The sequence below is a fragment of the Leptosomus discolor genome, chromosome 4, assembly GCF_034619465.1.
Source record: "Leptosomus discolor isolate bLepDis1 chromosome 4, bLepDis1.hap2, whole genome shotgun sequence".
Classification (NCBI taxonomy): Eukaryota; Metazoa; Chordata; class Aves; order Leptosomiformes; family Leptosomidae; genus Leptosomus; species Leptosomus discolor.
In genome coordinates this window covers 49617454-49681609 of record NC_141394.1, presented here as the reverse complement: position 1 = coordinate 49681609, position 64156 = coordinate 49617454, and the positions used below count along the sequence as shown (strand labels likewise).

At 40.2% G+C, this 64156-nt stretch overlaps 2 protein-coding genes across 2 annotated transcripts; both read right to left on the bottom strand.

Moving 5' to 3' along the window:
• Window positions 1-3836: 3836 nt before the first annotated feature.
• ASAH1 (N-acylsphingosine amidohydrolase 1) lies at window positions 3837-19082 on the bottom strand. Its single transcript, XM_086464752.1, has 14 exons — window positions 19002-19082; window positions 14198-14244; window positions 13921-14011; window positions 12583-12669; window positions 11516-11594; window positions 10536-10610; window positions 9669-9714; window positions 8099-8243; window positions 6832-6886; window positions 6549-6630; window positions 5820-5951; window positions 5496-5619; window positions 4880-4936; window positions 3837-4198 (listed from the first exon to the last, which is right to left on the bottom strand). Exons 1-14 carry the CDS (start codon window positions 19077-19079, stop codon window positions 4109-4111), a joined length of 1188 nt encoding a protein of 395 aa, XP_086320878.1. The 5' UTR covers window positions 19080-19082; the 3' UTR covers window positions 3837-4108.
• A 3592-nt stretch (window positions 19083-22674) lies between these two features.
• On the bottom strand, window positions 22675-31966 carry FRG1 (FSHD region gene 1). The gene is made up of 9 exons (XM_086464751.1): window positions 31867-31966; window positions 31457-31524; window positions 29524-29646; window positions 28494-28551; window positions 28197-28311; window positions 27717-27821; window positions 26853-26944; window positions 25689-25799; window positions 22675-24798 (listed from the first exon to the last, which is right to left on the bottom strand). Exons 1-9 carry the CDS (start codon window positions 31926-31928, stop codon window positions 24762-24764), a joined length of 771 nt encoding a protein of 256 aa, XP_086320877.1. The 5' UTR covers window positions 31929-31966; the 3' UTR covers window positions 22675-24761.
• Between the last annotated feature and the right edge of the window lie 32190 nt (window positions 31967-64156).

The window sequence follows — 64156 nt, the reverse complement described above, 5'->3', positions numbered from 1 at the left end:
CAGACCACCCTCTTGGTGTTAGTGAGGTACCTCAACTATGTGTGCACCAAATGAATGTGAAGAAACATACCTAATTTTGTTCTTTGAGTCTTTCTGTTAAAAAAGAAAAAAAAAAAAAGGAGCTAAATTAAATCCCAAAGTTGAAAATACTTGTACACATTTCTTCAGTGAAATGGTCTTAGCTTCCATGGCAGTGCCTAGGGCAGCAGAAACAGGGGGGAGGCAGTAAACTGATGTTAAAAATGAACGTCTCCATCTGTAACAAGAACAAATTCAGCTTTTCATCGGGCTTGAGAAAACCTTCAGAACAAGCGCTTTCAGGACCAACAAATGAAGGTTAAATCAATAAGCAATTAATCACTTTCATCACTTTTTCTATATTAAGGCAGACACAGCAAGCCACAGTTGTTGGGAGGGGGGACTGTGATTTTAAATAGCTCTGTTTATTTTTGTCAATAGCAGGCATAGGCATTCTGGCTCTGGACAGACACCCACGGGATTTTTACAACTGTAAAGCAATTTCCAGTGTGGAAATGTGGATTGTCTTGCACAAGGGACATACCAAAAGCTCATTAGTTAATGACTGTAAATAAGTCTACGCTGCCTTGCTCCACATATGCTAAAGTGGGACAGGGCTCATTAAGCAAGTAAACTTCCTTATTTTTAAATTACAAAGTAATTTGATTACGGCTGTTACACAACTAATTCCAAATAAATCTGAACAACCTCCTACCAGATTAAGGTGCAAACTCAGAAATGTCTGATGTGCTCTTCACAGTACAGACTGTAACATCTGACTTGGTTTAACTGTTTTATATGAACCAAGTGTCCCAGAACCTGCATTTCACACTATGCATGCATTTTTCCCTGATCTAAATCATGTTGCTATGTTGATTTTTGTTTACAGAGGTTCAATATTCATGATTGACCTTAAAAATGGACTCTGGTGGACAGTTGCACTAACATGCTTCTGCTTGCATTCAAAAAAAAATAAAATGTACCACTGGACTAGCCCTTTTTTTTTTTTAATGTCAGTTTAAACAGTGGGATGCAGATTTCTGTGTGCTCTCCGTCTGTCAGTGCTTTACACTCCTCTGAATTGCTTCTTGCTGTGCTACTACAGGCATTGTTCTAAGGCCTAGAATATCAGTGCTTCATTTTCTTTAACCAGAAGCCATGTTTCTTTATGAGCTGCTAAAGTTATCTGGCAAATAGCATTCCTTTTGCCCCTGCTCCTTCCAGTGTTGATGGAGGGAGAGCCTCTAGTAAGAACAGTTTGCAGTAAACTGGTAACCTAGTTAGTGAAACAAGGGATGATTAAAGGTTATCTTTTAATCACAGAATACCAGGTTGGAGGGGACCTCAAGGATCACCTGCTCCAACCTTTCTTGGCAAAAGCACAGTCTAGACAAGATGGCCCAGCACCCTCTCCAGCTACATCTTAAGTGTCCGGTGTTGGGGAATCCACCACTTCCCTGGGGAGATTATTCCATTGGCTGATTGTTGTCATTGTGAAAAATTTTCCTCTTGTGTCCAATCAGAATCTCCCCAGGAGTAACTTGTACCCGTTACCCCTTGTCTTTTCCATGTGACTCCCTGTAAAGAGGAAGTCTCATCTTCTTTGTAGCCACCCTTTAAATACTGGAACATGGTGATAAGGTCTCTCCTAAGCCTCTTCTCAAGGCTGAACGACCCCAGTTCTCTCAGCCTTTCCTCATATGGCAGGCTTCCCAGGCCTTTGATCATTTTTGTGGCCCTTCTCTGGACCCTCTCCACCCTGTCCACAGCTTTTTTGTACAGCAGGGACCAAAACTGAATGCAGTATTCCAGGTGTGGCCTGACCAGCACTGAGTAGTGTGGGATAATGACTATATCCCTGCTGGTGATGCCCTTGTTGGTGCAACCCAGCATCCTTTGTCTGCCACAGCAGCACACTGTTCACGCATGTTGAGCTGCTTGGCCACCATGACCCCCAGGTCCCTTTCCAGAGCTGCTCCCCAGCCAGGTAGATCCCAGCCTGTGCTGCACTCCTGGATTATGTTTTCCCAGGTGCAAGACCTTACACTTGTCTTTGTTGAACTTCATAAGGTTCTTGTTAGCCCCCTTTTCCAGCCAATCCAGCCAGGTCTTCTTGCAGGGTGGATCTCCCTTACAAAGTGTCTGCTCCCCCACTTAGTTTGGTATCATCAGCAAACTTCATCAGGCTACACTTGATCCCACCACCCAGATCCCTTACGAAGATGTTAAACAGTGTTGAGCCCCGGGGAACCCCACTTGTGACAGGCTGCCAGTTTGAAAAGGAGCCAATTACCACCACCCTCTGGGTGCAGCCTGTCAGCCAGTTCCCCACCACCACATGGACCTCTTGTCTAGACCGTAAAGCATCAGTTTCTCTAGGAGGAGGCTCTGAGGAACTGTTATCAAAAGCCTTGGAGAAAATTTAATATTTCTTTTAGAAAAGGAAGTATAACTGAATAAAGCTTAGCCAGTCAAACTTGGATGAAAGTTGACTTTGAATCTCAGATTTATGAGCAATAACTTGTTTCCCCTTCTGCAGACTTCTTAGTGTTAAATTTGCAATTGTTACAAAAACAATCTTACAGTAGCCTTTACTGTTTGAAACAGAAAACTGCAGCATCCTCTGTTCTGAACTTCTGCACTACACTTAATACTGTTCTGCATGTCCTGGCTATCAAGAATCCCATTGAGACTGGATGTCACAACTTGCAGGTTTAAGTAAGAATGCCTTATGTGATACCATGTCTGCAGACACTAAAGAGACAGCAAACACTTCCCTTACACCAGTGACAACTTTAAATTCATGGCTCAATGGGAATATGAATGGCACCTCTTCCCTAGGGTGGCTAAAAAAAAGATTACAAGCGAACCACCACATATACGAGCCCCTATGCTTACTCTCCAGGAAGTTAGCGTCTTCTCTTTGTGTGTTCACAGAACACAACATCTGGGACTGGAAACTAGTCCCAGCACTGCAGCCAGTGACATGGGCAGAACTATGGCCTTCTACATTATCTGTTCCCTAGGACATTAGGGTGCCTGTACTTCTCTCTATTTCTAAAGGACCTTTACTTTCTTAATCGGAGTTCTGGCCAGTGGTGTAGTCTGACTTGGTTTCCCTCCCCCGCTTTCCAAACACCAACCAACCAAGCAAAATTCCCCCAAACAACCCAACCACTACTAGTAGTTGGCTACTTGCCATTACAGTAATAGCTTTAACTATCAGTTTAAGAAAGCAGTTTTTCAGACACTTAAAATCAGTCTATTTGGAAGTGAATCCCCTTTCTGCCATGTGACATGTAACCTGCATGGTGACTTCCACTGAGGTATGAAATCAGTGCATGTGTACTTTGGTCAAAGAAAGTAGTTCTTAAGAATATTTATTGTATTAGTATTTATTTTTTGAGACAACAGAAAAATCTGTGTTAAAAAAAAAAATTTGTTAACAGGCCAAGAAAGACCTTTAGTCAGAGTTCTATAATCAGTGAAAAGACATTTTTTGGCTCAGATCTCGGTTTAGGTATTTCCCCAAGGCCTTGTTTCTGTGACTGGATATGACACTTGGTAGGTTATTTTATAACAGGGCATCTTAGACATATGGTCATATTGGACCAGAACACTAACAATTCATCTGAAGGGCTTAGGAAAGAATAGCAGAACTGTGCTGTCCCAGATGGCCGCCTTATACCCAGTTCTTTTTCATGCTTGGTAGGTGTGCTTTAGAAGTATTTTAATCTAAAAAAACCCAACCAAACAACAAAAAATAACAAACCCACAAACCAACAACAAACAAACCAAGAATACTGTTGAGACTGAAGAGATCTAGAACTGAACTCATTTGTCAGAAATGGCTAAAATCAAACCAGACATTCATTAGTATATGTTTCTTGTCAGCAGAACTGCTAATCACAAAGCAAGAAAGTCCACTGTGAGACAGGGTCCTCTGCTGTTAGCGGCTCACTGACATTTCTACATAGCTATTATATTTCTGAAGAAAGGAGTTAGACCGAGGAATCTTTTTCCAGAAGTACTTTTTCTTGGAGGGCCTCCAATTCAGACAAGCAGCTTCTGACACAGGAAAGGTCCAGGACTACCAAGGACTACAGGGATCTGGGCACTCCCGCAGGTAAGTCTCTGTATGACCATTATACACCTCCATCAGTGTTGTGCACACGGTCAGCTAACAGGCAGGTGGGAGGAAGAATAATGAAAAAAAGAAAGAAAAAAAAAAAAAAGAGAAAGCCTCATTACAGCAATTAGTGAAAAACTGTCTCGGATACTAGCTGAACAGTTCACCTAAAATGAGCGTTTCTCTTGGTCAACAATATCCAAGTATGAATAGCTGGTCTCCTCCACCAAGAATGCTTCCTCCACTTAATACAGTAAAACCATTTCATTCAAAAACTATTCTCACCCCTTTAGTATTTTTTTTTCTAAACATCAACACCTCAAGTTCAGGCTAAACATCTGCTGTTGCAAGAAGAATGTGCCTCTAGTATGCCTAACCCGTGAGGTATATTAACTTGTTTCATGCTACTTAACCTGTATCACAGGTTAATTCCGGTCAGAAGGGCCCTTAGGATGTCTGTAGTGCAAGTGCTGCCTCAAACCAGAGCCAGCTCTGAGGAGAGGGCTCAGGCTACTCGGAGTTTTAAAGCTGCAAGGCCTTTGGAAAACAGCTGTTCCAGCCACTACATTTTGCTTTGACAAAGTAATGTGGAATTTGTTTATTTTTTACATACATGTTTTCACCTAAAAACCCCCTGAATGTACCACCCTGAATGTGACCTCCTCCTCAGATGCACAATAATAGCTAGTGGTCTGCCCCTGACTAAACTTTCTGCAAAAATAGATGCATTACCTTATTGAGGACAGGCTTTGTGGAAAGAACATCATAAATGGCTGGTAAGGAGATGTTCTGAAAGAAAATACGTTGATGTTAAGGGACATTAACCTGTTAGTGTAAATGCTGAGGACTGTAACTTTTTCACTGCTCAATTAGATAATAAGATAAAGCTTTAAGAGTACACGATACCCACATATCTTGAGATCAGAAGAACATGGGTTGCAAAAACCTGCGCAGACCAGATCTCAGCACAGCAACAGGACACTTGAGTGTCAGTGTTTGCTGCCTGCAGCGTGTGTTTGAATTTCACTGGTCATAAAACAGCTCAGGAAACACTGATAATCCCTCTCAAAGTATCTCCAGGTTTATTCCCCTGCATATGCAGCTGCAGAAAATGCTTGCAGGAGACCCACCTAGATGAAGAGAAAGCCTAGAACTAAAACCCATTTGTGTAAAGAGCCAGCTCATACTTTATTACCCAGAAGCACAGACAAATGGTCACAAAACCGTTAGCCACTTCTGTCATTACAGCTGTGCTTGCAAATGCCCTGAATGCTCCTGGCTGTGTCAGATCAAGGCTGTAACTTGGGCGTTTCAAAACAGCAAGATGAGGTATTTGGAGGATGTTTACCTCTTGCATTGTCTGGTTCAGGCATTTCATTGCAGGTGTTCTACGATTATCCAAGATTAGGGGAGGCTTCCAGCGATCGTAGTTTGTTTCTAACACATACCACGTGCCCTTCTTGATATCAAGCCTGGAAAAGAGGTACAGGTATATATGTGGTATATACTATATACAGCTGTGTATTTTTTAGGCTTGCTGTGGTATTTTTCAGTGATGCTAAAGAAGTGAGTTCTTGCACAACAGCAGTCACAAGAAACATAGGACACAATTATTGGTGGAACCCGTCCTCTTCTGGAAGGCTGAGTCAGGTGTCAGGTCAAGCATACTCACTCCCAGATATCCAGAGTAGCCGTCCTGGAACGAGTTATCACACACCCTTCTCCAGAATTTTTTCCACCCAGTATAAAGTAAGCTGGAGCCAGCAGTCTTGTTTTTGCCAGTTTGTCTTTTGCATCCTGGTAGCTGCAGATAACAAAGTACTGTTGGACTACTGAACACTATAAATGGTTCAAGTACCGAAGAATGAGTTTCACAGACTCAGAAAAAGTTTGGGTAGTTACCCCTTTCTTCCCCTTCCATGCACGTATGAGGAGATTTTACCACAATGAAGGAATATGTTTAAGCAAATCTCCGCTCACTTTGTACTTAAAGTATGATTGTTAAGAGGTGCTCTTTGCACTTTTTCTACATTTAAAACAGGAATAAAATGATGACATGCTGTGTCATATTCCACCTAATTAATTCATTGCATGAGAGCTTTGTTTCTGCTTGCTTCCTATAATGTACTAGTACCTGCTGGATGTGTTTCAATGCAAAATAGTGTTATGCATTCAGATACCAATAGAAAAAAAAATCTGAGAAAACAATTTGAGGAGTTTTAAGGGATCATGTGTGATGCTATCCCCCATCCTGAGTACCAGCAAAACCATAACTATGTGATGTTAAAGCTTCTAGGAACGTATCAGTATCACCAGATATTAAGCATATATCTACCCTATTCATGCCAGTTGAAAGCAAAGCAGATTAAAGCAGCAGAATATTTTTCTTTGGGGGGAATACCTTGTAGCATTCTCTAATACTGTTCTTGTAAGAAAGCCCATCCACATGCCATCTCTTCTACCAAGAAACCATTCGAAGATTCCTGAAAAATATCACTGGTTACAATAATTTCTTTCCAGCAGATTCACTCATGCTATTCCAACTTTGACAGCCTTCAAAATGAACTGTGTTTTATCTCACTCATCTGGAATCCTTTCACCATTTGTGTGCCTGTTTATAAGGTAACTGGTATGCCCAAGGTCTGCAAAACTTGTACAGAAATAAAGAAATGAGCATTACTCACCAACATAACCACCATCAAGACTGAAACGCTCATTCATTGTCAGAGTGAACAAGTCCTGAAAAGCATTAAACAAGTCAACCTTCATCCATCGCCAGCCCGTTAATACCAGTAATAAACCAGTGGCAGCACTGAAATTTACATGCCAGCTGAGCTTCTTGTTCGTCACACTCTTTCCCCTTTGAGTAATAGGCTGAAAGATCAAGCCCATACAGAGAAGTATCTAATTTATCACTGCTTGAGTAATAGAAATAGATAATTCATAGCCTTCTGACCTGGCACAGCAATCCAGCAAACCATGCTTTTATGCTAAGCAAGTCAATCCTGTGGCCATTTTTCTCTTGGTCCTTGTTGCACCACTGAATTTTGAGTTTTTCTTTCCCTGCTGTATGTAACCTTCTTTTCAGACCTCTGAATACTATTCTAGTTTGAAGGCAGATTTTTAAGTCCCAGTGCTAAGTACACCCTGATATGTTATTGCTGTTCACATGGGCATGTGGCTGTACACAATTCAATCCGTGCTACTTGCAACATGCCATTTAAACTCAAATCCCAGTCAAACTGAAATCCAACTAGTGTGTCTTCCAGAGGAAAGTGGAATTCTGCTACACTGGATCATTTTCAGAATGGACTTTTCTCAATTTATTTGACCAGAAGACAAAAATAAATTGATAAAATGCAGGCATTTATGCCAGAAATACTCTACTATCAAAAGGGCCAGCTATAATGGAGGCTAACAGCAGAGCACGGACAAAAGGAGGAGTTGCGGTGAGCTGGAGACCCTGGTATGGTTCTGTACTGGTGGGCTTTAAGATGTAGATAACCCCCAGATTTCAGGTGCCTATTAAAAAAAAAAATTAAAAAATCTTGCAATGTAGGTCTCCTTTTCCAAGAAGGATTGGAGGAAGCATTCAAATAGCACAAGTACGGTGTTTCGCCTCTGGGATCACAGCAGTATCTATTTGCTAGCAAGAAACTCCAACCACTTGAGCACTTTGTATTCCCTCCTGTTTGTATTCGGCATTGAACAGTGTTTTTAACAATTGTCCAAACATAAACACTTCATTTAGGCAATCTCCTTTTACAAGGAAGCGTGCAGCATTGTTTTCTTTTACCTGTCTTCAAATAGCTATACTGTGTACCAGAACAACTGAGAAATCATTTATTAAAAAACATCTCAAGGCAGAGGATGAAAGCAGGAAAATTTGCATCTTAAAGGAAAGTCTGAAGCATTATTCACAAATTAACAAGCCCCCCTCCCCATACTTACTGGTTTGACTCCAGAGACCATGCCTATGTATCCTGCAAAATTTGTAGACCTGAATACTGTTTTGTTGTTTCTCTGGAAGTCCAAGTTTACCACTAGAGGCTTCAGTTCCCGAGTTAAAGTCCAGGAATTATTTTTAACATCCCACCTGCAGAAGATGGTACAGCATTTGAAACTTCCCTCCCTCAGTAGCTTTTAAAACTTCCCTTCACAGCACGCAGATTTCCTGTGTGTGATGCCTGCCCTCTGGTCTTACTTGTATCAGCCAACACCACTGCTCAGTAGTTACCTGAGCAGCACCAGCAGTGGATCACTAGGAAGTCTAAACACACAGACCATCAGTGAAAAGAACCAAGTTTTGCTCAAACCAGGAGCGTATACACTACTCTGTACTAAGCAGCACCGCCACTACAGCTGGCTTGTTTTGAACCCGTAACTGTTCTACTCCTGCTAGCAAAGGGATGCCGCTATGGGTACTGCCTGTGACACCAAACCTACTGCATCCTGAAAGCATGTGTAGCTTGTTCTGCAGCAGAACGAGCTGGTTCACTCAAGTTCTTACTTTTCAAAGGGAGAAAACAAGCCACATCATACTACTGGATGTGCTCTACACGAAGGAAGTCCCAGATCTACTTTGTAAGATAAGCCAGAACATTTTGTAGGCAAGAGGGTCCTAAAGAACACTCAGCAGACCATTAAATTCTCTGGAAACAATCCAGGTTGGTTGGGAACAGCTTTGAAAGTTGCCTTAATTTTCAGGAAGCCTGTTCCCAGCATTTCTGACAAGTGGGAGAAGTTCAACACAAGCCAAACCAAGGGATGGGTGGAGTCACAGTTGACAACATTTGAGTTTTTGATAGGCAAGTAAGAGCTTTAATGAAGAACGACATTTAAATTCCATCTGGGCATTGAGTCATCTGGATGAGTGACATTACAAAATATACTGGGATAATAAAAGCAATCACCGAACTACCAGACCACGAGGCATGAAATGAGAACTAAAAGAGAATCCAGTGCTGGGTAACAAACTACAGAGTTTGTATCCAAATGAATGATAACATTAGATCAGTGGAATACAAATCACTGGCTTCTGAGAAGAAACCATGAATGATGGGCAGTGCCAGTAAAGCACAGCACAGTAACTAGGGATAATTCAGGAAAAAAAAACCCAACCAGAAAACCAAGCCCCGATCCAATCCAATCCACATTTCACTGCATATGCTAAAACGGATGCTTCTGTCCCATCACGTGGCCTCAGAGATAGGGTTATACGGACTGTTCTTTGGTTCAAGACAGTTTTTTACTGGAGCTGAGAAAACACTAAGTAACACTGAACACAACTGTTTAACAAAGTCATTCCTGACATGCTCCGAGTGGTCTGACACTAGACCAGCAGGACAAGCCTTTTGTTCGTTTCAGCCTTTTTTCACAACATACAATGCATAATTATTTGTTGCAGTCTTAACAACAACCAATTCATTTAGACTCAAAGAATGCATGCAGAAATTTCAAGTTCAGCTAGCTTCTTCTTTGGGTTAAAAGAAAAAAAAAAGGCACAAGTTTAGATACTTACCCGAGAAAGAGTCCAAAATCCAAGTTTCTGGCATGGTACAGCTTCCCTACATAACAACAAAAAAAAAATTAAAAAAAAAATTACAATTTTCTAAAGAAAGAGACATAAATTTCAGCGTAGAAAACCAGGAAATGAGTAAGCAGGAGAAAATAACTGGGAAAGTAAGCAGGGAAAATACCATTGTCTATCTGCCCTTTACATAAGCACAGAAAAATGGTGGGGTTTTTTGGATCAGGGAAGTGTTTTGCCATAATTGAAATCAAGTAATCTTGAAAACTGATGTCCATCTCAGCCTCAGATGCCTTCCACATTATCTTAATGCAGTGCTAATACCTTGAGCTTCCTCTAAAAGTGAGACGTTTGTAAGCCCCCTGAGAATCTCTCAGAAATTTCCTAAGCTGGAACAGGCACAGACAAGGGCTGCAGAACTGAGTAAGAGAACGAAAGAGTCTCTTTTCTTAGAGCAGACTATCCATTTTCTCTAGCACCACACATATGCAATAGCTAGAAACTAGATGCAAAACATTGCACTAGAATCCTTCATGGTACTGAGAAAGTATCAGGTGTCGGCTGGTGTTTGTTTCCCCTAGAGAAACAAATGCCACCTATTAAAAACAAAAACAAACAAACAAAAATCCCCAGCAAAACCAAAACCAAACCATCTTTGAAAGTATTTTCTTCCATTTTCTCAATCTAAGACACCGGTGATCGCTCATTCCCTTCTCAAGGCATACCTTTTCATTACCATTGCTTTTAGTCTCTTCTACCAGACCTTCTTGCCTGCAGCTGAGGACTATGTTTGAATAATTGAGGTGGACCCTCCCCTACATACGAGAAAACTGTTAACACTATTCCAGGTTGCATTACCTGTTTTATCTTCTGCCACTATGGATGTACATACAGTAAAAATTTCATAAAAGATGTTAAAAATAACAATTTCCCCTAGAACAAAAAGAAACAAAGTTCAATAGTTTGAAACTTTTGCCATGAACAGAAAAAATGGTTAGAAAAAAGCATACTGCAAATTCAGCATTCTGTAATATTTCTCTTAAGAATTTCTGTTTAAATTGCATTCGATCTTTGAAATGACCGGTTCAACAAAATCAAGAGCTTGCTGAAAGGCTAACAGAAGGATCAGAATTCCTTGGTCTTCTGCCTTACCACCCAGAAAGCTGATGGTCATTGCTACTTCCTCCTCAGGAAACTTCAAAACAAGCTACAGAACTCACTTCAAGGAAGAAAGCTGTTATATGTACCACTACTCCCATATAAGAGCTGCTGATTAGCCCAGGTGTACTGCTCCTGAATGAGGCCAACAGCAGAAGCAGGCCTATGGACTTTTTCTGTCTCAATTCTGGAAGAATTCGGTGTCTGCTTCTCTCCTGGAATTGCTTTCTTCTGCAGGAGGTGCGGAAGGAAGGCAGGAGGATGTGCCAAGGATCACAAAGGAATGAAAGCACAGCATGAAACTGAGCCTTGCCTTCTTGGTATGTCAACGCAGACACACTGCTGAATGGGAAACCAATGAGAATCAAGGATTCCCCCAAATTTTGGTGCACAGAGCTGAGATTTGCTCCAGTCCCCAAAACTCAGGAGCGAGAAGCTACAGCTCTACAGAGAGGTCCCAGCCTGATGAAAGGCTTATGCGATTTATTGTCATTCTCCTCTAAAATACTGTTTCCATTTAGTGTGAGATGCAATTTATTGCTTTATCTATTTAATTAATAAGTTATTCATTAAAGTCACAGATGACTACAGCTATGCTGCAGATTGGTACATGTATTAATTTTAAACGAGTCTGGATTCCTTGTTTTCAACTACATTAATAAAGTGTTGGAAACTATTACCCAAAGGAATCCCAGATGAATTTGCAATTCCTTGGAGTTCTTCATTGAAAGGATAAGGAAGCGTGGCGGTCAGATGAGCCTGAAAGGGAAAGTTTTGTAACGTTGTTTGTGTAAATTAATGTTATTTTGTTACTTAAAACAAACCTCTCCCCAATAGGTACATCCTTCTCACAACTATTAAATTCAGTATTTAGTTCCTCTGCAGCCTGTAGAACTTTAGGATGTCTGTAGAGTACTCAGAAGACAAGTACATACTTAGGGAAAGTAAAAACTATTGCTTATCAAAATCCTGACCTGTGAGCAATGGAGATTAGCACGGTATCTTAATTACAGTTAGCAGCAACAGACAGAACAGAGTGAAGTAGGACTCTTATATGTTAAGAGCTCAACTGGAACTGAGCTTGACGTCAGTGTTTAAGGGAACCCTTAGCTCTCACATGTTGCTATGACTCCCTGTATATGCTACCTCTATGTCAACCCCACGCAGGAGCATAGGGGTACGAATGAAGTGTGGCCAGCATGATCTAAGGCTGCTGTAAATAAAGATGGGGGACAGATTCGATCTTAGGCTGCCTCTAGCACTACACTGTTTTTCCCTGTCCCAATGCTATGTCAACGACTATTTTAATCAGAACCACATTATTTTTTAAGATGAGGCCTGGTCAAAGTTGCCCCTGTAATCAGACATTTATTACAGTTTTCAAAACCCGATTTTATCCTACTGTTTAAAAGGAGCTGAACGTGGCAAAGAGAATTTCAGCGAAGTGTTTTGCTACAGTGACTAAGTCAGTAGCGTATACGTCTACTATGACTAATCCAAACTTCTTTTAAAAGATCTTAGAAAAAATCAGAGGAGGAATAGACACATGCATTTTAGATTTGATGGTTTCAAAGTAATTCAGAGCGGGCAAGAAGGCAAAATTTCAGAATAACTCTTCAAAACAGCATTTTTATTCTAGAAGTGGAAGAACTATTACCTGTAAAGTTCTTAATTGCCAAATTTAGTAGCATTCTAATTCTGGTAGTCTAAGTATACTTAATAAAATAATTAAGCTGACAATACTTACTATTTTCTTATCCACTATGTCAACAACTTTGCCGCTGGGGAAGAAGGTATTTGCTATATCTTTAATATTCTGGACCACAGCCTTCAGCTAAAAAGAACAAGGGCTTTTATTGAATAGAAGGTCTTGAGCATAAGATTTGCTAGAATACTAACAGAATCCCTTCGCATACTTTTCAAAAAACCATTTTGTTGAAAATAAAACATATTTAGAGAAAGTGCTAAATGTGGTGTTCTTGGTGAGAAAAACACCCCCAACCCTCCGTTAGAAAGTCACTCTTCAAGCTTTATTCAAATAACTGTCTAGATTAGCTCTGACATGTCCCTCTACTGGAGAAAACAAATTACAGGAAAAAGCCATCCCCATCTTCTGCTCCTCTGATCACCGTTTAATACTTGGCACTCTTCTGTCTTTAAAAATATTAATTAAAAGCTCTTTGTTTAAGCACTGATGTTCCTGAAGCCAAAAAGACTCAATAAATTTCTTATAAAAATTCACGCTTCCCATTTGCGACATGTGAATGGCCACAAAACCAAACACAGTTCCACTCTGTGTGATCTACCTCCAAAGTACATGAGAGAGAAAACCTTTCAGAACGTAAGGTGCAATGAAGCTTCCAATGCCCGCTGGCTTACATAAGACTTTTAAAATAAATATTACAGTGTAAGTAGAATTTGTCTGGCTTTCAGAGTTGAAAGGTCAAAGTCAGCAGGGCTATAGCAAAAAATCCCTGGCCTTTTTTGAGAATTAAAGCATTACTGAACTGAATTTTCAGCAACCTTCAGAAGAACAGCTGTTCCAAGTACTTTGAAACAGGCTTGAGTATTTTTTAAATTATTTCTGCTGTGTAAACACCAGGGCTCCAACCAGCACCCCTGAAAAGGGCAGGAAGTTCTTCATTTCCCCCTTGCCATGTCATTGTCTCACGCAGTATTTTGAGAGAAGCAGGGATGTGCAGAGAAGGGATGCTGCCTCAGTTTCACTTCAGTTTACCGAGGCTCTCCCTTTGCTGTCCTCCTCCCCCTTCATTCTGTATTACTTCATGACTGAAGAGTTCTGATAAGTGAAAGCCTGCTTTATGTCACGCTGTTTTTTATTCCTCTACATCCCAAACATCAGTGCCCCTACACTTGATGCTGCTAGCTCAAGTGTTGAACAGGAAAAAGTTTTACTCAAGCAATCATTTTAGTCTAGAATCATATTAAAAAAGTTAACTAGAAGTATTATCCCTTTTAGAGAATACTAGCACAGATATTCCTTTCAAACCTTTTTTTTCAAAATTAAAGCCCACGTGCTAGTTTTATACCTGCTAAGCTTCAAAGCAAGCTCTGCATTTCATACCTCTGTCTTTTTGTCGTGCATCAAGTTATCCCATCTTTTGCTGGGAGGTAAATCAAGATTTATGATATATGTGGGTATATTCCCTTTGAACCTGAAAGAGAAGTACCAGAGTTCAAATTTAAACAAGCCTTGAAAAAAGTTGATAAAATAGGTGCTTCCTACCTGTAAGTAGCATTTTCTAGAGCTGCAACAGGAACAAGTTACAAAAACACCTCTTCAGACTTACGAATCGCTACTTTTCTGTAATTTGTCAGTCAAGTTGAGTCGGACTACTTACGTTGGTCCTGAAGGAGGGTATGTTTTACTCCTGCACTCTTCTCCATACTGTAATGACAGTGGAATATTACTGTTTAGCTTCTTTGTTAAAACCCTTCATTATTCTAGCAGCCCGAGTTTTGAATTAAACCTTTAGGACGAGTCAGCTAATTCAATTCATTATGATTTGGTAACAAAGGAAGAGAAAGTATTGGCACTTTGGAAAGGGTGCAGAGGAGAATACAAGCGGTAGGGGACAAACAGCAACTTTCCCGTGCTGTCTGACAGACCTTCAGACAACTTGCCTAATGTAGTCCAAGGCAAGCACAAGTTGATGATAAACATACAAACCCATTTTTACTCAGTGTGATTCAATGAAGAGCATATTCTTTGGACAAGCTCAGAAACCTTAAATTTCAGTATGGACCAGTTTGTTCTGTTCATTCAATTCATAATCTCATTTTATAGTGTCATCCACAGCTCAGTGTTAAGCTCCACTGTGTAGCTGGGGCAGAGGAAACACACTGAACTTCGAGCAAATTACTTGGCTGGCAGAATGAGCTACACAGCATGGCTTTTTGTTTACTGTTGCTGAACTGGTGCTAAATATTATGAGAGGTGCATTGTAAGTGTGGCTAGTTACATATGACAGTCCAAGAACTATATTTAGGCACACTCAAAGTGAATGCAAGGGCCTTTTCCCATCAATTACATAAAGCATGCATATACATACATACATAAACGTATGCATAATTGTGCCACAATTACAACTGCATGTTTTACCCAGTGAACTACAAGTAAATGCCTACCAGCCGCACTTGTGCTTCAAGCCAGCTGAGAGCAGACCGGATTTGGTCCCCGAGCTATCTGAGCACAGTACATCCCACCAGGAAAAAGGAGCAGTACCCATGCTACTCTGGGAGTCCGTACAAAGGCTCCCAAGGCACAAGTATATAGAAGACAGAACAGAAACAAAAATATGTAGGGATCTTTCTGCTACTTCCCCCCCTCCCTGCCCTTGATTTGGCCGTACTAATTAGATTACTTTACTGATGTGTCCTTATAATGCATTCTGGCTCCAGTAAAAACTGAGACAAGATCTCTAGCAGCTACGTATCTGGGACAAGCTAACTAATGTCCGTGTTCTCTTTGGGCTAATCTCATTATCTGTTTTTAATGCTTCAATCTAGAAAACACAATGCCTTACACAACGCCACGGATTTTAAACACTGGCATCATTTGTTACAACTGGAAACAGGCATTTTTAAGTGGGATTGGTTTCCATGTGTTATCATGTGTTTTCTTCTTGTATTGTTTCCAGTAGCTGGGAGAAAGCATGAGATGAATTTGGTTTTCCTACAGGCGAGACGAAGGTGTAGGACCAGCAGCTATGTGTTTCCTAGATTTCACTGCGGTACCGTTACAGCCGTTGTGTAGCTGGAACAAAAGGTCAAACACAAGAGGCCATTTAATTTTCAAAATGAAGAAGTTTCTAAACAAGGAGCATAGGGGGAGGATATCAGATGACTAATTAGGCAACAAAAGTCAGAAGCTTTGTGCAAAGCCAAGCAAACCCTTAATGTTATTAATGCAATTGTCTATGAAATTTTCCATCCTGCAATACTAAAACCAATCAGAAAAACCGACATTAGATATACATCCTACTGCAATGGATGCACAGATTTGGACCTTCAGGGAATATCTGCTGTCAAAATGCCTGTCTTGACACGTAGGAAAAGCCTGTAACAACCAATTATCCAAAAGGGATGAAAGTTCAGTTGATCTGTCAGGATAGCCTGTGCGTATAGAGAGGAAACAGTGGCAATCAGGCAAACTGATTTCTGAGGATTTTAAGTGATGTTCCAGGTGTAAAATGTTATGTCACTCCTAACACTCTTTCCTGAGATTTAATCTTGTATTTGAAGCTATTTTTATCTTCCCAGCCCTTTGAACCTAAGCCACAAAAGAGGCTGGGAAAGCAACAGCTAAAGGAAGAGTTAAGGGAGAGACACAGAGAAAACGTCCCCTCCTTACACGTCAGTAATTTTGGACTTCTCACCTGTCTACGTAAAAAGCAAGCTAAAGAAACCCATAATCCCCAATACAACCCGTACATCTTCTAAAACTGCTAGCATTGATTGAGACATCTGAAGAAAGCCAAGATTATTAACAGTTTCTTTAAGCAAACTATTATATGCTGGCACATAAGCAGTAATTTAAAAAGATGTCAAGTCAACCAGAAAAACAGAAGTGTTTTGGTTTTTTTTTTTTACACAAAGTTCTAGCAAGGAACAAAAAATTGTTACCTTTTGCAACCAGCTCAAGACAAACTGCAAACTTTTCTGACATGGTAAAAAGGAAAAAAGACACCTAAAGAATTTTCTTAGAGCAACAGAAAAACCACCAGGCACTTTCTATCACCAGACTGAAATAAGCAGCTACGAAGTTGTTACTGCTGCAGTCAGTGAGATCCTTCCCTCTGCAGAGGCTTGATGCTGGAAGAGGAACAATATAAATGCCATTCGACAGAAGCGGCCTTCCAGCATGAGAGGATCGCCTGGAGTTTCCAGCATGACAAGCCAGAGGTGGTCTCCTGGAAAGAGCCATCAGAAGCTGGCTCCAAACAGGAGATCATCACTATAAATTTGCTTTTCAAACATGCACTGAACCCCCTAGGAGGAATACAGTGATTCTTCAATGGTGATTAAATGCTCTCTTTTCTTTCTTTTTTTTTTTTTAACTCCCTGTTACTAGTAGGCTGCCTATTTGGATTACCGGACATAGTGCTGATTTTCAAATTTGCATGTATGTAATGACACAAAAATGGATGCGTGGCAGCACAGGATAAAAGCACTAAAAGAAACAGAACACAGTGGAGAAGAAAATTAATGTACAGTTTAATGACTGCTGAGTAAATATTTTAAAACGTAGCCTGATTTTGTATATATGAAATATGCTGAATGTAGCTTGTCCAGACTCAAGAATACCCGCACTTTCTTTATTACCCTCAAAAATATTTTTGAGGTGGACCATCTCTGGCATTTTCCTTAATATTCCGTGTTTTTCATATTCATATTTATAAATAAATATAAAATTACATCCCTGAGCTATGAAATAGGTTTCCACAGTTTAAGGATATGGCATTCAACCTCTTTCAGACAAAGTAATCTGTTCTGTTCAGCATCTTTTGGTCTATGAACTGTGATCTAACACATTTTTCTCTCTGCTCCTCTTCCCATACAGAACAACGCCAATGCAGCACTCTGTTGTGGTGCAGCAGTCCCAACGTTGTTCACCTTTCTGAACATGGAGGTTAAGAGCCCTCTTGCAGTGCTGAAGAAACGGGGACCAAGCCAATTTAAACTTCAGTTTGGACAAAAAGTGTAGTATGGTTGAGGGGACCTAACCGAAAGCTAAAAGGGGACTGACAGTCTGCACCGCTGAGATGCAATTCATGGCATTTAGCTCCCATGCGCTTTGTTAACGAAATGAACCCAACCAGCTGTACGTGGGAAGACAACAACCATTGTTCATTCTTCAGCAAATGATGCATCCCAGCATTTGAACCGAAAATAAGATGTGCAAGCCTGGTGTCTGGCTGCACAGCAGCGCAACCTGCAAACCTCATGGATATTGTGCAAGTGTGAAGATGTCCCAAGTGCGATCAAATGCAGAATCAAGCTGTAACGACAGACTTTGCTGATAGCTGGCACTTTCTCCACCACTCCACACCCAAGGAAGCTTTCGGCTAAAATTCTGAAGGTGTTTTAAGCTGGAGCTGGCTTGTAGTATTGGGAAGCTGCTCTTGGGGGGGCAGGATGGGACTGGGTGCACAGAAGGCAGCCTAATCCTGTGTAGTCAGGATGCTAAGGGAACATGGGTCATCCAGATGTCCACAGTCCTCCAAAGCCTTTCCTGCAGTCCTCCCTCTCCCAAATCCCATACTCATTTTTCTGAAATCAATATAATTTGCTAGGAAAAGTCTTAAGAGCAAACATAAAAGAATATAGGAAGTAGTATGTTCCAAAAATAGATTGCAAAAGAATATTTTGAAATCCAGAGACATTTAAAAACCTGTTCTCCTCACAGAGAATAAGAGGATTCAGAAACTGAAGAGATGAAAGAGTGCTTCACTGCTTCAGGAATGAAAAAAAAATACATCAGGAAACAAGAACAGCTTCCAGGACATGGAAGCCAGCCTGTTCCAAATAACACACACCACCCCCACCCCCACCCCCTGCCCCGGACTTCATGATTCTACCAAAAATTAAATACTTCACCATCCAATTTAAAAAAAAAAAAAAAAAAAAAAAAAAAAAAGTATATATATATGACACCTCGAGCCCCCCCCGCTCCACACTCCTCCCTGTGGGCGTAGCTGTAGCAAACACACTAAGCAGATTCAAAGCTTTTAGCTTTTAGCAAGCTCTTCTTAACTTTCGAAAACCATTGCTTGGGTGTTAACATTACACCCGGTACGTTACAGATGTATATGAAATGGAACGCAGGAAGAGCAAGGTCTTGTAAAATACACCCGACAAATGCCGAGGCCGGTAACCGCAGCCACGGCCCCCGGTCGCCAGAGGAGCCATTTAAAAGTCACAAAGCCCGTGAGGGAAGCGAGACGCTACCTGGAATTCAAGGGGTGAATTTGAAGTCACCCTTGCCCCTCCTGCGAGGGGAAGGGCAGCAGCGGCCGGCTCCCCTCACAGCCCTCGACCCGCCGGAGCGGGGCCGGCCGCCCCCCGCCCCCGCCGCCTCCTCCAGAGAGGGCCGGGGCCGATCCGACCCGCACCCGCCCCTTCCCCTCACGTCGCCCGGCTCACCGGATCCGGCGCCCAGACGAGCTGCGCCACGACGAGCAGCGCGGGGGGCGAGAGCAGCGCCCGGCCCCAGCCCGCCATCCTCCTGCCCTGCCCGGCTCGGCGCTTCCCGGTCTGGCGGCCCACATGACACCGCCCCGCCCGCTGCCACGGGCGGGAGGCGGCGGCGGCCGCGACAGGGCCGGGGCGGCGGCAGAGCCCTACCGCCCCCGCCCTCTTTTTCGTTGTAATAAAGCAGAGGAATTGATTTTCAGTCCTTCCAGAAGAGGGAAGTTCCGCCAGAGGACATCTGAAACAAAATCGCCTCTCTAGGGCAACGCTAAGAGCAAACCCGTGGCACGAAGTTTTCACTTCGTAAATACTGTGATTTTTAATTACGCCGTGTCCTTGGGAGACTTCAGGCAGGTGTTACCGTAATGAGAGATGCAAGGCAGGCGCCTTCTTTAGGAAGAAGGGGTTTTCTCCATCTTGGCTGCTCAGGAGCGCAGGGAACAGGCAAGGGAGCGACAGCCTAGTGCGAAACACGGGGTGCGAGATGCACCCGCCTGAGCACGCTGCCTGCGGCTTGTTCGCTGCTACGCATACATGGGGCGTTCGTTGTAATATTGAGTACAAGGCAGCAGCAGAATAAGGTGCGTACTCCGCAGAGCTTACAGTAAAAAGGTATAATTTTAGCATGAGCAAATGAACGTATAATGACTGTATGCGTTAGCAACAGTTGGAAGCACCATGAATAAATAGTGAAAACCTTCTAAGATGCCTGTGTTTTAGCTTATGTCTCATGCTTTATGCAGGGCCCGAGACATGTCACATGTTTTCAGGCACACAGGAAAGAAGCAATACAGTCTTTAATATCATGACTTAATTTGCCGTGCAATTAACTCTCTTATAAAACAAACGGGGGTGGCAGAAAAAGAAGGGAACTCCTTGGCAGATGGTTGATTGGAAAGCTGTACAGCATTGCAGAAAGTAAGAAACAGGAAAGGATAAAAGGAATGCTGTGTAAGGTGTGAAAGCCTTAGGCAAAAGGAAGGCATGCAGCAGCGTGTAGGAAGGACTCGGCTCAGAACATAAACTTGGAATTGCAGAGACCAAGGCAGAACAGCAGTAAGCATTGGTGGAAGAAGATGTAGAACCAACCATTTAGGAAATGAGGAAAATTACAGCATAACAGGGGAAACCTCGAGATTTTCATGGGAGTATTCTTCAGAACTAGGAAATCAGGCAACCATTTTTTTTTTGGTTGAAAACAAATACCTGGAAGACAAGAATTCTCTATTTACTTGCACGTTATCTGAATATACTATTATTGTCTACAGTAAGAAATAGTCAGATTAAGTTGGTCCTTGTTATTTTCTAAACGTCTGCAGCGCCTTTTGCTCAGCTTTTATTTCTGGAGCAGATAGCTTTTAGGTGCTTTACTATCTTTAGGACATTTTTAACAGTAGAAAATAAATGACAACATTGGAAAATGAAAAACTCTTTCTGAATGCTCTGAAGACAAAATCATGCCATCCTCACATTACACACTCACAATTTACTTTTTTGAAGCCTCTTTGTGTATCTAGTTTAGTTCATTCACCAGTAAAGAAATTCCCAGTTTAAGGAATAGTTAACAACCTTCAGTACCTGTGTTTCTCTAACTGTTCTGTTGTGTTCTTATCAGAACACCTCGTCTCCAGGGTCCACACCAGTACTTTAGGTCCTCCATTTTGTTGTCTAGGTTTCTTCTGTCAGTTTCAAAAACTCTAAGTCAGAAAAAAACCACTTAAAGTGTGCGGTTTACTTGTTAGCAGTACTGCCTGACAGCTGGTGGCACTGATACCTAGTACTTCATGTCCACCCTTCTGCTTTCTCATACTCATCTATCCAGTACTGTATTGCCACTCCCCAGGTCCATTTTTACCTCCAGAAGCAGAGGTTGCACAAATTACTTCCCCTTTTCTCTTTCAGTTAAAGCTCTTCGTGCTAACACTACTGCCAGGACATAGTATCACCAAGAAGACTCCATGAATACCTCCAACAGGGAAAATATCCCAATGGAGTCCTTATAGTAACCGCTTAATACACATATGGATCTTCACTGTTTTGTCATGCCTTTGATTTCCTTTACCTGGGACTAAAATTCCAGTGAATTCTCTAGACCTCTGCTTCTGTACTATCTCAGGACACATTTTTTAGCAAGAAGCTAGCATATCATTAGTCCCAACACAGAGGGCAACCCTACTGCTACTACAATATCCTGATTCCCTCCGCAGGGCTGCCAGTCCCTTGCCAAATCCAGTACTTCCTCTTCCTCTTGGGACAGTCGCATTTCATTTGCTCTGACATTTCTTGCTGCTTCATTATTCCTAGCTCTGTAACAAACATGCCTCTCAGTTCCATTTTTCCTTTACTATCGCTTATGACTACTTACAGTGCCTACACTTTGCTTTCTCCTATTTACACTGATAAATTTGAAACTGAAAATTCTTTTCTATGGGTAATTCTCAGGCTCTCCTTCAGATTGAGTACTCCTTTCAGCACCCTTTCCACGAGCATAGCAGATTTCTGCTTCCAGCTGCATCTGTGTTTGAGTAATCATTTTTATGAGTTCTACCAGACAGGGTTTTATTTGAACAATATATTCTTGAAAGGAAAAACAGATGCTGTAACATCAATCTACTTCAACCATCAGCATTCACTTCAGATGTGTTTTAAGATTCACAGGGATTGTGGATCAATGTAATGAACTGCTCAATAAATAATTACTTTGGCCCAGAGCCTGCTCCTTGTGGTGCTGCCCCTTTCCCAGTGTTTCTGGGAGTAGTTTTGACAGCAGGCCACTTCCAGGCCCATGATGTTGCAATGGTTCTACATCAGGTTACTTAGATTTCTGGGAAGGGACATGTAGCATGGTACCTATAACCAGAACGACTTAATGAGCCCTAATCCCCAGTCCTAGACAAAACTGAGGAGCTCTGGGGAAAAATGAATTGCATTTTTTTCCTGTGATGGCACAACCCACAGCTACACTGCATTTTCATCCAAGAATTCCTCAGACTGGCCAGGAACATTTGCCAACAATCCCCTATTTATTTCTAGCTTTTGGCCCTCTCCCTGCAAATTCAACGCTCACGCTCCTGTCAGACCTCCTGAGCGTGCACAATGCATCTTTTTCTCACAACAGAGGAACTCAAAAGATGGCCTTTACTCACTGTGGAAAAGGCAGCATAGCCCTCTTCTTTACAAACTGTGTCACAGAGCACATGGACACACACAATTCAAAAGCCTCTAAGCTACATTTACAATCAGTTTCATCTGCTTGGCCATTTCTGCTATTGGCAAGAAGCTAGCCCCACGCTACGCCTACATGGCGCTCTGACTGACAGGGTGCCTATTTTTATTTGGGAGCAATCAGGTTATACACAAGAGTTCCCTGGGAAAGCCAACTATTCTCTCTAAAGACCACTAAAGCTTTCTCTCTGGACTTCAGCTACATGGCAAATACCTCACCATGGGTAATTTATATACCTTTTATTTTTCTTGGAGCCATTCCCTTAATACAAGCCAAATATTCCCAAGTGACAGAGTCAATAAGCTTTTACAACTGGGTTACTGATACATGAGGGAATTTTAATATAATTCTGGAGATACTTAAAAAATTAGAATCAAAGATCAGTTCTGCTAATCACAGTTTCTTTTTGCAAATGTTTTAATGCAGAGTTTTACTACAAACACATTGATATTCCCAGCAATTGCTTGCTTTCAAAGAACATGTAGTTAATAGAAACTGATAGGGAATAAAGATAACTTTCAGTCTTTCCTGCTATGTGGAAGCTTAAAAGAGTAAACTCAAATTTTTGTACTAGAACTAGAAATAAAATCTGTGAAAACTTTAAAATGAAGCTACTGAACTTGATACTGGTAAAAAAGGTCAAGCATTTCATCAGTTTACATGACCATCTGATACTATTACATTTTGGTTAACAGTATTTCCCAAAATACAATAAATCAGGTAAGTGATAGATACAGGGGAAAAGACAATTCTCTAGATGATCATTTAAGTTCAAAAAAACCAGCTCCTGAGGGGTCTTTTGCACCTCTGAAAAATGGGGGGATAACTCTCATTTGATAACTTTTTTTTTTTTAAACTAGCTCAACAGAAAAGCTAAAGTGGGAAGGAAAGGCACCATTCCTAAATAGACATTCATACAAGGAACTAGTGCATGTGCCTATTCTTGTAAAAGAGGTATCAAGTGAATAGTAGGTTTAACAGGTATAAACCAAATAAATTTTACTGCTTTAGGGGTAAAAGCCCTGTGCCAAAAATGTCTGTATTCAGATAGAGCTGGGTGTGGAAAGCTTAAAAATGCCATCAGAGAAAGGTTAGGATTTTTGTTTGCTCTTCTAGAAACAAATGAGTTTCTAAAATCCCTCTGTTACATCAATGTGCCTAGCCTGTGGAGATTTTCTTCTTTTGGTTCCATAAAAATCTGTATCTGTATTTTTCTAAATTCCTTGAAAAATCAGTGCTTTTCTTGCTAACCTCAGACAGCCCTCCCTAACCAGCTATAATTGCTGAAAAGGCAATAGAGGGTTTAAACAATTATGATGTACTTAAATTCTTTGTGCTTCTTCCTCAAGACCAACGGCCTATGAAATCAGACCAATATAAATTGCTGTTACTGACCAGGCTTTATTGGTCTGTTCTTGTGCTCTTTAGACACATCATTATCTTGCCTGAGGTTACAGCTTTGTACTATGCTTGCAGTTCAAACTGACAGCCAGAAGCTCCATAGCGACAATTCAAATTATTACCACAAAAATCCTCAACATCCTTACCAAGTGATCTTTATGACGCAGATTACAGAAGCTGTGGAGAGGGTAAGCAATTGTTCTGAGGTAGTTCCTATGGAGATGTTGTTACTGAAAAGCTTCTTGGTAATCAGAGCAGACAAGGGCAACCATATTTTATATGAGATAGTAGCAATGCATATTATTCTATGACCTTAAAAAAAGGTCCCTGCTGTTTTACTAGACAAATTAAAGTCCATGCTGTAGCGAAAGCAGCAAGTCTGCAAAATCAACTTTTCCCTCTTACAAAATAAGCGCCTGCTAACACAAAAGAGACATCCCCTTTTCTTATGAAGCACCTGCGCTTTCACTTGTAATGGGGTTCTTGTGACTTGTCGACACTTTTTCCAGCACATGGATTATGCCACTTACCAACCTGAGGAGCGGGTCTGTTTTGAACATTGTCTTATGAAGCCTGAATATTCTGGCCCAGTCCTCGCCTGATGCAGTGTGGAATGGCTCCTCAGATGTCCTACTCTGGATCTGGTAGGATGTGTTCCAACACATGCATTTTCAATTATTTCACCTTGTTCAATACAGTTACATATTTCTTCATGGTTCAGTGTTAACCACATCCTACTTTTGAACTTCATCATTGCTCTCTTCTGCCCTTAATGCCTTCTGCCCTGTCTCTAAGTTCAGGCTCCTGTCATCAGCCTTGGAAGATTCAGGGGGTCAATTTCTTTCCATTAAATAATTATCTCACTATTTCAATAGCATGTGGTTTTGGAGTAAACTTAATAGTATTAATTACTGAAAGATGACATTATTTTGATGCTTAATTATAGCTCTCAGGAGATCCTTTAAAAATAACAAAATAAAAAACATCAGCAAAACATCATCCATAAAAAATTATAAAACATTTTACTCTTATTTTCAATTTGACCCCACCATCAAAGATGCAGAAGAAAATGAAGCAGCTGGTTGTCACTTGCAGTATCTATCCGCTTTCACTTTTGCTCTCCTACAGGGAAAAGAGTAATGAAACTAGGTTTAGATTAAGACCAAATATGATTAGCCCTGGGTGTTTCATCTGCCATTACAGCGCTAAGGAAGCACTGAAAGCAATTTTAAACTTTACTTCAAAGCACATACAGAAGCCGAACAACACTTTGGATCTGTGAATTAACCCTGTCTTCTTAAGGAGCTAGAACTGCAATGTCTGCAGTTAACCTTGTCTTTCCCTTCAAATCATTATGAATTGCGTTTGGTTGACTCCGAGGAATGCAATTCAGATTGAGTGTGATTTGAAACTGACACTCAACCTGTGATGGCCCAGGACTGTCCTCACATCACTTGCAGTTGTCAGAAATAGTCTTTTGCATTCCATCCACTGAATTAATGCAAGTATTTATAATGTATACCAATACAAAATGTTTTAAAAAGTCAAGATAATTTCTATAGTCTCAGCTCAAGTAGAAAAAAAAAATTATTCCCACTAGGTAACATGAAGACTGTGCTTAATAAATGCTCCTTCCCTTTAAAATGCGGCTTTCCCCTCTTCAAAATGTTCTGGTACCATAGGTATTGAAAATGTTAAAAATTAGCTGAATTTTTGTGATTAAAAAGATTCATCCCTCAACTCCTCTGTACTAAACACACTGAACAACCTAGCTAAAGACCTCCAAAAGAATTAATTTCTGGGTAAATTCAAACCTGCAAACTTCAGCTAAAGAAGTGAAAATTCAGAACGACAACAACAAAGAAAAGCCAACCCCAGAACTCAGGCAGAACACTGACCAGAGAGGAAATGCTCAACATCCCACACCCTTGAAGTCTAGCTTTCTGTTGTACCCCAAGTCCATCTCCCAATAGTTTTTAAATCAGTACATTATTTCTTGTACTATGAAGTACCTGTCAAGAAGCATTTCATGAAAAGTGCCTTCTTTCCTGGCTTTTCTGAGGGCTTTTGTGTCTTCTTTGCTTATTTTAAGCTTTTTGTCTTGAAAACTTTGGAATTTCTTTCTGTAAGGATGGGAAAAAAATGTAAGAAGTGTAAGTTCTTTGAAGTTTTGTGTTCCAATAAAACAACAGCTGTGGTAAGAATCTTAAACTTCTATTACATAGTAGACAACTGGCCTAGTAAATCCAGCAAACCATCACAGTATCCAATATTGCACTAAGACATCTGTAGGTGAAAACTATTCAGGTTTTTTTGGCAGTATAAGTGGGAATGAGCCCTACACGATTAGCACGATGCGATTACAAGTTCTAAAGAGCCTTTTCTTCAAATACTAGCATGACAAGTCAGGGAGTGAAAGTGTACTGGTGTACGTGGCAAGGTGCTGGTAGCAGGGGAGCTGCAGAGATGGGCTCTGTGAGAAGAGGCCAGGGACATAGCTGGCTCCACAACGAACCCACTGCAGGACACATCCAAGTCCACCAGCAAAGCTGGTGGCACCTCTGTGAAAACATATTTAAGAAAAGGCAAAATGCCACACAGGCAGAGGAGAAGGGGGGGTGGGGTGCGGGGTGTGGAGAAAAAGAGTGCGAAATGGCAGTATGAACACCAAGGCCCAAGAAAGAAAGGAAGGAGGTGCTTCAGGCGCTGGAGCGGCTATTCCCTTCCAGCCCGTGGAGAGGACCATGCCAGAAACAGGGAAAAAGTGCGAGAGGAAAGGAGTGGCAGAGAGAAACCACTGTGTATTGACCCATAGCTCCACGCTGCCTGGGGAAGCAGGTAGAGGCATCCAGAGTGAAGCTGAGCTTGGGAGATGGGGGAAGGAAAGGTGGTGGTTTTAATTTTTGGTCTTTGTCACTGCCCAAATCTACTTTAATTGGCAATAAATTCAATTCATTTTCCACAAGTTGAGTCTGTTTTGCCTGTGATGGTAACTGGAACACAATCTCCCTGTCTTTATCTCAACCCATAAGCTTTCTCACCCTATTTTCTTCCCTCGTCCTGCTGAGGGGAAAGCAAGTGAAAGGCTGGGTGGGAGTGTGGCCCTTCCACCGAAGGCGGCCCCAAAGAGAAGCGAAAAAGGTACTTGAGCCTGTTAACAGCTCTAAACTACATACACATAATTGATTTCACACTGCTTAACATTTCCTTTGTCTTCTTGTGGAACATCATCTTTCTTCTTAGCTTCTCTTTCAGCACAAGTACGAATCTAGTCATTGAGAGAAAAAAAACAAAACAAAGCTAAAAAACCCAGAAAACATCTATGTTTTTAAAACCAGAAGTTACAGGTTAAAGATGACAACATATCCTTCATAACAGAACAAGAGCCACGGTGACTTTTTAAGTTCACAGGTTTCAATTGTTTAATTTGCAACCAGAGACAACTGCAATAAAAGCAGGAGCTGCCTGAAGTACAGGAAATACTAAGTGTAATCCTTGATACTACTGTAAGACAGTCACCTTCATCTCAAAGAAGCACTGTTACAGTTCTTAGTTTTAGCCAGGGTAAAATGCCTTTTTCAGAGGCTTAAAAATATTATTGCTCTGACTAGTAGGCACCTATCTCTATTTGGAGGCACACATGTATTTTCCACGTCCAGCTGAAGCCAAGGTAGTCTTCTTACACTCTCCTACTTAAAAGATCTCCCCTTCTGCATCATTCTGGTAAACCCTTCTCTGTCCCTGCTTCGGTCATAATTAATCTCTCTTGTAGGGAGCTGTTCAAAACTATCTGGAACATCATATAGACTGTCTTACCCCCCAATGTCTTGCCCTTCTTTAGTGGTAAAATATCTTCCTATCTCTACTGGAAGTATCAGTTTATGCAGCCCTGGAGCTCACTTAAATTTCTTGCGGCCAAATCACTTGACAGCTTCTAGAAAATGATTATAACTATATTAACAGTAAATTGTAGCACACAGACACCTGGTTGTTTGAATACCTATGTCAATCCTGTATTAATGGTAGAAGTTATAGATTACCTTTATCATTTCTTCTTCCCCTGCAGTTTTGCTTTTGGCTTCTATGTCTCCCTCTTCATTACATCTAACAAAACGGCTATTTGCTGCTAGTAATGCCATTTTCTTCTGCAGAAATAATATCACATACTGTTAGTATAAACAGTTTGCATATAGTCCTTGATTCATAACATTTATCCTCTACAATACACCAGAAAACTCTGCAAATGCATTTTATTCTTTTATACATAGACACTTCAATAACTAGCCAGCAGACTTGCTGGCTCCTTCATTCTTAAGATGCTTATAGCTGACAAAACGCAGTAACTCGAAGTATTTTAAGAACTTCCAAATATGGAATTGCAGTTGGGAAAATGAAGATTAAAAGTTACAATATGGAAGAAATTGGAAAAGGCTTTTACTGAAGAGACAAAGAACATCAATATAGACTAGCTCAAAATACAGTCAAACGCTGGGAACACATCAGTTATTCAAAGAGCTTACATCTTGGAAGACAGGTTCCCATTGCTCTCTTGATCCTATTGCATCTGAACGCCCAACAACAAGTCCATCTGAATTTATACCAAGGTATTTGCCATAACCAGACTTCAGAGCAATCCTCAAAGAGAAAATGCAGGAAAACAATACAGAATGCTTTTAATTCAAGGAATTCACAATATCCAATGCATCACAAACATATTATTAGTAGACAATGTATTTCAAGAGACTATTAAAACATGTATTCACACCAGAAACAAAGATAACAAGTATCAAAACTTGTAACATCGATACAGTCATTACCTTGTATCAGACAACTTTACTGCTGTAAACTGTTCAGGAGGACTAGGGCCTTCATCATCTGAAAAATGAGTTTTCCATTAGTTAAGTATGAAAGTGTTAAAACCACAATATATTAACCTGTTAATACTGCAGTTTCAAACAAGCTGAAGAATTAAACAATGGCTATTGCTAAATACTACGGAGAGGTGCACTACTTTATTTCTTTTAAAATTCCTTTTTGAATATTCACTCTTAAACCCAAAACAATGCAGGTGCTTCTTTATGTTCATATATTTGGAGTGCTTAAAACAAGACACACACACACAAAAATCCTTGTGTGAAGAAGTTTAGAGTTTAAAATGTTTTGTAATTCTTCAGGTGGCTTTGAAAACCTTATTCTCCTTTTAATGTTATTTTTTCCATAAGAAAATGTATTACGGTTCGGCTATGGTAACATAACTCAGTATCCTAAAAGCTACTACCCCCTCCATCCCTCAAGACCAAAATGAGATAATATTGCCATCGTTGCCTTGATCTCACCCTGGAGGTGAAACACACCATCAGGGTTCTGGAACAGTCCTTGTCTGACTGCTGGCTCTCAAATCCAAAGCAAGGACAAGCTAATTATCCTGCCACGTTAGTAAGCCACTTGTGCAGCAACAAAACAAGTATATTGAGATGAGAACACAGCAATAAACCTTGAAAACTCATCTGCCTTGAGTTTCACTCTTCAACTAACACCATAAAGATTTTATAGGATTTAATAAAAGTTACACAGCTTTTTACCCAGTAAGTGCCGTGCCCTTTAACAGGTGATCCTCTCCAATGCGGTCAAATTTACGGTACACATAAACCACCCAGAAACTGGGTAAGTGAAACTGATGGGGAGTCATTAGGTTTAAGTCATCTGCATGCTACAGCTAGGATTACTGCATTATCTGTAATAAACTGCTTTTAGCTGTAAAACCGCTTGCTTTTAAGTGATGCTACAGTTACGCTTTTATGCCTTTCATTACTAACACTCCTTATTTCCAAATGTCCTCAAACAAACCTTTATGTGGTGCTCCAAGTGTAAACAAGCCATTGTCGAGGGCATGGATATAAGCTCCTTTATCCATTTCAATAGCTATAGTTCCTGTAATTTCACCGAAATTACTGATAGCCCACCAGTTTCCTAAAATACAAAATCATGACAGTTAAAGTAATTACAACTTCTGATTACAGTAGTTCAAGAGACAGTATTTCTGTGTCTTTGCCAAGATTTGAAATTCTAAAGCTACAATTGCTATTGGTCTCTCAAGATCTTTGTCCATTATTTTATAGTACAAAGCCAGCTTAATGGTATTGCTGAATCAGAAGGTCCTGCTGTTCTGCGCCCTCCACCCCGCCATCCCTAGTTACAGGCTCCTGTGCTTCATCCTTTCTTTGTGTTAGTTCACAGAGCAAGTTGATCCATTCAGCTGGTACAGCAAAGATACACCTTGCAAGGAAGGTTTAGCATCTTTTTTTTCCTCTGGACCAGCCTCCTGCATTTTTAGGCTTGTATCCGATTATTAGATTCTCCGACACAACAGAAACAGACAAACTATCTCATCTTGCTGTGAAGTTGCTTCATGTGAGCTGTAATCCTTAGACTTCAGTTGTTCAAGCCAACCTGTCTTTGAACATTTGGGCCCCACAGACTTCTACCAAAGTTAAAGGTAGCCCTACCCATGCACATGAATTAGAATTATGACATTTGTTATTTTTTAAACAGTAAAATTGTCTCCTGGTATATTGTCTTACAAATATTTTCTACCTGATTAAGATAACAACTATTTCTAGTTAACCTGAATACGATGTCTTTTTTCCCCACATGGTAAATTTGGCAAGTCAATCTGCCCTGAGCAGAAATAATCTTCCCCTATGTTTATACAACATATGGAGCTAATTGTCTTGCCCTATACAGTCAGGGCTCACAGATCCATGGATGAAGTTCCCAAATCTCTTACACTTTTTTGAAATCTGGCTAAACTAAGGAATATAAAACATCTGTAACATTCTTCTAGTTTAAGACACACAGCCTATTTTCTCATTTATCCTAATTTGTTTTAACACAGGAACAAGAATGACTTCCCCTTGCACTGCTTTAGCTTATGCCTATATACACATAATAGAAAATGACATTTATCCAGTAATGTGCACTGTGCTACAGTATACATCTGTATCTCTCATGACTTCGTGGTGATATTTCAGCTGTTTCGGTTTGTGAAGTTGAACTGTGATCAATCAAGAACATCACAGTGCTGAAGGGCAACAGTCTGTCAAGTTACTGCTCATGACCATACATACTGTGAACCATTTTAAGAAAAAGGAAAAAGTAAAGTTATATTTTGTTACTGGTTAGTGTCTGTGTCTTCAGTTTCGATTAACGGTAGCAAATTTATAACATGAACACAGCAGCCAAGCAAATACATCAAATTAAAAACAAATAAACTAACCAAGACACTTTTCCTTTTGAAAGGATTGAAGGTTTGACTGAACTAAAGAAGTGAGTCAGAAAGTACCTAGTGGCAGAGTAAGAACAGAAAGCAGAGGGAATCCAACCACTAATTTTCAAAGTGATATTAACAAATAACATATGTTATTTACATAGAAATGCATTCATTAAATAACAGCATTAGAGTCCTAAAGTCTCTTCTGCTGAAGCAAATACTGCTAGGAAAAAGAAAAAAACACAACCTAAAAACCCCAGAAGAGATCCAAGCAGATAAGCAGCTTGAGACGGTATAAAAATAATAGCTAAAAAGGTAAGTGGAAAATCCATCCCACTGGTGTCAGAAGTTCCATTTGGAGTCTACGAAGATCCCAACAAACAAATAACGTGTTGTGAGAAACAGTTATAAACCTCTATGGGGACTGCACTTTGTTTACAACGATCTCTTCAACTTCTGCCATCCCCCCCAGTTCCCACACTACCACGGAATCCGTGGAAAGCAGCTCACCAACGATATCAAGTTGCTCTGCCACATCCTCTTCCCTTTTCCTTTTCTTCGCCTTGTGCTTCTTCTTGCTGCAAAGGGAGACGCAAAGCAGTAAGGACGTGCCTGCGTCCCGCCCCGCCCCAGCGAGCTCTCCCACACGGCCTCGCCCCCGAGCCCTACAGGAACGGGTCGCTGACGCCGGCTGGCGGCGAGGGGCTCACCACCCGAAACCCCCTGCCCCGGCCGGCCTGCCCAGCCGTACCCGCAGCCGGAGGGGCGGCCGGGCCCGGCCTCACCCCGGCCCAGCCTCCCAAGCGACCCCATGGCAACGGGGGAGCCCAGCTGGGCCCGGAACGAGCCACCGCCGAGCTGGCGGCGCGGCGGCCGCAGCAGGGAGCCCGGGGCGGGGCGGCGGGCAGCCCGCTCCTCACCTTTTCTCTTTCGCCCCTTTGAGGACGAGCTTGGTGGATTTAACGCAGGAATACTCCGCCATGTCGGGCTACGGCGACCGCGGAAGGACACACCAGGACACACCAGCACCCGCCGCCCCCCGCCGCCCAGCGGCCGGAAGCGGTACAGCACCAATCTGCGCCCGCGCTCGCGCCGCTGTTTGCTGCGCATGCGCTGTGGGCAGGGCCAGCGCGGCAGAGGCAGGTCCGCGTTCGCTCGTCGCACCTAGCGGGCAGCGGACACAGAATTTGAGGGGAGAAATAAAACAAGGAAAGTTTTAAATTCCGCGTACAAGCGTGTTCCCCTGCACCTTCCCTTTCGAAGTCTGGCTTGGCTCCACCGGTTGCTCTAGCACCTTGCAGGACCGCAGGCCCCTAGTGCTAAGGAAGAGCCTCTAGCTGCATCTCCCGTGTGCAGTAGCAGCCTGTTCGTGTGTGTATTTAAAAGCATGTCTAATGGACACACGGCCGAGCCCTGGGGCCTGTGCCCTCTGCCAAGTGGTGGCAGTGGTGGCCGCGAGGGTGGCGTGGCACGAGGGCTGGGCACCAGGCCCTGCTGCTGAAGCAGGAACAAAAGCTTCAAGGGAAGCCCATGAAGACAAGTCGGGGAAATGAAGCTGTAAGTCACCAAGTGCATCAAACTAGGGGCAAAATGAATTTTATGACAATTTTTCCTATCCTGTTAGCCGCTTGGTATTCCACAGGGTAAAGTTTACCTCTGGCTTTCCCCTAGGAGTGTAACCACCTTTCTCTCATACACTTAACGTACCGCCTTCTCAACAGGTACCACTACTCTTTCTTTGGGGAATGGCTTTACTAGTGCATGTGTGATTAGACTCACAGTTAAAGCAGTAATTTCTGTTTAGTCTGTTGTTTCTACTTCAGAGTTACGGAAGGTGTTTTGCATCTAAAAGGTTGTCTGCTGATTATATTAGCTGGTTAAATGAAAGGTACTTTCCCTATCAAATCTTGTCTTACATGTACACATACAGAGATGCTTGCATTGGATGGCTTCCATTTGGTTTCTGATTTCATTACATATCTATGCTTGCAAGTTCTCAGCACCTCAAAGGCATCTTGTACAAGTAAGAAATGAAAGCCTTATACGTGGTTATGTCAAGGCCTTTAAAATCGCAGAAGTTATGGTGAAGTGACAAAACTCTGCATGTGTAATGTCTCTGTGAATGACCCTGGGGTTTGTGGATGACTGCAGGTGTCTTTCTTTCACAGATACTTTGGCTGGACCCAGGACCCAGTTCTTACCAAAATGTTTTCAATTTCTATTTACATTCCTAACATGACTAACCCCATATTTTTATCTGTGAAGTTGGAGCGGTTACACCTGCCACATAAAATTAAAGCAACAGTAATGGACTTTCAGGAGTTTTTGGCAAGTCCCCCATTTTGGAGCTTTGGTGAGAAGGTGGTTGGGAGGAGGCATGGGCTTGTCAGCAAAAGCAATTCTTGAATCAAGCTGCTGGTGTGTGTAAGCTCAGAATACTTTTTTGTGTCTCTGGCATGCTGGTTTCCTGCCGGTGTCTTCGTCTCTTGCAGTTTGTCAGTGAAAGACAGTCGTCTCTTTGATCAGTGTTTGGGAAGTGGATAACTTGAAGCAGTATGTTGCTGTAGTAGCTAGTATGTGACTTTATTGATTTATTGACTTACTAGTCCCAGGAACTTGGTGTCTTGCAGTTAGTTCTTCTAGTAAAAGCTGAAAAAAATAGGCAGTACAGAAAGCTGCAGGCAATGATGGACAGCTTGCTGACCACTTCTGTCATCTGCATGAAGCTGCAATCAGGGAAGTATTGCGTCAGCAAAGTCTTGGATCCAGTCAGGATGTGAGGGTCCCGCAGATCTTACTGTATGTGGAGGACCAGAAAAGATCCAGATTTCTGAATACAAGATTGAAGTACCTAGCCAGGCTACTAGCAATCCATCTGTTGATTTCAACCTCACCCTCAAGTACGTTCTGTTTTCTGTTCTCATGTTTCTAGAGATTGTTTCCTGACTTCTTCTATAAACCTTTTGATATTGTCTTAGAATTTTACAACCCAGAGTGGAATGGTTGTTCTTTAGTTTGCTTCCTTGGTTTTGGTGGTAGATACAATGCCTTGTTCACTGTTAAAACATCTTAGTCAATATATTAATATTTTGTTCTACATTCTCATGTCTCAAGCCTTTTGGAAATTAATTCAAGCTAACCTCAGCGTCAAGCAATTTTAGGAAATACAGTTATAAGTGTATTTGACTCTCATTTTGTCATTAAATACTTTTTTGCTGGTTTTAAACAGATACACCTATAAGCAGAAATTTTAGTAAAGGGAAAATAAGCAGAAATTTTAGTAAAGGGAAAATGAGAAATGAGAGTGCAATTACGTAAGAATTAGAAGAAAGCACAGAGGAGATGAGTGAGGAAAAAGAATGCCTGTCAGCTTGCTGATCACTTAGCCACCCTTGCATGCTAACTTGGCTCTTCAGTGTGTTGGTTATTTTGGGATTTTATTTTGAGATCTTCTTAGTCTTTGATTCTATGGAGGGGAATTTTTCAGGGGAGGAGTTTTTGGTTGTTTTATTAACTCTAACTTTACAACTTTATTTGTCATAGATCTTATTTTTTTGGCTGTTTAATTGTGTGATCATAGCATTAGTGGGGTATTTGTATACTCTTGTCAAAGCGGGCCAGTATTACACTGATACATCATGACCAGCACTTCGAAGTATGCAAGCACTTGCCTGAGAGATAAGAGGGGAGAGGAAAAGGTCATATTTTAGCATGTTATGAAACAAAGATGCCTTGACCGCTTTTGGTTAACAAGATAAAGCATTTTATAAGACATGTAATAACTTTAAATTTATTAAGAATTATCTAAGTTAAATTGTTGGGTTTTTTTTATTGTTAACTTTTAAAAAACAAAAGCAAGTAAAACTGGTTTGTATTTAAAAATACATGTATTTATATCATATGATGGAAGTGCACAGGCTTTATATTTTGCTATTTGTCCACCAGGTGTTGCTCTATCCACAAAAATAAATGCAGATAAGACACTGGAAAAAAACGAGTGGTTTTATTTTCGTTACAGATCACCCTTACATATCCTGATCCTGGAAAGAATTACACACATGCTTACATTTTTGCATTGGGAGTAGTCCCAGTGAATTCAATCAAGCAACTCATTCTGTGTAAAGTTAAGGACGTTTATAACCTTTTTGGGATGGAGTTGTATCAATTATGTTTTCCATTTTCTTTATTTGCTGTTCTCTTCCCCCCATTATGAAGAGAAAGAGCGAAAGACAAGGACAGAGACCATAAATTTCTAACTTTGAAAGAAATTATTTTTTTCAGACTCCCATAATATAAAATATATTTTCTTGTTAATTAATATAATTTTGTTGAATATTCATGTAGTTTAGGCTTCTTTAATTTAGTGACTCCAGCAACAAACAAGGATCACTACAGCATATACAGAAGAAAATAAAACCTTTTCCCACAGGGCAAAAGTGGTGCCATCGATCAGAAAACTGTATCTAAAATGGTACCACTTTAGAAAAGCTGTTTAAACTCTAATTTGCTAGTTAGTATTTTTGAAATTAAAACATTTCCAAAATGTCCTGGCTATGATTGTTTAAAAAAATACAACTGTTCATTTTCTTTATGGCAATGGAAATAAATAGAGCCTTTGTGTTTGCAAATGTAAAAAACAAATCACTTTTTTAATGACTGGATTTTCCTGCCAGCTTGGAATTTGCCGCATGTGCATTTTATTTTGAATGCCTGAAGAGTGAAATCATTTGCCGTCGCTTATGCAGATGGGGCAGATTGGCTGAGGTGTCATTTGCAAAATGTGCACTTTCGTCATTCAAATTTGAAGGGGATCGTTACAAACAACGTTTCCTATAGACACTCAGGATTGATGAAAGTGGAGAGCTGAGACTGACTGTCCGTGAATATAGCCTAGTGTCGTAAGAGCCTGGACCAAAACTTAGGCGCTAGAGTTTTCTTATGTCTTGTTTATTTATGTTAGGAAATATAAAAATACCTCCCCAAACCAGAGAAACTTGAATTAGCTCTCTTGATAGCAGAGTTGACAGATAGTTTATATGCTCTTTTTTTTTGCTTTCATTTGTAAGTATGAGGCCCTTGTGAAATATTTAAGCTGCTGACTGATGTAGCAGCCAAGATTGATATAGTTTTGTTTACTCATTTACAGAAGGAGTGAAATCTGATGTGAGTTAGAATCAGAGCAACTATATTTTAATTTTTCCCCAGTGGGACAAAGTACATACACTGGAATGTTGTGGTGGTTTCTCATAATGTTCAGCAGCAGTTGTGTGAGAGTGCTGAAGCATCCCCAGAACATGATGGTGCATACCACAGTGACATGACAGATGTAAATAAAAATACTAATTTGATTCTTGGCATTTTTAATATTTCATGCTGAAAATGCTTTTGCTATAACATCTACATTTTAAATGTGACCTGAAATTACCTTTTTTTAAAACCTAAAATGTTGGTGTAAGATTTTTAGCACAAGTAAGTAAATACTCTCAAAATGGCATTTCTACTGCTCAACTTATGGTACAGTAGTTAGAGTATTTGGAAAATCAGGAGGGTTTCTCAACCTGTCAGAGGCAGGGTGGAGTCCCAGCTCAGACACCCCAGTCCTCAGCATCCCTAGTTCAGAGAGCCTGTGTTGGTTGTGGCTTCTCAGCTGCTTCTGCCTTGCCTGGTCACTCCCTCTCTTTCCTCCACTCTAGCTCCGTAAAGTTATTGTGGGTAAGTTACTGAGTAGGCCAGCCCTTCCCAATATCTGCCTCTGCAGATACTGAGACCCTGCTCTACAGTTTGGCAGTGAGGGACAGAACACACACCAAAATGCCTTTCTGTTGGACACTGAGGGGATGCAAGAGAAGTGAAAAGGCAACCGTGAAAGTACAGTGGTCTCACGTAGATACTAGCTCTGTGTGGTGTCTACTTGGACTCAGGACTCCTGGTTTCTGCTTGTCATCCCAAATGCCTTATCATGTGTACTTCTTTACATTATGTTATTGTTTTCCAGTAATTGCTCTGATTTTTATCCTGATGTACTACAGAAGTTTTTTGTATGTGCACGAACACATTCATCTCTGCCTATTAGTCTGTATTTTTGATTGATATTTTTTTAACTGGTTGGTTTTGTTCCAATTTAACAGACAGGTGGAGGTCACAACAATAGTTGAACTCTGGTGAATTCTGGAACTGTTAGGTTAGGGTGCAATATAAACTCCCATCTTACTAGAGATGGGAGAGAACCCTCAGGCAGACAGGAGTCTGTGAGGAAAAACTCCTAGTAAATCATAGGACACTAATGAGTGAAAAATCAAACTGCATAACTTCCAGTGCTTAAGAAGCAACTTATTGCTATATACTGTAATTTCATTTTTTATGGGATGGAAATTTGATTCTGTAAGTTGAGCGTATTTGATGTTTTTTGACATTTCCTGACAAATAGCTAGTGTGTTTGATGCAAATGTGGTTGAAAACTCCTTCCCTGATTCACTGGTACTGTATGGCAAATGTAGTCTCAACTATAAATTAAACACAACAGAATTTTTGTGGCAAGTTACCTGCTTTGTGCTGTGTGTTCACATGCAGGCTTTTCCCTCTCTGGGACACACTTTTTTCTTGTTTCCAGTGAGCCTCATTTCCCTTATTATATGTGGTTGAGTTTGTTTACCTCATTAGGAAAGCCACAGGATCCATGGGGAAAGATTTGCTCTTTCATGTATATGTAGCACTGTTGTGGTTGTTCTTTGTTAGCCTATAATCAAGTTTAATTTAAATACAGTTTTTAACTAGTGCTTTTTTGTAAATTGTTTCAAAAAAGGTTTCTTCCTTTTTGTATTTCTTCTGTGACTTAGTAAGAAAGAAACGAGTGGTTTTGCATGGTCTAGGAAGGGTGTACTCACCTTCACAGCATTCCTTCTGAGAAGTAGCTTACCCGGTAAGCTGCCCCACCCTCCCTGCAAGCTATGTGACTTCCCTTTGGGCTATGTACTTTTCTTACTCCATGTGCTCTGAGACTAAATGGGTATCCTTTATAATTTCAATGAGATATGAATTGGCAGAACTTAAAAGGAGAATGAATCTGTGGCAGGGTGTTCATTTTCAGTGCTCCTGTCCTCCTGGCCATAAAACTGTACACTTTTTCTTTGTAAATTATGTTTTCTCTCCCCCGGGATTGCCATATAATTTCTTTCTGCATTTTTTTTTTTTTGGTAAGAGGACTGGAGCATTTACCCGCTATGATTGTTTTCATTGCCCATTTGAATTTGAAGAGCTGTTCTAAGTGATTTTCCTCTCTTATCCTCCATAGCTCCTGATTCTGTGTAATTTGTCCTGAATGCAGATGCTCTTCCATAAAAAGGCAATCTTTCCTAATGCAGTGGCAGTGAATGTCTTGTAAAAAATGCTTTTGTATGGACTTAGCAATTGTGGACGTGGAAGGGAGACCTGTAGACTGTTGCATATAGAATAGGTATAGTCTAGGCAAAACCAGAAAAAGGTTTTTGATTTGGAGGGAATTCTGAGCTGTTCATTATCCCTGTCCACTCACTTCCTTGTAAATGTAAGTGACAGTGGTTCCACTTGTGGGTATTTTTTTTTCCCTTCTTGGGCCAAATATAAAAGAAAAATAAATATACTTAACTCCTGCTCATTTATGAGGGCCTGACTCAAGACTGTCCTACTTCTTTTTTCATCCAGCAAGCCTCCAAATGATGACAATATTTATTAGATTTTGAGGCAGTTAGAGATGAAAGGCAAATGTAGAACTTCCTGATCTTCACCTCAATCAGGACTATCATCAGTATCTCGTTGTACTTTTTTTTTTTTTTTTAATTTTGCCCATCACATGTCTAATAAGTCTGGTTTGCCCAGTTTTTGTGTTATGCTTTCTAAAAGCAGCACAAGCAAAACATATCAGGTTCTGAGTTTACAATCATCCCCTCCTTGACATTACGAAATAAAGTTACTAACCTATAGCACAGTATATGGAAACTGTTTTGAAACATGGCAGCCAGAGATGGCAGCATTCACCATCCTAATGCAGCTTGACTTTTTTTTTTTAAGCTTTGGTAACTTGAATGAATGAATGATGTCAGATTTTTAGCTTCTACTGAAAAAAATACAATGCAATCCAGAATTCCTGTCCCTCGTGGTTGTGAAGAAGAGACATAAAACCTGAGTAAGGGTTTAAAAATTTGAAAGGCAGAACAAAAGAAGACCACATCTATTGGTTTGGGGTTTTTTTTGAAATACTGCTTTTAAAGCCATTGTTGTGAATTTTTTAGCCTGACTAATGATTGTTGAATGCTTTGAGTTGGCAACATCTGTTGGTTTGTGTCCTGTCACAGCAGGTAAGTGAGTGGGAGTTGAAACTGCTGAGCTTCCCATATTCTGATCCTGAGAGAAACTGAGAGGGAACATTTCAGTATGCATCACCTGCTTTCAGGCTGTTTTCCCCACAATGTACCCTCAGTGTATGTTAGTGCTTTTCTTGCAGTCTAGATGTAGCATGAACTATTTTTTTCCCAATTAAGCTTTATTTTGCTGAAAGGGTCTCTCTTGCTTCTGAAAATCCCAAATCTAATTTGCCAAAGATAAAAATAGTCTTTTTGCTGTCAGAGCTTCATGAAACCATGTTGTGGCAAGGCATGATCTGGTTTAGATGTTAAAAGATGAAGTCTGAGGCTGGCTAAGGTGTTTCAGTGCATCCCAGAGTACTGGCTGGCTGGAGCAGAGTCTTAGGGAATAATTGAGGCAGAATTTCTGGCATGTGCAATAGATGAGGTGTAATTTATACAATTAACTTCTTAATGGAGCACTGAGCCATATGTGTACTGTTCTTTGGCCTGTTTGTGGGGTGGAGTCCCTAGGGGTGTGCGTGAGGATCTGCTGTAACCAGTCCAGAGGAGTAGGCCTGAAATTCCCCCAGTCCTGTGGTGAGTAGGAATCATTCTCAGATCTAGTTACATTGGGCTCCAGGGGCATAATTCAGCATTGGCAAGGTCCATTGTTGCTGTTGTCTTTGTTGCAGATGACCAAGATCTAGCTCAGGTTTCATCACCTCCTGTGGTGTCCAGAATTGCTATCTAGGAGTTACAAAATGTCTAGTTCTGCTGGATCCATGAATGAGATATGCGTTTTTCTCAACTATCCAGTGGAAAGCCACAGGTAGTCTGGGTAAAAGAAACACCATACTGCCCAGGGCCTCAGCGGTAGCAATGGGCAGTCCATGGATCTGTGGTCAGATCTCTAGGCTGTGCACACCATAGCCATGCACCTCATTTTCCCCTGGAGACAGGGAGATTCCCTCTGTTCTAAGCAAGGCAAACAGTCCGTCCCAGCAAGTACAGAGGCCCCCTCACCCACGGACAGGACGCGAAAGGGTGCCAAGTGCAGCTGGCTGAAGTTAGAGTGGAAGAAGAAATGACCAACGTTTTGTTTTGTTTGTTTTGTTTTTCCCAAATGGCATGAAATTCAGGGAACAGGCTCATATTGTTTAAGTAGAGCAGGTTTTTTTAGTGTAAAAATAATTTTGGTAGTCTTATGGTGTGAGGCAAGAAGTGAGCTCTGTGAGCCAGGCAACTCTTAATGGTCCTTCAGTGCTCCTCTTCTGTGCTGGGACATTAAAAAGAAGAGAGGATGTTTATGTGAAGGTCAGGCTTCTTCTCAGGGGCTGATGGAGTGTGTAAAGGACAGCCTTTCTACGTAGCACTGTATAATAGTCAAAGTTCACAACCACATAATATTTCCAAATATTGTTTGAAACACTATTCATGGTAGTTTACTGCTGCAGTCTGGAAAGCTTCAGCGTCAGTTCGGACTTAACTGTACTCCTATGTCATGCTTGGGTTGTGGCCTGAGACAGATTACTCACAGGAAGACAACAAACATAAACACTGACCACATTGTGACCTGACTGATACAGGCAATGAGAAACAAAAGCACTCTGTGAAACCAACATGAGTCCAAGGCAATGCAGTTATTAAAAGTGAAGGATTTGTAGCAGTGTAAGACTCAGCTTACCCGTACCCATGCATGCAGATAGAGCATTCGTACACGAAATGACAGCGATGACTCTAAAAAGGGAAGACTGGAAAGAGAGCTGTCAGGCTCCTGGATGCTGTGTGAAACCCCCTTCCTTGCTTTACCTAGCAACTATCTCACCCCTCTGACCTGAAGGTGCCAGGCCTTTTCTCCCTCTGCTTCTTAGGTTGTGGCTGCTAATAAGAGATGCTAGGAGTATTTACAGGTGCCACCTCTTTTTTCCTCTCCTGCATGTGGAGGCGTGTGACAAGACTCCCCTGACTTGGTGCCAGTGATGTGTATTTTTGAAATAATATCTAAAAAGCAGTGATGACTTCAAATGTGATGCTGGATCGAGAAGTAGTCATCCATTTGATCAGTTCTCTCTCCAGCAGGTGGATACATATTCAGACTGGATATTAAATCTACATTGTCTGTGTTGATCCTGGGTTTCTCTGTATCAGATTTATTGCCATGACTACAACTTCTAACAGATTGACTGCTTGAGTGTTTATCAGCTTTTGTACCTTACTCTGCTCTCCTCTGAAGTTGGTGAAATTCAGGGTAAGTGAAGTCTAAGCCTTGGTACCAGTGATACTTTCACAAAGGGGCATGTCAGTGTGGGAGTGCGGTTCAGAGGAAAGTCATCTGGAGGTGATGTGGTTTCCTAGAGGTTACCTGTGAGTCCCTTGCTAGTGGAATGAGGGAGAGCAGCTGAGGCATTTGTTCTTCCAAATGCTGCCTTTGATGTTGGTGACAGAGTGCTCGTTTTTTCTGGATGCATACTACTGTTTTATGGCCCCACAAAGCGTCTCCCTGCAGAGAGGCTAGGGAATAATCCTGGCTGGATTGGTGATGTGGTTTTGGCTACTGCTGGGGTTGTGGTTTGCTCTTGGCATGAGAAATGCGGCATAGCCATCCTGTTGCATGATGTCTGAAGGGTCAGATCCTTAGGGTTTCCTGTTTCCTCCTCCTCCTGAAGGGTAGTACGATTCCCTATACAGGCTGCGTGCTGCATGGTACCTTCATTCATCCCTGAAGCATACTAAACCCACAGAAGTTTTGCCTTTTATCTCTTCCCATCTCCCGTACAAGAGCTACAGACATCTTTCTATTTTATTTTTTAACATTAATTTGGCATGTCTTTTAAATCTGTTACAATCCTGAGAACTGAATCGGGCAGTTTCCTCAATGTGTGCCAGTTTTTCGAGACAGAGACAGATCCCTAATGCTGGGATCACGCAGTGCCTCAGGCTGTTGTCTCATAACTGTTATATGGTATTGTGAGTTTCTTTTTGAGAGGTTGTGTACTTTACATGTACCATAGGATGTGATGGACAGGTGGGGATGGAAACTGACTGTCAAAGTGAATCTACACCCAGCTCCATCTTGTGGGGAAGATATTGGCAGACTTTAAATGCTGAAGTTGGTGAGCAGGTGGAGAATGGAGTAATGAGAATACTAATGAAGGCACGTTTATGGGGCTGTTTAGGTTCTATTGAAATACTGGTAATTTAAGTAGAACATTACATGGAGAGTATTCAGCCCTTTAGTCATACCATAGCATTTTAGTAAAAATGATGTGGACCTTGAGGCAAAACCTTTCAACCTAAAATAAAAACAAAAAAAAGGATGGTATATGGTTGGGTTAGTATTGCTCATGTTTATGAATTGCAGCTAGCGGCAGAGGATTGCTTATGTAGATTCGTATTTTCTCTTAAAGAGAAGTTGTGAAGGCAAAGAAGCTTTCCTGAAATGTTTTGAAAGTTCATACGGAAGACTTGTTCACCTGCTGTGTTGCTAACTTTCTAGCTCTATAATTTTAGGCATCACATCATGATTAAACAAGATAATGCAGACCTATGAATCAGCCCTATTTGTCTTTTCCATTATTTCATTGCCTACTCAGAGGGAGTATGTATTCTGGAAAGTTCAGATCGAAAACCTATTCTGTAGCCTAGTTGGAACCCAGCCCTCTGGTAAGCACTCAGTATTTTGCCACAGGTGGTGCATGCAGCTGATAGTGGGCTGATTGGTTTGTAGTTCCTAGCATCTTCTGTTATCTCCCTTAGAAGACCAATAAGGGCATTATTCTGTTTTTCCAGTGTTGTGCAAAGCAAAACAATGAATGTTGAATCAATAAAGTAATCCATGGTTTAACTGCTCTAAGGCAAAAAAAGGGACAATTTAAAACTATAAATTATTTATTTTTCTTAAAGCATTTTAGTGGCATCATCTTTTTGTGTTTTACTTGAAATATCATTTGGATCCCCTTTATGTGAAATGCTTTATTTGAAGCTTTTTTCAGACTGTTAAATTAATAGATTAGTTTTAGTAGTGAGCCAGTTGGAGCTAATCAATTGAGAACAACTGTACAGAGGTTCTCTAAGCTAGGCTGGATTTGAAGGGTTTAATTTTAATCATAGTCTGAGCGCTACAGCTGCTTCATGTTTGTTTGGTAATAGAGTTGATGAGCAGCTAATTTGAAAGGAAGGCTCAGGCACAGGTGTGAAATTCCTCATGAGTATAAGGGAACGGCCCTGAATGTAGGAAGATGGTGCTGAACATATTGCTCTACAGTAAGCCAAAGAGTCTTTTTTTTTAAGTATTGCTAAACTAACACACTTCACATAAATCCCTTGGCCCAAACATCCTTCACCTTTTTATCATACCACTTCAGTGATCATCCAGTATGTCAGAGACCAGGATTGGGTACCTGCTCTGTCTGGTTTTGAATCTGTATCTCCTGGTTCCAGGATTTGAGGCCTAGTGACAACAGTGCTCTGAGTAGGGCTTTAATTTTTTCCATATAATGTTATTACAGTTTGCCTAGAAAAACAAGTATCGGTTTGATTTGAGGAGCGCCAGTTGCTACTGTCTGCTCTATATGCCTGTAGAGGATGCAGAGGTATGAATCCTCACCAGGGCTGGTTGCCTCCATGGACCTTGGGGGAGGGAGGATGTAACTTCTGAAGAAAGGCCAAACTGAAAACACTTTCTCTGGCATTTCCTACTCACCAGGTTATGAGCTCTGTGGGCAGTGTGTTTAGTGCTAGTAAATAGCACTCTTAGATTAGTAAAGGTTCTGATTTGTGATCCCTATCATACTTGCTGTGATTACCCTCGTGTTCCTCTAGCAGTTACTGCGAGTCACGGATGAGAATTTTGACTTTAACAACCATCTCCTTAACATTATGTGAGCATGCAGGTTACTGAGTTGTAGAAGCTGAGGCGATAAAACATGTTTTGCTCTGTTCCCTGTGCCACAAGGTTGGTAAGCTCTGGTAAAGGTAGCTGTGGCAGATGAAGGGGCTGCCGCTCACAGATACTGCTGTCAGTGTTGACCACGTCTGCAGTTAGGCCTCGGTGCTTTCCGTGGGGCAGGATTCTCTAGGAAGGCAGGATGTGAGAGACAGGTGTTGTATCGCAATTGCTGTTGCAATGTGGGAGTTCTTTCGTGCAGCAAGTCCCAAAGCTCCAATTTTCAGCAGGCTAACATGGAGGAAAGAGCTGGATGACATTCAAGAAAATGCCAGTAGAAGTTTAAAATAGTCCTAGCAGATTTTGACCAGGGTATATGTGTAAAAACCAGAGGTGGTTCTCTAGTTCTGAGGCCTAGGGACAAACTCATGTAGGTAAAGTATTCTCCAAATTAACACAGAAAGCAGTAAGATATCTTAAAACTTCGGTTATTTTAATGACATCTGCATTTTTTTGATAAGATCATAAGCAGGAATACTGTGCATTGCTATTATAGTAAGAATTTCCATGTGCTCAAAAAATATGGACCCAGTCTTGGAGGTTCAAAATAATCACCAGACTGTTTGGGTAATAAATCGGTTCTCTGGCTCCTTTGATACAATTAAAAAATGTTCTTAAAATAGTTTATTATTAGTGAGGAATGTTACTGGCATTCTGTTAAGTAATTATCTTATTACAGATGGTACACAAGATGAAAGTATACAGAGATACATGGATATGGTGAGATTATGCAAGTCAGTGACAAGGTGAGGAAGGGATGCAAAAAATACTGATTTTAGTCTTCTGTTGAAATAATCAGATTTACCTTATTTCCCAGTGCAAAGTCAAGCAAGTTTGGAGTTCACCGGACATTAATATTAACTGTATTTGAGATGAAGATGAATGAGAAACATACTTTTTCAGTTATAGGAACCTGAGTTGCTGCTGCTACTAATTGATTCAGTTAAAAAATACTTGCCTGCTCTGTACAAGCAGCTTCTGTGATTTGAAACAAAATGTTTAGATACTTTTCTAGCTGTGGATTAACAAGGTGAATCATGGATTCCACAGTGCCTTCATATTGTCCAACACTGATAGAAGATGGAAAAATAATTTTTTTCCAGCTCTCTTAATATTTCTGGTTATTATGTTATTGTGCTGGCACAGAATTGATTGCATTTCACATAATTCCCTTCATTTTGCAAAAATGGAGAAACAGATTTTGCTGACATTTTAGTTTCACGATGCCTGCCTTTCTTAGAGAAAACCACTGTGTTGTGGAAGGCATTGGATGCAGTAGTAAGAATAACATCCTGTGCCTGGAAGGCATTGCGAGCCACCAGAATCAATCCAAGAACCTTATCAAGTACAAGTAAACAATAAAATGAAACCCATTTATCTGAACCGGCAGTACAAATGTATGATATGAGGAGTGCTCGCTTAACCCTGTCGAAGCCACCACAGCAGCAGGAGAAAGTTTTTTTTCTCCTCACAGATTCTCTTGTATTCTGTATGACACTAGGCTTGCAGGGAGGGAAGGAGTGTGTGCATGTGTGTATCTCTACGCACAGACACACGTGTAGGTGAATGTACAAGCCATCTTCTGTTTCAAATAGAAAAATTGAAACTTTTATTTAATTAAGGTTTAGAGAACTGATGCACCAACACAAGAAAATGGTTGTTTTTCATGTGATTTCTGACTACTAGTGTAAAAATCAAAAAACAATCTTTGATGCTGTCTTAAATAACCCTGTCTGTATGACTTGCTTTACAATAAGGAAGACTAGATGGAACCTGTGTATTTTTGAAAGAGTATCTAAACAGCAGCTATGCCTTCAAATGTGATGCTAGATTGAGAAGCAGTCATCCATTTGATCAGTTCTGCTCTCTCCCGCTGATAGATACATATTAAGACTTGCGATCAAATTTACGTTGCCTGTGTTGATCCTGGGTTTCTCTGTATCAGACTTACTGCTGTGACTACAGCTTCTAACAGGTTGACTGCCTGAGTATTTACCTGCATTTGCACCTTACTCTGCTCTCCTCTGCTGCTGAAGTTGAAAGTAAATTAAGTTCAAGTTAGTTTGGATATGACTTGCAGTGACTGTGCTTTTACAAAGCCCCAAACATGCTGAAAGGTTTTTAGATACAGCACAGGTGCTTTTCACTATGCTGTTGGTAGAGTAGCTGTTTGGCTAGAGACTCCAGGTCAGAATTTTTCTTAGCTATGACTAATACTAGTAAACAACATTAATAAAAGTGAGGTTTTAGTGTCTTTTACTAGTACTTGCATTCCAGGATGTTTTTGCTGCCCAATGGCACTGGAATAATAAGACAATGTGTTATTTTAACTTATTTTCATTGAGTAAGAGGGCATTGTGTTCCTGAGCAACCTGCTCTAGCTGGCCCTGCTTGAGCATGGGGGTTGGACTCAAGGGGCTGGACCTCAAGAGCTCCCTTCTGACCTAAATGAGTCTGTGACAGAAGGTTGGAGAAAGTAACTATAGATTAAGTGATCATTAGTAGATTTAATTTAAATTCAATGGAAGAATAATAGTGGGGTTTTCAATTCAAACAGAAAATACATAGAACATTCAGCTATAGAATCATAGAATCATTTAAGTTGGAACAGGCCTTTAAGCTCATCACGTCCAACCGTTAACCAAGCATTGCCAAGTCCACCACTAAACCATGTCTCTAGGCGCCACATCTACACGTCTTTTAAATACCGCCGGGGATGGTGACTCAACCACTTCCCTGGACAGCCTGTTCCAATGCTTGCTAATCCTTTCGGTGAAGAAATTTTTCCTCATATCCATTTAAACCTTCCCTGGCACAACTTGAGGCCATTTCTTCTTGTCCTCTCATTTGTTACTTGTGAGAAGAGACCGACCTCGTTTCAGTAGTTGTAGAGAGTGATAAGGTCTCCCCTCAGCCTCGTCCTCTGCAGGCTGAACGACCCTGGAGCTCAGGAACTTGAATATGGAGAACACTTGTAAATCGCTAAATGTGTTGGGAAAATTTATCCCAACTAAGAGGAAAAAAACTTAGACATTTAGCTGGATGAATAAACACCTTGGAGAAAATTTAGAAATTAAGGAGAAGATTAAGACTTACGTGAGTTAAGATAAAAGATACTGTAGGTCCAGCACCCCAGAACTGACTGCATGCTTTCTTAATAAAAATAGTGGCATTGAAGTAAGAGGGATAATGGAAGGAGAGCATATAAATTGCAGTGCCTGTAAATAGTGCAGTGCCTACAAATTCAAGTTGTTAGTACACTCAAGTGGGGTTGATGAGATAATTTCCATCTCAGAATTCTCAGAACTTTTGTAGCTTCAATAGGAAATATTTTAAACAAAGGAAAGAGGTCTTCTAGAGGCCAACAGAATTAAAAATGAAGAAGTATTTGAGAAGCAGGCAAAAGTCATCATGAAAACTGCAGGTCAATAAAACTGTTCACAATTGCCTTCAAGCCTGCAGACAGAAATGCAATTTGAAGACGTGGGTTAAAATGGGGTTAAAATGCTACAGTGGTTTTTGAAAGGTAGATGCACAAAATTAGTGTTACTACTTTCTTTGATTTGGTACCAGATTTTCTAAACGAAGATTATGTATCAGATGTCATCTATTTGGATTTCATTACAGAATTTGATACAGTAACACCTAATAAATGATGGCTTAAATTAGAGGAGGAAGTGGTTAATTTGAAAAGTGTTGCTAATGTAGAAAAAGGAAGGGAAAAAAAAAAAAAAGATAAATTCCCATTCTATCAATCAGAATACATCCAGGAAAGATAGGGGAGGATGACTGTCACTGCAGGGTTCCTAAAGAGGCTTTACCTGAAACACTGTGGCAATTCTGGTCACTTGTATTCAATAAAGAGAAAAATGAAAATTGAAGAAGTGCAAAGAATTGCTATTAGAATAATGAGGAAAATGGAGGACATATAAGAAGAAAGTGAAAGCACTTGGCTTGTTTAGCTTAGCAAAATGAAGGCTGAAAGGGGGTTTTTATAGTTTTCTGTGAATATATGAGGTGGTAAGCAGAAACAAAGAATTATATAAGGTAAAGTTTTGATGAGAATAGGTAGTGACAGGGTGGAAAGTAATAAATGTAAGAGGAAATTAGAAGAACAACTAGCTGCTTTTAGGATGGAGTTTGGCAAGTTTCTACAAGGCGTTCCTGTGTGGACACCCATGGTATCAAGGAAATTAACTTAATGACCCTGGGTACGTCCTTCCCCATTTCTGTTCACATATATGATTCTGATGAGAATTTTGACAGAGAAATACCTAATTTTGTTTTCCAAATCAGTGCCAGAGGACAGGTAGGCTGTTGGGCATTACAGGTTCGTTCTACTGTTTTCACAGTTTAATCAGCAGTATAATTTTGAGCCGGTAGCATCTACATGTATGATTTTGAATATGCTATAGCGCTTGACTTTTTCAGAAAGCAAAATAGGTACAGCAGAAATTTCATTGTCCCAGCTCTAGTAGGTATTATTTAAAATGACCTATGTTGCTGTGTAATAAATTTTGAATAGACAATGGGAATATGAGAAGAGATTTCCTGGTTTTGTTTCTTGGTTATAACCAAGTCATAAACACTTGGAATGGGGATTTGGTACAAATAAAACACCTTCTAAAATTTTTTATGCAGATGAGAAAAATAGTATATATCCATAGATCATCTGTATGCAATTACAGAAATTACTTAGAGATATGCATGAAATTTTTAATGCTCACTATTTTGTCCCCTCAAAGTAAGCAGTAAATGTAACAAGTGTGTTCAATGATGATGCAGCTGTGTGTAGCACATGTATAATTATAGGTAAAGCTACATGGGAAAAAATGTCTGTCAAATTATGTAAATCAAGGTAAATACTGAATATGTTCCAAACAGAAGTATCTAATGAATGGAAGAATGTGGTACATCTTAGGAATATGCAGTAAGTGCCATTTTTGGGGTTAGTCTCTACTGCTGACAGGAAAAGAAGGATCCATGATGGTGAAGTGTCCCAAGAAACCCAGTCTGTAAAAGTACTTAAGGACCTGTGGCAGGTTGACCTTGGGTGACTGCCAGATGCCCAACCAGCTGCTTTTTCACTCCACCTTCTCAAAAGAACAGGGGAAGAAAATAAGATGGAAAAGCTTGTGGGTTGAGATAAAGACAAGGAGATCACTTACCCATTAGTATCATGGGCAAAACAGACTTGACTTGGAGAAAGTTAATTTAATTTATTTAAAAATAGAGTGGGGTGGTGAGAAACAACGACAAAACTGAAAACACCTTCCCCCTGACCCCCTCTCCTTGCCAGGCTCAACTTCACTTCTTCATTCCTGACTCTTCTACCTCCTCCCCACCCTGAGTGATACAGAGGAAAGGGGAATTGGAGGGTTGCGGTCAGTCCAACACAGTTTTTCTTTGCCACTCATTCCTCCTCACACTTTTCCCTCCCAAGGGCTACAATCCTTCAGGAAGAGACTGCTCCCGCCTGGGTCCCTCACAAGCCACAGTTTCTGCCAGGAGCCTGCTCCAGCATGGGTTTTCTGTGGGCTTCAGCTTCATTCAGGGCACGTCTACCTGCCGCAGTGTGGGGGTCCTTCACAGGCTGAGGTGTGGTCCTTCGTGGGCTGAGGGGCTACCTGTGTCACTGTGGTGCTCTTCATGGGCTGCAGGGAATTTGTGCTTCACCATGGCCTTCTGCACAGGCTGCTGGGGAATCTCTGCTGTGGCATCTGGAGCACCTTCTTTCCCTCCTTCTCTGACCTTGGTGCCTATGGGATTCTTTCTCACTCCTCTGTCTCGCAACTACTGTGCGACATTTTTTGTCCCTCCTTAAACATGTTATCACAGAGGTGCTCCCAGCTTGGCTGATCTCCTCAGCAGTGTCCTGCGGTGGGTCCAGTTTGGAGCTGGGTCTGTCCACAACAGGGGCAGCCACGGGTTTCTCCTCACAGAAGCCACCCTTTGCCATGTAAAACCAATACAGGAATACCTCCTCAGGCCTCTGACACCTGAAATAAAGCCAAAGCAGCTTGAAATGATAGCCTGAAAACCAAACCAAACAAAAAAGACAGCTGAAGTATGTAAGTGTCCTCTCTAGAGCTCCCTGAGTTTTGTTGATGCTACCAATGTGAAAACCAAGAATTAAAATAATTAAGCTCTTAATAGGGTCCACTGTCTTAAGCTTTGCCACCCATTCCTAATTTCCGTGCTGACAATGAAGCTATGATACCTGCACTTGGGAATGTTATGGTAGAAAAGAATCTGGTGTAAGTTGAAGTAGTCCCGTTAACATCAAAGAAACCGTGCAACGTTAGAACAGCTCTAGAAAAAGGTGTAAAAAGGCAATACACTGGGTTACTGAACTTTATTAGAAAAGTAAGGAAATTAAATGCTTTCCCTGGTCCTTATTTCTACAAACAATTTTTTTTTGCATTCATCAGTCTCCATTCCTTTCTTTCCTGGCAAAAATTATAGGTGATTTTGTTTTGTTTCTTTGTTCACAAGGAGTAGCGATGAGCTATTTTGTGTAACACTTTCAGAAATTGCTTCACAATTTGTAGTCTCTTCAAGTCTGGGATCTTCTCTTTCTCTCTATGGTGCTGTCAGAGTGTGTGGCACTTAAACATATAGCAGTAGTAATAAGATGAAGGACTCGAGTTCTTTTCATTTGAAAGCTATTACTTTGCAAATGAAGTTCAATTCCCCTCCTGGTAACTTGTTTTGTAGATGGGGAACAGCTGAGACTCCTACAAGTGTGCACACAAACACAGTATGTAATATGTATTTTCCCAAACATACTGCATATTGAAAAAAAAATTTATTTTTTTCCGTCCTTCTGGTAATACGTGTTTTGAAGACAGTTGGTATTAGAAGGCACTTAAAACTAATACAGGCAAACAGTGAGAATTTCACACTGTCATTTGGATAAGCTCTATTTGTTAAGTTACGAGTCCTAACAGTTTGAAACACATGGCTTTGGTCTCTTATCTACTTTAAGTAAACCCTAGTTTAAAAATTGCTTTGCATGCGGCAGTACTAAGTATACAAATTCTGAGTTAAAGGAAGTAGTTGGTATTCTCAGGAGGATTACCCCCAAAGCTCTTCAAGCTCTCTGCTATCTTATGATACATCTGGTTTATTCAGTCGTGGGAATAAACTGAAATGTTTGGGCAACAGTTTATTTTTCAGAATGATTTGTGAACCTGAACTATAGAGTTCAAGTATCATTTTTACCTTTCAGGCTTTCCTTGTTCTTAGGTACCAAACCAACAAAAGTCCCTGGTTACTTCTCTCTCTGACCTTCAGGGGAAGTAACTGAAGACATACATAGATATATTAAGAGGCTTTTAACAGATGTTTTAAAGCATTATTTTGCAGATTTTTTTTTCCCCTAACAAATCAGTTTTCCCCAAATTGAATGGTTGAGACAGAGGTATTTCCTTTGCTCTTTTATCAAGGTAGGTGGAAGTGATTAGAGCAAATTCTGTCATCAGTTCCTAGTATTATACTTTCATCTTCAGTCCCTAATAGGTTAGTCTGTCGGCACACACTCTAGGTCAGCCCTTGATCTCTTCAGGCAGCCGTAGGCCACCCATGTGCTCAGAGGGATGAGGTGAGGCAGAAAGGGTTTTTGAGACTAACACAGCATTTCTAACTCTTACCATGTCTGGTATTTTTTCTAAATTTCCAGCTTTAGGAGTCATCACCATCTGAGCTTAATTTTAAGTGAAACTTCTAGTCCCAGGAAGGAAAATTAATATTGGATTTGGGTTTTATTTTCATTTAAATGTGTTTTCTGGAACCTGATCCCAAGTTAATTCTGTGTATTGAGACTGCTGCTGACCATATCGGAGGACCACAGTTCTCTCTGATAGCTGGGTCACACCTTTCAAAGGTAGAGAATTTGCCATGTCTTCTATCTAAAACTGTAGCTCTCTGGAGAAGAAAGGGTTTCTGTAGCACTCCAGAGGATTCCTGGAAAGGGAAAAAAAAAATAAAATACCACCTCTTTTCTTTATTAGCTTGAAATAACTTACTTACAAGGCTGCTGGGGGATCTTATTCTCTTATTCTGAGAAATCTGGCATTCTCCTCGTGTTGTGCAGGCATCCTAGCAAACAACCAATGAAGAAATGTATTTACACAACTCCAGTTAACTCAAGGGGAGGTAGGAGCTCCATTGGTTCAGAGTTTTGTGTGATACAGTGCCAAATACTGCTGCACTGAAATTCCTTTCTGATATCACTCTTTCAGGAATCGAGTTTAATAGGAGCTTTATCACTGTTTGTCATCAACTCGACACATTATTGCTGTTTTTTTGTGTTGAAAATGAATTTTGAGGCCACTCTATAGCATAGCTTAGACATTTACTGAAAGTGAAGATTTTGTAAGGGGGAAACTTTTTTTGGTGAAATTAAAACATCCAGGTGAAATAACTGCAAAATATAAGGAGAGAGCAGTGCATTTTAACACAGTGACAAAAATTAGAAAGTGTATACAACAGAAGATTATAAAAGGTGTGTTAAGTACTAATTATTGCATACAGTTGTTTTATACTTTTTAAAATACATTCCAGAAATGATCACATGGAATTAGAAATATCTGAAAAATACTAGTTTTAGAACTCTGATTTCAGTATGGAAAACTTAGAGCATCTGGGAACAGACGAGGCATTGACTTACATTGAGGAATGCCCATCATGGTTGCAGCTAAAACATGCAAGAAGTGGAGTTTGCATGTCACCATTTGGGTTAGCAAAGGCATGGATCTCTATGAATGATGAGTTATTAGGGAACCTGATATTTATTTGCTCCTTTTTGTGCAAAATTTGCAATTTTGCCTAAAAGTTGTGTATTATAGAAATAATTTAAAATCTGCTAAGATTGAAAAGGAAGTTTCACAGTTTGGAATAGCTTTTTTGTACATAGCTGTGTGTGCAGACACATGCATGCGCAAATTTCTACATACCAGGGAAATGAAAATGATACTGATGATGCTAATGCCGTCAGACTTTATAGGTGCCCTCAGACAGGGCAACTCATGACATACATGCATGTTCCTTTTTTGGCAAATGTTTCTGCAGTTGTCATTACCAGGCTGATGTACCTGGTGATGATTAGAAAAAGAGGTGAAATACTGTTTATCTTAATCTGTATGTATTTATACTTTGTTCCGCGTTATTTTACCTTCTTCAGTTTAGTGATCTCCAACTGTAGATGTGATTTGATTTGTGAAGAGAAATGCATGTGAATTTCCTCATTATTAAATAACTTTGGAAATATGTCTGATGTCTGCCCTGGAGATTCAAAGTAAGCAAAATTATAGCTTTTTGGAGCATGTGCTGCTAGGAGGAAGCCAGAATTAAAATGGTTGTGCAGAAAGGGCAGAAATAGTAATGAGGCCACAAGAAAGAATCATAATTTGTTCAATCGTGTGTGCTATAAAAGGAACATTTGTGAGTTCTTGGGCAATTCTCAACTAATCTATATGGTTTTACAGTTGACTTGCCAGCAAAGATATGTTGCAGCTACTTGGCAGTATACTAGTGGGTTTTGTCACTCCAAGGAAGGGTCTTGGCGCTGTACTGCTTCATCTGTAGAAGCAAGAGGAAAGGACCTTGGGTGGAAACTGACTTGGGTCTTCAAATTTAGAATTTGAATAACTTTATTCAAAAAATCAAACCTTTTAAAGTGTTTTTAATCAACACACTGTATTTCATTTAGCCTAAAATTATTATCTTTCAGATTTTCAGTTGAATAAATTTTTGCACTTTTAAAAAATTCCATTCAGATTCAGGAATGATGACAAAGCTGGCATCCTCAAAACCTTGAGAGTATGGGAAAGCCATTTCATACTCTATAGTAACTGAATAGTTGTTTTTACTTTTAAGAAGAGAAAATATAGTTCTTCTAGTGTCACTGGCAAAGACTTTGAGCTCTTGGGAAAGTCATGTGTCTCCTCGTGTGTTAGGAGGCACCTTGTGGAACTTAAGTGATGGGAGTTTGGCTCCAGATTACAGTGGGAGGTGGAAAGGCTTGAACAAAGCTTGTAATTTCAGAACAGAAGTTCCTTTGGTTTTGGAGGTAAGAAGATAAATTAATGAGAGTCTACATATAATAACAGATTAGTTCATGACAAATAGGATGCTATACACCCTACAGAGAGACATATAGATACAAGAACAGTTAAAGTTAGGGATTACTGTTGTGGATAGGTTAACCAGGGCATTGAAGTTGGAAAAAAACTTAGCTAGAAATGGTGAAATTTGGAACATTAAGCTCCTGCATCTGAGAAATGTAAAAACAGGGTACAATCTGTGGTGATCTGGTGCTTTTGTCCCGTGCAAGATGAACTAGAAATACAGATGTGCCTTAGAGCTGTACATACTGTCACGTGATGATTCCTGAGGAGGAGTCCTGGACTAGACAAAGTGCATTATTTGCATTTATTGCAATTTTTTTTTTCAGTGGGCACTAAATCTTGAATATAAATTGAGAAAAACTCATTATGTTGGAATATTGCTGAATGCAATTCAAGCCAAGAAAAGAAAATGTTAGAAAAGAATGGAAAGGGAGCTTGTGCGAAAGGCTTGTCTTTGAAATTGCATTTATAGTAAAAATCCTGCAGCTCAGTGTTCTACAGCTGACTACTCCAGCTTTACTTTTCTATTAACCTGCGGGTAACTTCTGTCAGAAAATTAAATGGGGAAGAATGAGTGTTTAGAAATAAATCAATTTTAAAGATTGAATGTTTGTACTCATCAGAAGTTAAGTAAATAGACCATCCATTTCCAAGTCAGTCTTTTGGGGACTTGCATTTAGGTAAACATTAGTTACAGGTTATTATTATTAATAGTTGAAAGCCAACACTGTACAAAGTGGTTTAGCAAGAGGGACAAAAAAGTTTTTTGAAATTCTTGCTGTGCAGTTAGATAGTGTAGAGTGACAGGATGAATGAGTTACACTGAGAAGCGTTGTAAATGAAATTGAGCGGATATTGCTTTAGAATGTCATGATTTACTTTAGATTTTTATGTCTTTTTTAGTGTTTGTGGCTTTCATTTGTCTGCCAGTTCAATCTTAACTTTCTTCTGTTCTAGAGTGTTATAAGGTACAGAAAGGAGGGCAGGTGTTTATGTAGGCTTGTGAAAGATAAATGTAAAGGAAGAGGTTTTATTTGTTGGGGGTTTTGTCATAACTTTCATCTAGTTGCAGCCCACTTTGTCAAATATACATAAATTTTCTACACTTCAGCATTCCTGGACCAATTTCAGCAAATCTGTTATAGGAGGCAATTTAAACAAATGGAGACAAGCAAGCCACAGTAAACATGATATAGATTCAGCTTCTCTTCCGAGTTCCTGATTTACAGCCAGTACCAGCAGACCCTTAGGTGATAAAGTGAGGAAGGTTCAGTCTTTAATAAAAGTGATCCAGAACTCTGGATGGAAGGAGATTTCCTTTAAAGACTAAATATTACAGTTCAGAGCTAATTCTTGCAACGAATCTGAGAAATTGTCTCTCGTTGATTTCTGTTTGATAAGGATTTCTCTTTTGGCAATTAATCATCTTCAGAACAACCTTCTTCTAGTGCTGTAGCTATCTTTGGGAGTATAGTAAGAGCTTCTAAAATAAACAAATGTGGAATTTCTAAATCTTTGGTTGCTTAAACACTGGCACTTTATTTTCTGCCAGGGATTTGGACAGTCCTACAGCGTATGTAACAGAGCATCCCTGTCAGAGTTAAACATAGCCAACATTTGCTTATGCTGGCAATCCCAGCTGTGTGCTTTCAAAATGGAGCACACTGTGGGCCAAATCCTGCTTGCTTTGTTTGATGATCAGCTTTGGGCCAACAGACAGGAATTGATAAAAGGCTTTTCAAAGTTAAATGCATGAACTGCTGCATCTTGATCACCAAGCCACAGTTCTGCTACTGGGGCCTGTATAAACTCATCTTTGGATGTGACTGATGTGAATCAGGCACAAAAGGGCCTGGAAAATACACTGTCACCAGTCATTCAGTAACAAGTATTCTGAACTGTTTGAGTAATACAAACAGGATTTTGTCCATTGTTTACTTTTGTAGAACAGTTTGAATTAATTGATGTTAAAATCTCCCAAGGGTACATAATTAAGCCATTTGAGGAAGCTGCGTATGCAATGCAATAGGCCACAGGAGGGCTGTGGACTCTGTGCTTCCACAGCTGAGTGTCTCTGAAAACAAACAAGCAAAGGGACAATATTTTGTAAGTGTGGGCACACAGACAAGCTGTTAAGATTGTACCTTGAAGCTTGTGTGAGGCAACTTTATTTTGTCACTAGGAGATCAGCTGTATAGTGTGGATCTTGGGATACAACTGTATTAATAGTGAACAGATATTTGTAGCTGCCGTCACCCGTTTTAAGTTTGCACACCAATTTATCCTGTGGTAATTAGAGGATGAACTTAAAACGGCACCCTTTATAAAGGGTAATGGTATGGATCACAGCCTGATAACAACTAGCTCTGTGAGGGCCTTCTCCCCTTTATCCCAAGTGCTCCACACCTCCTTTTGACATCAAAGAATATCTGCTACTTAAGCTTTGTGCAAAGTAGACTGAGCTTCATCCCCTGTGATCAGAGAAAGGCTATTCAGCCTATCCAAGTCTTTCAAAGAGCACTTAAAAAGCAGCACTCGAGAAACTGAGCTAAAGCAATGATTGCTTCCGATTTATTCATTTTCACAGCAGCCTGCTGCTACACCCTGTTATTTTTTTCTTAGGCATAATTTCTGCTTCTCAGGAAGTGAACAAAAGACAAGTTCTCTCATTTAGCTTGAGGCGCTGCTTTTAGATGTGTAGTACAGCAATGTGCATGTGCCTCTAAGTGCATACATACATCCACATCCTGTAAATATATACAGGGGATGGTTTGATACAAACTCTTCAGCAGTTTAAGATTACGCATGAGAAACATGGAGGGGGAGACAGTTTTATTTATTTATTTAACTGGACCAAAAGGGTCCTTTTCTTTGCCTAGACTAACTCCTTTCCAAACTGGACTTTGACTTAGACAAGGAAAAGCTGCAGATGGGGAAGGTGGAAAAGGGAAAAAAGCAGGATGAGGTCTGCTCCTTGAAATATAAGTAGACTGATTCAGTTGGAAGGGGCCTATAACTACCATCTGTTCCAACTGCCTGACCACTTTAGGGCTGACCAAAAGTTAAAGCATATTATTAATGGAGTTGTCTAAATGCATCTTAAACACTGAGAGGCTTGGGGCATTGACCACCTCTAGGAAGCCTGTTCTAGTGTTTGACCACCCTCTCGGTGAAGAAATGCTTCCTAACACGTGAAGATGTTACTTCCTAAGATATGAAGATGTGTTTCCTGTATGAACATATAGTGAGATAGTGACTGGATACCCAGTGCTTCCCCTGAGTGGTTTTATAGAAATGGAAGTTGTCAGGGAAGCTGGTGTGACTGCTGCTTCCAAGTGGAGCCCTTAGAGAGCTTTGTATTCTGTGAACACATAAATAATAGCTTTAGTTTAAATGAGCATAAGCTAGCATGTGGAGAGGAGGTGAAGCAGTCAGTATAATGGTGTTTATCACACTGAAAATGCATCCAAGTACCTTTGCAAGAAATAAGAAATATTAAGAACACTCTGCACACCAAAATCCTGCACTTGTGTTCACCTAAACAACTTTGGTTTTATTTTTTTCCTGTGAAAATTTGGTTCAAACAATTTTTCAGTTTAAAAAGAGATTGGAAAGGAGGTCTGTTCATACAGTCCCCAAGCATCTTTGCTGGAAGGCTTCTGGGAGAAATTCTGTTGAGGTTAGTATGGAAATAGGAGTGGATATATGCCTCTAGTGCTCTGGTTTTAAAAAGCAGGATGGAGAAGGTTCTGAGTAATAGTGGGTGTGTGAATTTTACACATACTATATATGCACATACAATTACACTTAATTACAGAAATATTTTTCTATTAAAACGCTTTAAAAAATTATACTGCTATAGGAATATTTGTGTTTGTAGTATAGCCTGTATCACATGTATAGAAAGCAGCTGTATGTGTATGACTCTCTGTTGAGATGTTTTATATACTTGCGAGGCACTGTTGCATTCCCGAGTACCCTCTTACAGGGATAAGAGCTTTCTCAGCCACGTATCTTCTATTTTAGCAGGGTGGTGATATGTGTGAAATGGGCCATGCCATGGCGGTGAAGCTTATTTCCTTAAATTGTAGAAGTCCTTCAGAGTTCAGCCCTGATTGTGGTAGCTATATTACATTCTTTTACATTTCCCCTGGATTAGGAGTGTTTTGAAAGTTAATGAATTCTTGCAAATTTTAGGACTGCTGTACACAAAATCCTCCAAACATTTTATTCTTGATGGGTTTATGTATCCTTTTTTCATATTTATGAATATTTAGACTTTTGTTTTGGTGTCAAATCCAGCATTAACATTGATACTAGTTTTTCTGAATCTGCATCAATACCTGAGGCTTGAAAACTGAAAGCACTGAAGATCACCTATTTATGTACATGTCCAATGTGAGGGAAAGCTGCTTAAATGTCACAGTTGCTTTGTAACTTTATCCATAAGTTAAAGCTTCATACTTTTTAACGTTGAGAAAACTGTTCAGTTCTAAAGGGGCCTCCTATTTAGCTGTGCTGTGGAGAAACTGACTTACATAATTATTTTTGAGATACTTTTTTTTCTGTAAAGTGGTGATAGATAAGCCATTTTAGTTTGCTGTATAGATGACGCATATCAGAAGGATAGTGGGAATCTACTCGGTGAGCAATGTATGTTATGAGAAATCTGATGGTAAAAGCGCAGTGATGTAGTAGATAAAAATGTAACACAGGATCTCTTCAATAGAGGGTAATAGGATATTGCAGAAGAAAAAATCCAAGAAGAACTTCTATTTCCCTGTAGTATTCCTAGTTTTCAAAGCAATTTTTACTCTTGGTTTCTTAGCTGCTCACTGACTGACTTGTATTGTGTCCTAAGTTTTGTTACTCTTCTCACTTGTTTCCCACTACTTTATGGATGTGTAAGGATTGACAGCACACGAGAGGGTGAGAAACAGGGGACCAATGCAGCAGCAGCGTGTAGGAAAAAAAAAAGAAAACAGATATGAATTATGGGAAAGCTCAGCTTTTTATTGTTCACTTCCCTGTTCTGAGTCTTCAGTCCATCTAAACAGGGACAGAGGCAGTATTCCTGTTACACTCAACAATTCGGTGTTTATCTTTATTTTTGCTTTATAGTCAGTTTTCATATGTGGTGAATATGCCAACAATCACACAGCTTTGCAAGCCCCTCTGATCTTTAAAAGCAGCAGGGTAATGCCACTAGGAATCAAAGCAATCTGTCTTTAAACTGCAGAGTTTAGTTTTATATGTCAGAGACACTTAAACACTTCTCTTTACTGCTTTTTCTTCCTCAGAACAGTGCAAACATCTAGATTTCTCATCTATGGTACTTTAAACACGTCCAAAGCTGTTATCTGACAACCCTTGTTGGCAAGACCGATTGTTCCCACAGTTATAATCTCTCCTTGTTTTCCTTTGGCAAAAGATAATTTTGGAGGGGAAAGGCTTTTATTTACTTCTCCTTTTTTCACTTCTCTTCTGCCCCTTTGTTTTGGAGCACTTTTTATCACCTGCTTTTCCTTTCTTTTTGTTTCAAACTACAGGTAGGTCTGGGAATAGAAGTAGAATGGAACATTTTCATTTCTGTTCTGTTCTTGTTCATTTCAAGATGAAGACTTGGATTTGGATGGGAGCTGATAGAAGTGGGCTCAGTGCAATTTTTGATAACAAATTCAGTAGCTGATGTGCACAGATTATCATACACCCTGTTTCTGGACAGATGGGCTATAGCTTTCTCTACAGTGATGCCAATTTGTTGGGCATTGGGGACAAATTTATTTATGAAGTCATCTGTATGGATAAAATGCAAATGCCAAAATAGATTCCAAGACTGAAGTAGAGATAGTGAAGAAAGTTTCAGATTTAGGTTAATCTTCCATTCTGTGTATTGATGTGCATGCTTGTATGTACAAGATTCTTGTCATTGTACTTTTGATAACTGTGGTTAATCTTATTTCCCCAGCAAGTATTTTCAAGGTAGTTACCAGCAGCTATAAGTGCCTGCTTGCTGTCTTCCCTGACAAGTATCAGAGCAACATAAACCAGAAAGCAGTAGCTGCTTTTGGCATTAGATCTGTATTGTAGGCAGCTCATCCAGTAATGCTGGGAAATGATTTAAGAAGGATGTTCAGGAGCTCAGTATCTAATTTCACTCTGAGTGCTCCCATATCAACACTATACCAGTGTATATCTATAAGCAGAGACAGAGATGACAAACAGATGTTTGATGAAGAAAATAGCAGCTCAACCAGATGCAATAAAAACAGAGGAGCGTAAGTAGTGTAGTGTCACTGTGAAGCTACTGCACCATCTTTTCACCTTTGCACTAGACCAGTCTGAGTTTGATTCCAGTTAGCATGTTGCTCAGCATGGTTGGGTGTTTTGGCTCAGTGCTAGATGGTGAGGCTATCACAGGTCTGGCTGTCTGCTCCCACTGTGCCAGTAACATTCTTTTGTAGTTTGCCCAGCATCTGTTGTCTGCGCTATACCTGATTGCAGGTGCTCCTGCTTCTTCCCCCTCCTTCTCCCATGAATAAATATTGATGCCTGCTGTTGTAACGTGCTCAGGGTGATAGAAAAAAAGCTTTTCTCATACAGAGGTAAGTTGGCTCCACGAGCATTTATTTGCTGTCTTAGTCTAATTGCAGTTGCAATACGAAGTTATGTGTCATCTTGGAGCTTGGAATCCCTAAACCCCTTGTGATCAATGCAGCCTTCAAGAGACCGCAATTTGAAATAAGAGGATACGTGTCTGCCTTCTCAGTTATGATAAAAATGACTTTACAATATCATTTGAGCTGGCAAATACTTACATACAGGATGCAGAAGATAAGGTATACGCAGAAAGTTGCAGGAAAGATGTTAGTTTCTCTGGATTAGGTATTATGATGTCTGTACTCTAAACTGATCTGAGGTGGGTTTTGAAATGCTTTGTTTTTTTTCTTTGAGGCAGATGACTATTTTCTTTTCCATGGGAGAAATTACTTAATTGTGCTTCATTTTTCTGTTCCGTGGTGATGGGCACACACAAATCTGTACTTGTTGCCTTTTGGCTCCTACGTAATGAAAGATAGTTTCTATATATATGTAGAACATAATATAACAAATTACAGATTTATTAGGTAGCTTTCTACAACAATATATTTTAAATTTCCAAACAAAGGAAATGGAAGAAACACTCAGTTCCCTTCACCTACAACAAGCTTTGTCCTCCACAGGATGCTAGGAGGAACTTTGAAGTCCTGGGAAAGATTATCATGCCAACAGCAGAAAGAGAATGGTATTAACCTCCTGCAGAGATGTAATTCTTTAAGTACTAATGAACTGCTTTCATATTATAATGCAAGTAACATACAGAAGGTCTGTCCTTTTGTAAGAGCTATTTTAAGGTTTTCAACCATTACAGTCAGATAAGACCTATTATAAACAATTTTATGTACATACTGAAAAATAAGCCTCTCTCTAGAGAAACTACTTGTTAATAAATGCATACTATGTAATCCTCTTTCATATATTTTCTGAAATTTTGAAACAATGGAGAGTCTAGTGCCCATAGTGGAAACAATAGATGAAAGAAGAACTTGCTTTTTGAGCAAGAGACAATTGGAGATTTCCATCTATGTTCGTTTTGGACTTGGCCTGACAAGCCATGCTGTAACTGTGGAGTGATGTCTTAGTGAAAGACTATTTGCTAATTCACTCACCCATATCCTGTTCATCAGACAGGATTCTTAAATGATTGTCTAGATCAGGATTGTTAATGAGCTCCTGGGAGCTTGGCATTATTAACAAAAGGAGAGTAAGTACTTCTGATTGTTGACACAGTTGTAGTTGTAATATCTAATTAATATTTTAAAAGTGCTATGGTCTTGGATTTGCCTCATGCCAAGAAAATAGTTAGCCAAGGAAAGTACTGTTTATGTCTGATGTCAAGCACAAAAAAGCAGAAAGGCCAGACTGATGCTGTCTGAATCTTCCAATAGTTTATATGTAATTTAATAGTTGCAAGTTTCTTCTGTGAACAAAAAATGCCAAGATAAGTAAAATACAGTAACATTTAAATACAGCAAGAGCTAAAAATGTGTGGAAGTGCATATCAAAAGGCTGTTAATATGCATAATACTCTCCAGCAAAATACACATAGGGAGTTACTAATACAAGGACAGGGACTTGATCGAAGGATCTCAGTACAAGCTTAGGACAAAGGATATTCTGAGAATTAATGTGTATTCTGAAGCTGAGCTCCTGTGTGTCCTGGAGCAAAAGTAGTGATTTTTCTATCATAAAACTTCCCAGAATACAGACCTTACTGAATAGATGCAGGGAGGTGGATTCAGTACTTTATACAATATCTTGAACTGAGTCTTTTTATGGGAATCATAAGAATAGATACTTCTTTGATTCTTTTTGTCCCTTGTGGTTTTGTCTCTGTTTTTCTTTTTTTTTTCCTCCTTGTTCTGAGTATCCCTGTCTACATTTAGCCCGTGTCCAGGGCTAAACTATAACAGTTGCTTTATCACCCGACAACCCTTACCAGCCAGGCAGGGAGAGAACTCCAACAAGAACCCCACAGGAGCTCCTCTTCCTTAGCACACCTTCCCCCTTTATAATGACCATGACATTATGGGATGGGCTACACCTGTAGCTAACTCAGGTCAGCTGCCCTGTCTGGCTCGAAACTGCTAATGGCCTGCTTAGCCTGGTTGGGCCATGATTCTGTCCCAGACAAACCAGGACAATCCCTCATACCTTTTTTCTTCATTACTTCTTTACAATTCCACCATCTTTCATCTTGTTTGTCATTTTCCAGCGGAGGGTGCACTTCTATACATTCCTCTGTCTTTTACTGTTTGTAAAAATAATAGTACAGAGGGTTTTGACAGATGTAAGTTGGAACTGGTTGTGTATAAGGTAGTAAGCTCACACCTTACTCACTTTGCTACCTTTAAGGTAGTAAGCTCACACCTTACTCACTTTGCTACCTTTGGTAGATTGTATTGTACTTACAATATCTCTATAATATGTCTAGAGGGAATACAATGGCAGATGACCGGGATATATTCTTAACTGCTACTCAGTCTTTTACTACGTATATGTTTACAAACATTGGGTAGTAGAAGCCATGAGAGAAATCTTTGCTCCCCTCAATACTGAGAGACAACGACTAGCAGAGAGTTAATTAAACCCAGCTACGGCTTCATTAATTACCACTGACTCTTCTAAAAACAGTGACTAGAGTCTTCATGCTCACATTGCTAGGAATTGGACTCTTTGTTCCATTCTTATCAATACTATGGTCTGTTGTGTTGCTGTGAGTGGTGTTTGAGACAACAAGGGTGTGATAAGTAAAGAAATAAACTAATTTAGGAAATACTAATTTAGATGCTTTAAGAGAGTTGCTAATGCTCCTTAAAGTTTGTAGTAGTACAGTATATTTGTGGACAATTTTTGTGTGCATAAGATCTGGCATAGCTTTTCCTGCTTTTGAGGAACGTGTTCAGACACCACAGCAGTGATGTACATTAGTATAAAATGTAGACAAAATCTTTACTTAAATTTTAAAAGATGTTGTACTTTTAAAGACAGCAAAGATTTGTTGCACTCGCTCACTAGAAATGAATGATCTTCATCACTGATACTGAAAGAATAAAGTGCTTATGGTGATTGTTTCTCTTTCTCCTGTGGTGGTTTGCACTGGCTCTGTAAAAGTGCTTCTCTCCCCAAAAAGAGTGATTAAGATTGTAAACTAACCTGTGAGAGAGGCTGAAAACCGTGCTTTTTCCATGACTTCTGTGTTGTGAACACTGCT

What these genes read in the sequence shown, in the direction of transcription:
- ASAH1 (XM_086464752.1), bottom strand. Translation starts at nt 19,079, where the DNA reads ATGGCGGGCTGGGGCCGGGCGCTGCTCTCGCCCCCCGCGCTGCTCGTC. An exon ending in ACATAGTGGATAAGAAAATA is followed by an intron (nt 11,595 to 12,582) that starts GTAAGTATTGTC and finishes TTTCCCTTTCAG; the next exon opens with GCTCATCTGACCGCCACGCT. An exon ending in TCTTGATGGTGGTTATGTTG is followed by an intron (nt 6,631 to 6,831) that starts GTGAGTAATGCT and finishes GATATTTTTCAG; the next exon opens with GAATCTTCGAATGGTTTCTT.
- FRG1 (XM_086464751.1), bottom strand. Translation starts at nt 31,928, where the DNA reads ATGGCGGAGTATTCCTGCGTTAAATCCACCAAGCTCGTCCTCAAAGGG. An exon ending in GTAAAGTTGTCTGATACAAG is followed by an intron (nt 28,312 to 28,493) that starts GTAATGACTGTA and finishes TTTCTCTTTGAG; the next exon opens with GATTGCTCTGAAGTCTGGTT. An exon ending in GGGAAGAAGAAATGATAAAG is followed by an intron (nt 26,945 to 27,716) that starts GTAATCTATAAC and finishes CTCAATGACTAG; the next exon opens with ATTCGTACTTGTGCTGAAAG.